General features: G+C 30.9%; 4 protein-coding genes across 6 annotated transcripts in view; 2 read left to right on the top strand and 2 right to left on the bottom strand.

Annotated features, from left to right (window-relative positions):
- The window catches only part of LOC111040613 (ski oncogene), a 48,245-nt gene extending 43,663 nt beyond the window's left edge, over positions 1-4,582 (top strand). The window contains exons 2-6 of the mRNA XM_022324559.1: positions 3,044-3,297; positions 3,395-3,653; positions 3,790-3,877; positions 3,987-4,165; positions 4,305-4,582. Coding sequence (XP_022180251.1) covers positions 3,044-3,297; positions 3,395-3,653; positions 3,790-3,877; positions 3,987-4,165; positions 4,305-4,571 — 1,047 coding nt within the window. The 3' untranslated portion in view covers positions 4,572-4,582. The remainder of the gene's footprint in view (positions 1-3,043; positions 3,298-3,394; positions 3,654-3,789; positions 3,878-3,986; positions 4,166-4,304) is intronic.
- A 17,471-nt stretch (positions 4,583-22,053) lies between these two features.
- Positions 22,054-30,620, bottom strand: LOC111040657. The gene is made up of 3 exons (XM_022324643.1): positions 30,181-30,620; positions 30,042-30,123; positions 22,054-23,335 (listed from the first exon to the last, which is right to left on the bottom strand). Exons 2-3 carry the CDS (start codon positions 30,105-30,107, stop codon positions 22,712-22,714), a joined length of 690 nt encoding a protein of 229 aa, XP_022180335.1. The 5' UTR covers positions 30,108-30,123; positions 30,181-30,620; the 3' UTR covers positions 22,054-22,711.
- Positions 30,621-32,209: 1,589 nt separating this feature from the next.
- Positions 32,210-42,973, bottom strand: LOC111040658. Of its 2 annotated transcripts, none has more exons than XM_022324644.1 (2): positions 42,647-42,868; positions 32,210-33,099 (listed from the first exon to the last, which is right to left on the bottom strand). In XM_022324644.1, exons 1-2 carry the CDS (start codon positions 42,704-42,706, stop codon positions 32,713-32,715), a joined length of 447 nt encoding a protein of 148 aa, XP_022180336.1. In that variant the 5' UTR covers positions 42,707-42,868; the 3' UTR covers positions 32,210-32,712. The 2 variants fall into 2 exon arrangements, with proteins under 2 accessions (XP_022180336.1, XP_022180337.1); XM_022324645.1 differs by lacking the exon at positions 32,210-33,099 and adding an exon at positions 36,210-36,784 and having other exon boundaries at positions 42,647-42,973.
- Positions 42,974-50,690: 7,717 nt separating this feature from the next.
- LOC111040674 (growth/differentiation factor 8-like) lies at positions 50,691-59,938 on the top strand. Of its 2 annotated transcripts, none has more exons than XM_022324666.1 (5): positions 50,691-50,823; positions 54,689-55,236; positions 57,131-57,333; positions 57,882-58,076; positions 59,517-59,938. In XM_022324666.1, exons 2-5 carry the CDS (start codon positions 54,768-54,770, stop codon positions 59,925-59,927), a joined length of 1,278 nt encoding a protein of 425 aa, XP_022180358.1. In that variant the 5' UTR covers positions 50,691-50,823; positions 54,689-54,767; the 3' UTR covers positions 59,928-59,938. The 2 variants fall into 2 exon arrangements, with proteins under 2 accessions (XP_022180358.1, XP_022180359.1); XM_022324667.1 differs by lacking the exon at positions 50,691-50,823 and adding an exon at positions 53,550-53,572.
- Positions 59,939-62,349: the final 2,411 nt, after the last annotated feature.

Below are 62,349 nucleotides of genomic sequence, written 5' to 3'. Positions count from 1 at the left end.
CACACACACACACACACACACACACACACACACACACACACACACACACACACACACACACACACACACCCGTCGACCGTTGCAACCGCGCACCCTCGCCCAGCGCGCGGCAGCTTCACGTTGCTGCCGCCGCCGCCGCCTGCAAGGGACGTCTGGACGTGACGTCACCGCCAGACGGGGATCAATACGCTACCCCGGGGTTCGATTTCGATCATCATTATCATATTATTTGATTCTATTTCTCCAGCGTATTTAGGTAAACGCGTATAATTATTGGTAATATATTATACAGGGCGCTCTCAGATTTTTTTACGCTAGTTATCGCACTTGAACATGTGACGTGTACAGTGTACGCGATTACGTGTCGTAGTTTTCAATCAAAGTGGTTTTCATCCAACTCAGGAGTTGTGCTCGTGATTATCCCGGAGCCGCTTGTTTACGAAAATAGTTACCCCACGGCCCCCACATCGCCCACCACGTCAACCGATGCATAATGTAGGTTTGCACCCGCGGAGATGGGGTAGCCCGGGCGACGCCGGTATCGGGCATTTGAAGCCTATCGAACGCCACCGCTGCCGTTTCCGTTTACGTTGTCGGTCTTCCCGGTTGACTTTTCGTCCCGCATAAACTAAACCGTCTACTCCGGCATGATAAATTAATGTTATGTAATTTTTTATTTTGCATTTCGCACAAATGTACGCGGTTGTGTCATGAACCGTGTGCTGCAGTGTACTTGTATATGTTTTATTAATATGCGACATGTACTGTTATGCGTGTCGCCCTCCAAACCACGCCCCTTATCGATTATATTCCTCAACGCGCCGCCAAGCCAATTTTTCTCTCTTTAGTCTTTAGTCGGGTTTGTGGTGATGCCGCCGCCGCAACCACGCTATATGCGACGACGGTGTATTTCACCGAAATCGATTTTCTCGCTCAGACCGCCGCCGCCGCAGTGTTTGACCTGTTTTCGATGAGATGTTGATGATACGTATAAACACGTATATTATGCTCTAGTCTATAACCTACCTATGATAATATCAGATTGTAAAACAAACGGAATTCACGACAATATCATCGTTTATTATCCTTTACATCAATTCGGTGCCTACACATTATAATATTATATAGAGGCTTATGCCACTTTTGTTATTCTTTTAGTCCGTAGTGCTAAGCACGTTGTAGCATTTACGAAATCTACAAATTATTGTAAAAAAGGACAAGTTTCTCGGCTACTCTATTACAAATAGGTACTAATTTTGTTAATGTGTTATAGCCTTATAGGTACAGTTAATAACTTTGAATTACTTACATAATAATGAATACCTAACGACAGTTAAAAAACAAAACTATTAAATCCAATATTTAAAATGCACCTATAGGTTTGCCTATTCAATTTAGTATATTATATACTATATTTACAGAATTTCACATTTTTTCTCGAATGATTTTAATAACCGTGATGTATCCAATTCACACATATATGGGTATAAATCCAGTTCCGTACCTTATTCGTAAACCATTACATTTTATTTGATATCCGTTCTTTGTGTATAAACTTGCTCGTACATTTCTTTTTCCAACATTATTATTATATTCTGCGTCGTATATACTTTATGAAAGGAGAAGGGTGCTTTGTGCTTACAACAATCGATTTAAACGTTCGCGTAGAAATAAATAATATACATACCTCAGTCCCGGGTAATACGTGCGTTTATATATTATATTTATGTATAATAAACTACAAAATGTTTTTCATATTTTTGAACTTTCACCTGAAAAATGTTTAGGAATAAAAAAAATTATATATACATAATATGTATAAATATGCTTTTTTAATGATGATTTCAATATTATTAATTATAAATTAAAATATTATGTATAAATGTATAATTCCAACGACCCTGTAATTTGTTTTTCGTTGCCGCAACTGTGAATAGGTATACATTTTACGGTTTTGAAAACGTTGCGATCAGTACGTTCGAAAAACCTGCCACCATCTTCGGTTTCACTATATTATGATAGTACTATTAAAATGATGGGCCATTATCACAATTCGATTCCGGTCCGACTAATTGCGCACGCGACGACTTGTTTCGTGGTCACAGTCACACGGCAGATGAAATATTACGACGAGCATTGAACGCGTATTTTGCTTCGAAAAAAAAATACATGTATATAATAAAATAATTGATCATAAAAAATAGGCATCGTGTCTAATTAACCATTACCGTCGCCCCCATCTCCTCATCTCACGATCACGGTGTCTAGGCAAGGCAACAACAACGAGTTTTGCGGGTATCAAGTTTCCACGTCTCACCCGGGAGAAATCTGCCAAACTCGTATTATTATGTTATTATTATCACTGAAGCCTACGCGTAGGCCGTGGTCTGCGGTCGTCAAAAGTTAAATTGTTTAATATATAGGTGTTCTCTCGCAACCGCGACTTTTGCAGCTCGTGCGTTGCTCCGCGCACGTACTTGTCGAATCGATATAATCCGAAATTGTGGTTCATCTGCCTGTGTGCGCGTGACAAATTGCTCAGCTACGGTAAAAACCATAGTCCCGAGTAGAAACAAAAAATATAATTTAATATACGGTTCAGAGAAATATTGAAAAAATATATTTCTCAGCATTTAAATAAACGTAGCAGATTTCTCGTAAAAATACCTTTCAGTTTGAATTTGAAAATCGTCGTATAATAAATCGAGTCATTGAGATGTCAGCTGACAGAGAGACATTTCGTAACGACGTTACTAAAGTAAGGCCAAAGGCATCCATATGATATCCTCCAGCAGTGTTAGTTATAGCCCATATTTATACATTACAATATAGACAGTATTAGACGCGATAAGGTAGATAAGTAGAATGACTAGTGAAAACCACTGAAGCGATAACCGCCGAAAAGCCGTTTTTACAAGGGAATTATGCATTATAACCCATCATATGAGTATTTTTTAATTGGACTACCCTTGTAAATACGAAAAATCACCAATGAACAACATCTGCGTTTGATGACTAATCGTTTTATTTGTTTCTCTTTCAGTTGATGGAATTGGTGCCCGTCTCGTGTACGGTCCGCCCGTCCCGGGCAGAAACGCCGCCGCCGTCGCTGAAGAGGACCAAACTCGAGGACGCACCGCCAGCGGTGCCCACGGCGGCCTACTACTCGGCGCTGGGCATGGCACCCACGCTACCAAACTACATGGTGGACCCATTCCACTATTTTTACGGTGCATGGGTGCCGCCACCCGCGGCCATGTACATGAATAATTCGCATCACATGTACAGGAACGAGAGGTTAGACACATCGCCGCATTTTTGCTCGTTGTTTCCAGACTTGCATTTTATTCAACGTTTCACTAATTTCAAATGGTTTTTATGTGTCGTACCGTAGTCTGGTGAAGAGAGAGAGACCGCCGAGGCTAGTGGACCCGCAAAAAGTCATATCACACACGCAGTCCGAACAGTTCAGCAGGAGTTTTCAACCGAACGTCGCTCTGGCGCCACCCACCAAACACAACGGCAACGCCAACTCCACCAATCTCTTGGGCCATCACCACAATCATCACCACCAAAACACCAACAGTGTCAACATCAACAACAACAACAATAACACCAGCAGCAATAACAACAACAGCGCTGCCAAACCGACGGTTAGTAAATGTCGTCATGCCCCTCGCGTACGCAGCACATTGTACACGCGTGTCCTCTTAGAGTGTTTTTGATTCTTTTGCCATCACAATTTTACTTATAAATAAAATATTATAATATTCGGATGATCTATTTCAGGTGAAATTCAAGTACAAAGACGACGGTGAACAGGAAAACAAAGAGATCGTCCCAACTCAAGAGTCCGAGAGGAGATATAACAGTGTCGGTGAGTGAACCTATCAAGTACATTTGTTGTTTGTATAGTCTGTTCAGATTTTCATGTATTTAGAATTGTATTATTAGTTTATTATAATCGTTAATCGTAATTTTCACAGCCGCCAGTGTCATGGAGCAAGTGGCCGCTGTCTTAGACGCCTTGAGTGATGCCAAGGAGACGACGCGTCAGCAAGTGATTGGATTGGTTGAGCGGATCGCCCTGCGCCTTGAAAAAGTTGAATCAAAAAATCAACAACTCGTCCGGGAGAACGAAATACTTAAAAACCAATTGAACATGGTACGTGCATACTATAACTCAGAACTTATAAACATTAATTGGTCAACTTAAACATGTTATGCTATTACATTATAGTGCCTATATGGTGAATACGTTTGAAAAATTGTTTATGAATGATTATTTTTTTGTTTCCTTATAGAAGAGGCATACGAACAAAGAAGATTCGTTAGTAGACGACTGTATGATGATCAAATGGGAAGAAGGAGGTGGTATTGACCAAGAACATAGCAAAGCCAACAGTTTGCCATTGATGAACAAGAGGTGTAGTCCTGTGTCCGTGATAACCTCACCACCATGTCAGCCCAAAACACCTCCACCTCATAATTTACAGTCCACTAACATGGCCGCCACCACTGCTACCATCACAGCCACCTCAGTGTTGATCAAATCGGAATCCATCGACTGATTATTATAATTGCAGCCGGCTGTTTACTTATTATTAATTATTATTATTTAATTTAATATTGCTACCACCGACAATTGATCTCTCCTTTAAAAAAAATAAAAATAAAATAATAATATGTATAAATTATACAAGCTTTTTATAATATTTATTCAGTACTCTACAAGTATAATATATGTGTATAAATATAAAATATACATAAAGTAATAATGATAATTATTTTTATTGTTATTATTTTATGTCTAACAATATTATGTTGTTGATTTCTCTTGTCTTGTGTAAATAATCTAATTTAAAATATTGTTAATTTGATTTTCTTAATTTTCTGACAATTTCTTTATAATATGTATTATATATATATTTCTTTTTCTTTTTTGTTATGAATTTTTAGTTTAGGATTATTTTTATTTATTTATTTGAATTTTTTTGTTATTCGTTTTAAATTATTTATGTTAAAAGTTGCTGTGCCAATTTTTTGTTTGTTTTTTTTTCTATAATTATTAGAGGAGAAAATAGGAATGCGTACTTTAAAAAAAAAAAATAGAGCATGGTTATAAAGGAGCTCAATTTAAATTCTTGATTTTCCAATATTTGTAGGGTGTTATTAGTTAACCTGTGAAATTTTTAAACTTATTCTCTGTTGAATATGAATAGGAACTTTGGCAACCAGATAACACGGTATTCTGTCTCAATAACCGTTTGGGACCTTTCTTGATAAATTCTGAGGTTTTTTTTCATTCTAAACAAAGTATAGTTAATGGAATATTTTGACAATGTGTGCTTTTTCAATACATTTAACTAAATACTCAATGGACAAAATTGTGTTTAAAATATTTACACCATTTCAATGTTGACACATGTGAAAGTAAACATTATTAATTTGGGAAAAATCAATATTCCTTATTTTTTAAACAGTGTCTAATTATTATTTATTTGCATACATATTACATATAATATTGCACCAAATATTAAAAATAATAATGAAAAAAAAAGCAATCACGTATAAGATAATATTTATACATTTCCTAGTACTTTAATATACACAAAAAAACTTTACATAAACCTTAATGATTATAAGATGACAATGTAGAATAAGTATTATGTTTTCAAATATATTATAAATTAAAAAAAAAAAAAAAAATATATAATTATGAATATAGTTTTTGCGAACAATATATCCTTATTCCCTCGGGCTAGAAAATAATTCAGTACAAATTAGTAAGTGCCTTAATTCTGCAATACTATACACTAACCTTACTTAAAAAAAAAATTATAATGTTAAACATACATAGTATTATATAGTATATGTATGTTTGCATGCACTATAATAATTATATGGTTTTAATATGCTTATAAAAAAAAGAGAAAAAGAATGTTATTTTAGAAATCATGGTAGATTGATTTATATTAAGTGAATTTTTGTTGTTAATGTTGGTGTGCATTGTTGTGTCATCTGACAAATTTTTTTCATTACGTCTAATGTATTTCAAGTATGCAAATTAATAATAAGAATATTAGTAATAGCAATTTGTATCAAATATAACATACAGGTTAAAAAATTTGTAAAACTTTTAAATTTAACTATACCTATTATTGTTTAGTTAAAAATAATATAGTTTGTTACCACACAGTTTTAATATGTACCTGATGTGAAAGCCAGTAGGTAATTTATACATAAAGTATATACTATTATAATATATATTATATAAATATACTTAAAGATGTTTCATACCATTTTGGAAACAATGGAATAATAATAAGCTCCCTATTTATTTTTATTTATTTAAGTAAACATTGAGTCTTCCTTAAAAAAAGAAAAGATAAAAAAATAAGCAAATAACTCGAATTCTGTAATTAATTTTAAACATTTTCATGCTGTATTAGTTTGTTTCTTTCTATCTCGTGCAATTTAATTAAATATAAATGTTGAAACACAATGTTAATAATATATAATATATACATATATATATATATTTATTAGTTGTAATAATTTGATGAACATATAAATTTAATATCTATTGAAGGAGTAAAATAATATAATATTATATTATAATAGTATAACAAATTTTTATTCAACTTGACTGGAAATCAAAAACAACCATTGTGTTCACATACATTTTTCTCATTATTATTTAATGTTAATTGACAAAACTGTGTAATAATATTGATTTTTCAATTTTAATGTTCTTATGTATATTTTGTTGTTGATGTACAGATATTTTTTTTTGTAATTTTTAGAGTTTTTTCAAACTCTGATATGGAATGAAATATTTAGATATTTAGATATTTCATTTTACTATCATAATTATTATTATTATTATTATTATTATTATGATTATTATTATTTTTTGTAATGATGTTAAGTTTTTTTAAGTAACTTATATTAGGTAGTTTTTTAACTGTGCCAAGCTTTGTAGCACTTTTTAAGCAAAACCGAGTCATTATGTTTTTTTTTTTGTATATATTATACTGCCTGTACCAAATACATTGTATCATAATATACATGATTATATGGTGTATTGAAACGGGTTTTCTTTACATGTATTTTTTTGTGTAATGTTATGAATTTAAAACAAAAAACAACCATTTTGTTTATGTACATTTTTTTGGAAAAAAAAGAAACCAGAAAAAAAAGAATCAAAATAAAAGAATATACTATATTAATAAATAAAAATTAGGATTGTGTTTTGTTTTTGTATGAGAATTTTTTTTATTACATACTATGCAATTTATATGTTACTATGCATAATGTGCATTTGTCTAATCTCAAGAGTAGGTAGGTATATAATAAAGGTATTGTCAATAATTTTTATGACTCGAAAATTATCATATGGTGGTACACGTATTCATTATAAATAATAATCATTATATTATGATTATAGTGAATTATAATGACTCATAATTTGATGAACATGGTGTACCTTACACTTCGAGCAATAGAAAAAGAATCAGTGACCTATTAAAAAATAAAATTACAGTGAACTGAATTATTGATACAGTATGGTGTATGGACACTTAATATTTTTAAACTCTGTTCTGACACTCCAAATAAAAAAAAATGTTTGATATTCTTGTTAAATAGCAAAAAAAGTATCTTTTTTATTGTTGCAAAACACAGTAGAAACCATTAATAATATCCTTAAAGTGACTTAAATATATAGGATTTAACAATTGATTTACCAATTGATTTCTAAGTATTAGATAGGTATATAAAACTAAGGAAAAATGCAATATGTTACATGTCCTAGGACCTAGAGAGTAAAGCAGTACCTATATGCTGAATGACTTGTAGTATATACATTAAAATGTTTTTAACCTCTTCGTGACTATTACAATTTATTTTACATTAAAATAACTGTAGGTAGGTATATAAATTAATTACCTATGTGATTTGTGTTGTTAAATAATATCTTTGACAATATTTAAACAAAATTAGATACAATGGAGGTACTGCAATGTTGTAAAATTTACCTATTTACTATTTAATCATATAATGTACCTACCTGTTTAGTATATTGTCATATTAAAGTAAAATCTACAGAAAGCAATTAATTGGTAAAAATTATGTTTGAAAAGACAAATGATAATGCATTAGGTATATGCCGATTTCCCATTGAAAATGAAAAAATTATGAAATTGATAGTTTTAAGGGGAAAAATAAATAAAACTCATTTTCCAATATTTTCAGTTTTGGATCTACTTACTCTTTCTTTTGGAGGCCAGTGTTGGCCTCTTTTGCAGGATATTACTGGTATCTGTACGTTTTTAAAACAATAAATCATTTAATTTGAAAAATAGTTTTGTGATCAATTATATTCGAGTTTATATATTGATGTAAATTGATTTATTGATTTTACTGAATATTAATTTCAATTAGGTGTCATTCTATCAAATTAAAGCTTCATATTTGAGATCGACAACATATTTTGTAAAGCGTAAACGCTAATCAGACACTAGACAGACATAATATAAAAAACTATAAGCAATTAATTACCAATAAAGATAGTCTTCTACTTGATTTGGGTGAACACTAATACACATTTTTAAACGGAAAACCGTGACAACAAAGTAAAGTACCTATGATGTATATACCTTACAGAAAAGGCGTCAACTTACATATTTCTAATACCTAGGCGGTGCTCCAGAAGGGGCCTAGGGATCGTATGGTTTAAAAACTTATTATAGGTACTAGGTATTAGGTAGTATAATAATATAATTTATTATAATGTCGGAAGTTTGCTGAAAATTATGACTTATCCCCCCCAACCATGTCTTCTGGAGCCGTAACTGCCAATACCTACATTTGAGTGGGTGATCTAGAGGGTGAAGTGTTAGTTAATAATATAATATGCGAGAGGTCAAAGAAAAACGATTTTCCTAAAAGAAAAGAAGTATCGATGTCGATGAGACATAATATATACCCGTGGGAGAGTGAGGGTGTTTGTATTTATGCGCGTATATATTGCAAACAAATATAATATAAATATAAATTATGGTAAATTCTCGATGATGTTTTGTTGTGGGTGAGAAGGGAGGTGGTGGGTGGACCGCGGTAGTGTGTGTGTGTGTTTATCTTGTCGATCGGTCGCGGCGCTGGTCAAGGTGACCTTGCATCAATGTCATCTTTTGGCTCTAAGTGCTCGTTCACACACACACACGCAAATCCACAAACACGAGCACTATACGACTGGTCGTTGTATGGTGTGTGTGTGTCTGCAAGCTTGTCACGATATTATTATAATATAATATAATCATGAGACTGATGGACGGACGCTAACTATGGGGGGGGGGGGGGTCCCGCCGGCCGCTTAACGTCACCCAGTTCCGTGCGAGCTGAGCGCCGATCACCAGAGTTTGGCGGCGGAAACGTCGTCGTTCACGCGCCGCGTTGTATTCAAATGGGGTGGCATAACATTTAAATAATAATCAATAATCATAATAATAATGATAATACCTATTACAATAACGTAATACCTACCGTGATGTTGTATTACACATATATAATACATAATATAGCTATCATATAATATATATAGGTACCTGTTATTCATATGTATATATAAGTGTAGGCGTGTAGCGCTGATGTCGACGAGTGAGTGTTATACCTAATGCTTCTCGTATATCGACGTTTTTACGATGACCTAACGTTGCCTATTGTCTCGCACTGTAATTATCTACCTAATAATAATAATATTAATTTTCGAACCGAACCGAATTTACCGCTGTAGTTTATTCATATAATAATATTTAATTTTATTGTAATAAATTGGGATGTATACAAAAATATATCTTATGAAAAAGAAATAAAAACAATAAAATAAATGACAAATATTAACAGCGTTTGATTTTTTAAAGTTTGTCCTGATTAGGTATGGCTCCTGTTGCAGCCCTCTCCGAAGCCACTGGCGGTTGTTGATATCGAGGGGGCCCCAGTTGTTAAACCTTACGTTGATCTCTCCTTGGCCCACGTACTACAGAAGTTCGAGGTGTTACTCGAATGGGGGGCGGGGATGGAAGTCTAAAACTAAAATCGACCCGCTTCTGGGAGGGGAATGTCCTTAATGCTTCCCTACTAGTCACCCATCATGGGCTGCAGCCGACCGGTTGCGTGGTGGTAAGAAATGACGAGCCACGGGGTTCGGCCCCCTTTCGAGTGTCCTTGCTGAGTTTGTCGTTGTTTACCATGTGTCTCCGGGATCTAGTGGTAAGCGGTAACAACCATGTATCTGGGTGACTCGTCGTCAGTGTTTCCCTTGCTAAGTCATTAGTGGATACAGCACCATGCATAATGTCCTATCAATGACGAATTCTAATTTAAAGGTCAGGGAAGAAACACAAGCACACTCTCGAATACAAGTCAAGTATTCATGGGGCTTTTTCATGTAAATTTGGAGGGGTCATGATAGGATCATCGACCGGGTATGTGGGTTCACTTGAGGTATAGGAAGCTAGCACTATTAGAAGCCAGCACAAGTGGCACCAGTCGCCTCAAGGTGTACCAGTGAATCTAGGAAAAAAAAGTCTACTCGAAAAAATCCCCAAAATTTGCTTTGTTGAGTTTGCAAAGTATATTTATTTATATTTGTACATCTTAAACGGATACATCATATGTCGGTGTAAGGTGGAATAGTTGACGTACTTGCATTTCTTCCTTTGCACCTTGCAGAAGGAGAAATGACATATTTAAAAAACAATTTACCCGATCGGCGAAAATATCACGGATCTATTAGATTATTTTGATGCGTACTACGTAAATGGAGAATAACGAAGAATTGGAAATGATAAAAATAATATTAGATTTCGAAAACTACCACCATTATACCCTGCACCAGCTATACTACAGCATTGAGGACATTTTTTTCAGGGATTTTTTTTCCGATTACAGTATCAGTACCTATATACATTATACACATTAGGGCCCGGGGTGCTACATCATTTAAAAGGCAAATAACAAAAATGTTTGGAGGAAATTTAAAATATGTAGATTATTTATAAAATATTAAAATATTTTATTTTGTTTTAATAAAATTTTGAAAGTACATACAAATCATAAATAAGTACAAAGTTACAACAAACATTCAAATAAAGTTTTACAATATTAGATTACTTAAAGTTCTACAGTTGTATGGTAAAAATTATATTATATAACTAAAATATATTTTAGGTCAAGGGATGTTATAGCATCCCAGCCAGTCCACGCCTGCGGTATACACTGGATACAACCACTGTGGGGCTAGTGAATCACTAGTCATCCACGTCGCTGGTCAAATAAAATCACCTGTGGGTTAATAGAGATGGCAGTGGTCATAAACGTTGATGGTTCTTAACTAGCATAATATTATAGTGGACCTAATAATAGTATGAGGTTTATGCGGTTGTTAGCTGGAAGTCATAAAATCCGGAAGATCTCCACATCTCGTGTAGCCTTTATACAGCAAATGCCTCGCAGTGTTTGTTAACGCCAATAATAACTTTTTCTGATTAGTCATTAATTAATATATTTCCATACCTATTTAAAATATGATTTTTTAATATTCTCGTGTTAAATGTTATAAAAACGTTTCATGAATTCCAATAATAATATATTATAGTGTTTTCTGCTCAATTGCATCGTTAGATTTATCAAAAATTGTAAATTAAAAAAATGTGTTTGATATTTAATAAATATTCCAATATCACAAATTGTGCTCATTGTACTGTTTTCTTATCATATTTATAGATTTTTATATAAATATTCAATTTCATTTGATAAAATCATAAAATTGAATGTTTTAAAGTTGTAATTATTGACCAAGCTATTGTAAATAGTTAAGCGACTTAGTTTAAAGATGCGTGCATTTTGCTGTTCTACATGCATTCTTTGTTATTCTGTCACTTGTTTGTTATAACTTATGAATAATCTATTTTTTTTTTATTCATTTGTATTTTTGAGCTCATAATATTTCACATTGTCAAATTATTTATCGAGACTTAATGTACCTACCTATTTTGGTTAAAAAAGGCGATCGCTGCCTAGCTACCTTGATCAGGCTGACACTGATGTTGATTTGTCAGCGAACTGATGATAGGTACTCTAAAACTGAAATATACGATATACCAATAAAACGTAATATTTATATTTGTTAATTTTTTCCAAGGCGATGTCGGCATACATAGATAAAGCTAGCAATATTTAAAGTTAGAATACATTTATTATATTACATATAATTATTAAAATCACTTAAATAGTTAACATTTGCATAAACATACAATAGATCTAACTATATAAAAAACGTAGGAAAGATGGGTTCTCATTAGTATTGTTCACATGATTCTAACAATAGAGCGATCGAAAAAATAATAATTGTTAATAGGAGAAGTTTTTTGAAACAGAAAGCTGGGACCCTAGTCTTATCTTTAGACAATAGAACAGGGGCATTAACTTCACCGTTATTTTTTTATTTGTATTTTTATTGATCTTAAACATCGGCAACTGTAGTCATTAGCATTTTGTGAGGAGTTACTTTTGGTTGAGGACACGCGTATGTGGAGCGAGGATTTGTTACTAAAAACCAGGGTGGTTACCCATCCGTGAACTAGCTACGCCAGCCGATGCTCAACCCCAGAACACGTTAATGACTAAAATCAACCACATAGCCTCACCAGGCCCCTCACTGTTAATTATTATAATCATTGTATCATATATACAGCTCAAATACAACTATATTATAATACTGTATAAATGTATAGTACTGAAATGAACTATTAAGTATAAATCACGGAAACTACGTTGACTTTGTTGGAGAAAAATCGAGAAGACAGTAATCCTTCGAGTCGTTTGTATCAGAATTTATTAGCTGAAAGTTAAAGACGTGCGTGTAGACCATAATGGACATAGGTATAGTAGAAGGCGTAAAAAAGTAGTATGTACGTACAACGATTTACCAAACGTTATAATGTGTAGGAGAGGATAAAGTCAGAGGCCATCTAGGATGTGCGCGTATTGATACACATGAAATATGTAAAACAAACGCGAGTTATTGAAAACGTAACCTATATTATTTAGATTATACGGTTGTGCATAACGTTTACTTTTTACGTGCATATAATATATAATATATATGTTTCATGCCTGTATAATGTATATAATATAGCGGTGGAGGCATATTTTAAGTGTGTTACGATCGAATATTTTATAACATAGTGGCCTATTATATACGTGCGAGAGCCGGTTCTATCCGTTAAAATAGGATAGAAGACAGATAAGAAATAGGAAAATCGTTTGGATCAAAAATAACCGTGTAGTCGCTCGCAGGAAAAGAATATGATTCGTATTTACGCAGTACCTTAGTATGCGTAGATCGACGAACGAATAAAATATTGATGATCCACCTTGCGGTAGTTTCTAATCAATATTTCGTTTGGCTGGAATTAGGTGCGGTCGCGAGGATTACATATTATTACATAATATAATTTATATGAATATGATAAACACATTAAACTATCGTTGCCGGGTGTAATGAACTATCTATCACTACTAAATGTCGAGACCGGTATTCGTTGTAGTACGCAAATCCGTTGCCAATGCAGATCCGATCTGTGAAGATAATATTCGATTTGGACTTAGATGGGTAGGTACCTAGGTACCCGTAAATGTGAAGTGTCATCGACGTCCATCCAGCTATCTTGCGAGGGCCACAGACGAAGATTTTCGAAAAGACTTGACATTTTAACAAAATATATTCAAATACAAGCGAGAGAGTTCAAACGTTAACACAACTCTTTAAAATGACGAACATTTTCAAATTATTTTGTAGTTAAAAATGTATAACATTTTTGTATTTAAGGCTTAAAAATGTAATGAGTACAAAGTTTCTCACAATTCGTCGAGGTTCTTACAAATTCTTAAAGTCTCTAAATACAAATGTTGAACTTTTTTTAGACATTTTAAGTTCAAATCGACAAAATATTCAAATTTTATTTCACTGCAATTCCAACTACATTATTTGTAGAGACTTAAACTTTTCACAATGGAATTTTCAAAATATTTAGGTATCTTTAAAGCTATTTAAGTTATTTTGTTTATCCCATTGATGAACTTTTACACCTATTACAATTGTTAATTTACTATGACATCGCTCAACGGTACGTCACTGTTGACTTATACGTTACAGCTTTATCTAGATATATTTAATTGAAAAATAATATTCTAATAATTTATACCTACTATATTTTAATAGAAAAATTAGTATAGTATATAAATTATACTACTAGCTATACAAATACTTATCTATACCATAAAACATCTTTAGAATTTTATTATAGACGGTTTCCGATCGATCTATTAGGTACTCATATTCGGTATTTCAGAAGAGAAGGTATTATATTTTATTTGTCGCCGTGCATAAAATGACTGCAGAGGACCAGCGAGAACGTATTCATATAAATATCAAGTTTCACATTTCTATTACTATGGTTTGTCTTCATAATAAACTAAATTGTCATTTAAGGTACACGTGGTATTTTTTGACGAGAATATTATTGTTAGCGGCGTATAAATGTAGGTGGTTATTACTATCATATTAGCTAATAGTAAAACAAAAGCTTTGAGGATGTATCATACTACACACAAACTGATAAGTGATAACCATTAAACTGTTAATTGGCATTTGAATTATGAAATCGTATGCTCAAGTACCATGTTGATATGCAAAAATGCAATCCAGTGTTTTAATTGGGAAAAATTATGAAGAGGTGCTGAATCTATAAACATGTATAAACTGCGTTTCAAGTACAAAATGTGTGCAAATTTAACACATATTAGTGGGGGAAGATGGTAAACACCCAGTGAGTTTTTTCTATGAGGCAAGCTTTTATACTAAAACAGTAACACATGTCAGCCCCGATACGTAATTAAATTTTAAAATGTTATTCGAAATTACAGGATCCATAAAACTAAGTTTATAGGTCTATGAGTTTACGTCATTAACCCGTTTGACCCACGATAAAAAATATTAAATTAAACAATACGATATAATTGTAATATGAAACGCGTATAAGTACGATTTATACTTTAATTATTTTTAAAATGGTAGAAGCCCGATATACTATAATATACGTCATTATGCCATATATAACGTTTTAGTTTTTTTTTTTTGTCAAAAACGGATTACGAAAATATTCCTTGTAACAGTGAACTAAAATAAACAGCACTGGAATTTGAATTACTTTCAATATAGTAATAATAGATTGTAAATAATAAAACAAAAATAACATACATTTGAAGGTAATCGGCACAATTTCAAGTAGGTACCTACTTAACTAATATTTTTTCTTAGATAGAAATGGTAACATGGCAATAGTTATGAGATTTTTTGGACAATTTATTTTCTTCTGTCAATCGTCGTATTATTTTTTGTTCATAGATCTTTTGGTTAGTATGGTTAGTTAAGTATTTAATGAGCTGCACATGCAGCTAAAAAAAATTAACTGTCCACCCATATAATGTTCAAATAAATCTGTAACTCACTTATCAATCAATGTAGCTCATGAAAATTAGCTATTATAGGCTATGTTCAAATTGTTAATTTATAAGCTCCACCAGTAATTTACACCCACCCACCCTAGAGAGCAAATGCAGTTGCAGTACTTGTTGACCTGTCTGAGTGGCACTGATCCAACCCCTCACTCATTTGTTACGGACATCGAGATCGGTCTCGTAGTCCATATGGGCAGTAATTGAGTGCCTATAAGTGTTGTGTTCCTTTATATTATATATGTTACGGACAAAGTGGGGTAGTCGGGCATTGTGCAACAATAGCCGGGCATTGTGCACGGGCGTATATCGATTCCGCCGATTTTATATCAATTCCGCCGGCTATTAATTCCGCCGGCTACTGTTTAAAATATCTACATATCGATTCCGCCGGCTATTAATTCCGCCGGCTACTGTTTAAAATATCTACACATCGATTCCGCCGGCTATTAATTCCGCCGGATAATAATTGTATAAAATGATAATAATTGCATAATTCAAAACTAAAATGTATATATTTTGATTAAAATGTGTATGTGAATATATTATAAAATATTAAAATGATAATAATTGTATAAAATGATAATAACTGTATAAAATGACAATAATTGTATAAAATGATAATAATTGCATAATTCAAAACTAAAATGTATATATTTTGATTACAATGTGTGTGTACCTATGTGAATTTATTATAAAATATTAAAATGTATAGTCTAAATTGTATAAAATGATAATAATTGTATAAAATGATAATAACTGTATAAAATGACAATAATTGTATAAAATGNGGTTGGTTGATAATATTCAGTGATAACGTGACACGATGTCACGGTGTCACGATGTTAATATCAAACATTTTTGATATGCGGCACTAGTGCCGCGATGTCGTGGCAGCGAGGCACTACATTGTTCACACGGTGACACTGACGCCACACTTAATGTCGGGACACTAAATGTCACGCTGTAGTGTCACCGTGTGAACGAGGCTTTATTGTCGCTACTCGCATATTTAGCTGCAATGTACCAACACTATAAACTGTCAAACTAAAAGAGTGCAAGACCTAACCAAATTAACTGTCCATCGTCCAGATCGCATTGTTTACGAGTCTCCGAGTCGGTGCGCTGTGCGTAAACAGTCGGTCTGGTCGTCTATCTGGCAAGCCAATAAGCCAACGATTATAAATATTGTTATTCAAGAAGAAGGTACCCACTGCTATCCGGGTAATAATATTATTATTTAGTATTTACGTACGTGATTCAAGTGTGGTTGTGTGAAATAGTCCAATGTCATTCAAACTCGCCCTATATATTGGCTGATTACCCTTTTTTTAAAAAATAACATGTATGTTTTCTCTTTGGTAAGCTTGCCACTCGTACAGGAGACGCATCTATTCATCTGCACGAAGATGACGTCTTCACGTGGTCTTAATACCACCGGTACGTCGAACTTTACTGCACATGCTGCGGCACTTTTAAGAGGTCACTACCGTAATATGCCGTACCGCCACTATGACGACGCCGACAGTCCACTTTTAGACGGCGTGAACCAAAAAGGGTCGAGCGACTCAAAGGCGTAATTCAAAAGACATATCCAAGTGTGAGTATCACTACATGTATACTAATATGAAATTATTAACAATTAATACTAATTTTGCTGTACGTTAAATATTAATCTATTTTTTCAAATTTATTTTTAACAACAATACGTTTTCAAAATTACAGTCACTAATTTTAGATCGCTTTTTAGTGTATATGTTACGGACAAAGTGGGGTAGTCGGGCATTGTGCAACAATAGCCGGGCATTGTGCACAGTGCCCATCAGTTTCGGGTAAAGTATTCAGTTAGTAATAATTGTTTACTATGACCGGTCATTCTATAACAATGTCTGGGCAATTTGGATTGCCCGACATACTTTTGGTCAATGTAAAAATTTACTGTATAATATATGTCGGTGCCGCGGAGACGACCTAAGGACGATACCGCGTCGTCTCGTAATTAAGATATTATATACCTAACTCACAATGACAAAATATAACGATTATTAACAATACAAAGATAAAATATAAATATGATAGAAAAATAACAGACGACGCGTATGAGTGTATGTGTGTGTGTGTATGTGTGGCAGGTGTGTGATAGGTGCACGTCTCATATCACTGATGATCGATCAGACTCTGGGTGCAAACACTCCTTTAGTTATCTTATCGACCACCTATCTTTATTATTACTCTAGCTGTTATAATTTGGAAAGTTCGACACAATTCCAACTTGGGCGGTCAAGGATATAATAGATGTGGTTGTACGCAGAAGTGTAAAACAAAAAAATGCAAATGTAAAGCAGCAGGTAAACTATGTAATTCTAAGTGCCACAGTAGCAATCCGTGCTCAAATAAATAAATATGTATACTAATATTCATCTAATAAATAATAAATAAATAAATAAATTTAATATTTATTATTATATTGTATTAAATTTATTTAATTGTATTGTTTTGAACATGGTAGCATACATTGCCCTTCAAGGATTCGGTCATTGTACACAATGTCCGAGCAATGTGTTTTATTTTCACTTTAACCACTAAAATTGGGCATTGTACACAATGTCTGGGCACTGTGCACAATGCCCAACTACCTCACCTTGTCCGTAACATATACACTACGGTAAATAAGGCTATAGACAATAATCAAAAAGCCAATATTTTTTACCCACATCGGGGTTATACAGGGATCATTTTATATTATATTATTGCTGTATACACCACACCAGAAATCCACATTCTTATCGATGTCAGTCTTGTTGTGCCATTAGTCATTGCATTAATCTCTTCTTTCGTCTTAGCGGTACCCACTTGTTGCTATTTCGCCGTATGTTCTTGCGCAGGTGCATATACGCCTTGTGTGGTGTACCCTACTTGAAAATCTTTTATTAGTGTATTGTAAGGAATTCGATGCCGTCGGTCTATCAGAAACTGCACAAATCTGAGATATAATAATAATTATTATTAATTATTTAATTGTAATAATTTATCATCTTCATCGTCACAGACGGCTCATATTCGTTTATCGCGGCTAGTACAGACATGTCATTATAACGAATATGATGTGTAAAGTAAATTAAGTTAATTAGATTTCACCCCGATTAGCAATTTTAAGAAAAACAACCATAATATTATAACATTGCCGTTTGCTGCAAAATCATACATTTTCAAGAAGACACTTCATACCCACTTTTAAGGGGTTTATATAGGCAATTAAATTTTACCTAATATCGGATATTCTGAAATTGTTTTATTCAATTACCACTTAAATTCATTTTAGAAATAATTAAGCAAACAGAAACTATTTTACAAAACCTGTGCATACATAGTATCTGCAATCATTAATATATGTAATTTTTAAACTAGTTAAAAGTTAATTTAAAGTATTTTCTGGTGAATATTATACTTAATTTAAATGAATAGAAGTATGGCTTACACAATTGGGAAATGGTGTGAACTAAAATAAAAATAAATGTACTAAAAAATCCCATATCAATGAAGAAGTCACTTATATTATATTGTATTATTAGCTGAAAGTTGTTTATTTTATAACTATAAACGATTTGACTTTATCTATTAAAATATAAGTATTAATTGCAAAAAATGTAACACTATATATAAATTATGTTATTAACTAAGAATTTATTCAATAATGCTTAATAGTTCATAATAATGATAACAGATAATTATCATAGATAATAGTAATAACTAATGGCCTATTAGCTGATGTTCCTAGGATGAATAGTAAAAACAAAGTAGGTCCATTGGTGTATATTTCTCTTGTATTATATTTGTTCAACGAACTAATATTAAAGATACTGCCGCCTGTTTTGTGTTGACTTATTGTATTATTAATTATTATTTTTATAGTTGTGTTATTTTTGTATAAATGGATTATATATTTATATGTATATCTAAAACTGATGTATTTTTTCTGTAGGTTCTATATTATATCATTAATTTCTTAACGACCCAATATAAAACTGAAATGTATAATTATAAATTATAAACTTATAACACAATATTTTATGTATACATGTGTTCATTTTTATATTTAATTTTTTTCTGGGCTTTTTTTTGCGGTTCACAAATTATAATAATGGTATCCTCCAAAAAAAATTGCAAAAAAAAAACAGCCAGCTGAAAAAAACAATAAAGCTATAGGTTTTATACTTTATATAAAGTGTAGTGAAAGTATATAAACGTCTAAAATTCGGATACCTATAAATATATACACATCATATATTATTCACATTAAGATTAATAGAATAATATTTCAAATACCTACACATATACATATCACACTATCGCTTTTTTGGGGTATAATCCATTATAATATACATTTATCGATATTTCAATATTGTATAAGTTGCGTGTAGTTGTGATGTCCGATTGCATATCAATATTTTCTTCTGTAAGTTAATATATTTTCCATATTATATGAAAGGAATGTAGAAGTGTTGAAGGTAAAAAGTTTGGTTAAATAATGTTTAGTTCTAGCCGTTTAACACTACCTATATGTTATGATAGCGAATTCAACTTGATGTACATTTAAGTAATAAAGCTATTGTAGTTGCAATCGCTATTATTTAATTAACACAATTTTAAAAAAGTTGACTGAATAATAACACATAAAATATATATATACCTTTTGGCTATTATTACCTATATATTTTTCATAACCCGGAACATAATTTAATATACAACCTTGATATAACCCTATCAAGGGTGGATCCGGGGGGGGGGAAAGTGTCTTTCTTGTTCACAAAAAAAATAAATATATTTTATGTATACTTTAATCATATAATTCATAATAAATTGGATAAGTTATCGATGCGTCCTACATTCAACATCGGTAGTTCATAATATATTTTACCTCATTTCATTGTTTGAAAAAATAGAATGGTTCAATTTTGATGATTTCATTAATAAATTCATAGATAGCGCTATGTATTCTTTATTGTAAAATATACATTAATATGTTATGAATTTATGATAATATTTTATACCTACAATATGTTGTAATATTGAAATTGTAACAGTGTATAACAACTATAACTAATTATTTATTATTATTATTATTATTAATTAAATAATGTTCGATACTTGGACAGATACCAGAAAGTGTTCACAAAGGGTACTTTTAAATGAAATATGTTGCAAACCTAATAAATATAAATGCTGGTATTTATTCTAAATATGACTCAAAATAATTTTATTTTTTCATACAATATTTTTCCTATTTACTATAACTTTTTCAAAATAATAATAATTTCATTTGTTTAATGCAATAGTCTAACCATTCAGGTTGCTTTTTTTGGTTTTCTTGTCATCTTCGATGTCAGATTTAACACTAGCAGTGGACTTTTGGATAGCTTCATCGGTCAACCGAAATGAGTCCATTAATAAATTAGTACCATGTTCGATAGCCTCAGTGGCTTCCTTGTTCCATTCAACGATCGGGTTTTGGATCATGGTCTTAAAATTTGAATGATCGTCAAGCATGACTTGTGTTCTCCCAGCCATTAGATCCTCCAAATGATGTTTCATAACTCGAAATGTTTCCAGTTTTTGGCAAACAGCAGACTAAAATATAAACGATAAATGTTTGATTTAATGCTTACGCGTTAGAAGCAACAACCTATATAATACATACCTACCTAGTCAAATATTTTATCTTACAAATGTATTACGATCCGTTTATCGTAGAGACCTGATTATAAGTTATTACTATCTGCAGATGGTCTTATAACATACATGTAAGACACTACTAATTAAATACTAAACCACATAATTATTTGATTATTTAAACATTTTATTTTTATTACTGTTTGGCGATTCCCTCCCCCCTCCTCACTGCGTGAAAGTAATAATTATTGAAGTTATAATGATATACTTATAGTGAAGGGAATGTAATGCTCCATGGGAATAAGGATAAATGTTCAAGGCTCTTGTCCCAGTTTTATTTTGATCGTCAAAAAAAATGTAAGTATTTGAATCTTTTTAAATTAGTATCATACACTATAGATATCGGACATTATACAAATCTGTAAAGACCCGTTACTTTCATTAATAAGTGATACAATTAATAATGTTATTAATGGAATTACTCTAATCGATATTCACACAAAACAGTTACAAAATTCCTTTACCTTTCCAATGACCAAATTGAAAAAAAAAACAGTAAACAAGTTATAAAATGTTTACCGTTATTAATGTAGTCTGATAATAGTCAAAAATGCATATCCCCCTCGACCCTTTTATTAAAGCTGATCACACCACTGCTATCCTGCAATACGTATGGATAACATCCATGCATACGTGTAACAAACATTCGTCCGCAATTTGTAATTTTGTGGTTGAACAATATTAATCATCATGTTCCCTTAATAGTTGATATTTTGGTGTAATTAAAGAGCATAAGACAAATAAGATCATATATTATTGTACTATATTATCATGTATAATTAAAGCTAATGTATAAAATGGGCATTTGATCAAAATAGTTGTACAATTCACTTAAGGTAAATAATTTGTTAATTGTGGTAGATAAACCGGTACGTTATTTTAAATTGAACTGCATACTATAATGTATACTTAAAGGTAATATTATGTAATATTGATATGCATCTGCGATTGGTGCATCATTGGTATGGGATTGGTTGCGATTGGAAAATTCATTTCCATTCGTATAAACATTATGAGGCGATGTCTAAACAGTAATTAATAATTTGTACCACCATATTATTATCGTTAGGTATAAGCCGTGTCTAAATAATAATATACAACCAAAGTATAATACGAGTGGAATATTACATTCACCGTGGGTATGCTATAGGAATTTAAAGCTAAGTCACAGATATTCACAAAAATAATATGGTATTTTACAAAAATATTGTAAAACAGTATATTATTAATAATTATTAATTAAAAATCACAATGTACATTTAGTTCAATTATTAGTCGACGGACAATGTCTTGGTATAAAATGATATTATAATAGTACCAATATAAAATATGATGACGTATAATCTCGATCAATGTTATGTAACGTGAAATAATTAATATTATAATGTTATTATGATTATCATTGTTGGTTCGGCCGTCGCTGCGGCTTTTGTTGTTGCTGGGCCTTGTCGACAGCCGCCTTGGCCCGGTCGGCCGTCTCGTTGATGACGTCGGACGCGTACTCGAACACCGCCTTGCCCTCCGAGCCGACGGCCCGGAGCAGGCTGTCTAGTGCGTTGCTGATCCTCCGGTCGCCGCCGACGTCGTCCCGGTCGTCGCCGCTGACCGTGCGCCGTATGTCGCTCACGGTCGACTGCAGTTTGTGTATGGTCTCGTCCATCACCTTCTTGGCCGCGGCCACGGTGCGTCCTTTGGTCTCCTGCAGGCGCCCCAGCGCGTGGTCACCCGACGGCAGTTTCTTCTCCGTCACGTGCAACCCGCCAGCGGCGCCGCCGACTTCCGACACGGGCTTGGTGACGCTCGGCTGGAGGCGGCTCAGCACGGACACAGTTTTCCCCGCCGCGGCCCCCGCCCCGTCGAGCGTCTCGGACGCCTGCATTTTGACGCTGTCCATTACGCCCGACACTCGGTCCATCAACGACGGTGCCAACGTAACGGCCTCACCAACGTCCACGACACTGCCTCCAACACCGCCGTCGACGCCTTCGTCATCGTTCCCGCTGGCGGACGCGGCCGTCGCATTCTAAGGAAAAAACCATAACAGTAGTGCCACAACTACGTTTTGTGGGCCTCGGTGCGAAAAATCATTGGGAGGCCCCATTGTCATTATATACATTACAAAATCTTATTTTTATCAGATCAAAAATATTTTACGATGTTAATGGCACATTCAATAATCTTAAATCAAAATTTATGTTTGATATCTGATCTGAGCGATGAATCTATTGGGGTTTCAATGTGTGTGTGAGGGTGGATTTTTTGTGTCTGTCTTCACCTCTTTGAGTTGTATAACAATGTTTCAATATTCAACTCTGAGGGTAGTTTCTGGAAGTAAATCAGACCTAGTCGTTACTTTTGGGTGCTGTGCCATAATAAAATGCTAAGCCGTGCACCAAAGCCCACCAATTTTTGGTCGGCTTACATCTTTTTTCGTGCAAGCGATAAATCACAATTTTAGGTCTCTACTGGGATAGATTATTGTCTTTAAAGTTACTTTAAAGATGCGTCGTTTTTGGACATATTATTAAAAATTTGATCAGATCCATAGTGTTCAACACGAAACAATTGATATGAGCTCATTAAAGCTCTCGTGCAAAATTGCTTAACAAAAAAATTGTCAACGTTTTTAGATTATGAGAGAAATGATGAACTTATAGATTTCACAATAATTTGTATTTTTTTCCGTCCATCATCGCCATTTATGACATTTAAATTTGAAGTAAACTTAAGATATAGTTTTTGGTAGAAAACTGGATCTAATTTAATCTTAGGGGAACAAAATTTAAAAGTAATGAACCTACTTGAGGTACTTGACCTACTTTTGAAAACAACAGAGAAAATAAAATTTAGAAAAAACAGACATTTATACGCAAACTAAAAAGTATTCAACAAAATTGATTTTGTGTTTTTGGTGTAACTCAAAAGCAATTGACCCTAAATATTTGAACTTTTTGTCAAATGTTTATAAAGTGGAACCTCGATAAATCGAAATTCAACGGAAATGCAATTTTTTCTACTTACCGAGGTTTTAGACTTACCAAGGTTTTAGAAAAAATTCAACTTAAAGAGTTTTGAAAATGTATGTAGGTAGGTATTAAAGTTTTTAATTATTATACACATACAGTATAAAAAAATGTAATTATATAAGTTACTTAAATAACAAAAAGTATTACAAAAAAAAATACATTAAAGGATTTATTTTATCATTGTATTCAAATTTGACACATACATTTACAGTGACTTACTCAATGACGAGGTACAAACTCGAGTATTCTTAGTGTACAGCAGAGAGGTTACCTATAGCTACTGTTTCTATTTTTAAAATCAAATTTATAATATAATCATTTACAAACGAGGTTACTTACGACGAGGCGTATCTGCCTATTATATACCTATATATTCCAGATGATATAAATATGACAAATTACTAATTTTGATTACAAATGTTCATACACTTCTCAAGACGATTTAAATGTCTAAAAAATAATGTATTTGCAAATCAACTCTATCGGTAATTGATATTGTTTAGATACTGTTTTCAGGTACTTTTAACATATTATTTACAGCCTTGATAGAAATTAATAGTCAATAAATGGTGGTAAACGTTAGTGGTGTTTTTTACTGTTATTGTATTTCAATGCGTAACTTATCGTTGCTTGTACATATAATATATACCTGTGAAAAAAGCCTTGACCAACTAGTATTATTTGTGGTTAAAAATATTTTCATAAATTCATCAGAAATATTAAAATGCCTATTAATAGTAATTCGTATAGCATAGACTCCAATATTAAAAATTTTTATAAATCCATTAATAAAAAATCTTAACATGTAGGTATAGGTATTGCATAATATATTTACTAGCACTAAACCGTATCAAATAACTTATACATAAATATTCAATATTGATAATTTTGTTTAATATTAATTAATTTCATCATATAATAAACATAAAAATAATTCATAAGTCAATATGATTGAAATGTGGCTAAAAGTATTCATATTTTTTAGTCAATTATATTTTCAAACATCACTCTCAATATATGCATAACAACGTTTTTGACTTTTGTTATTTAATTTCAACAATGTATTGTATTTGATCACACGGCTCAATAAAAAATGATAACCAACAACTATTGTTAAGTTGTATTGTCGAACTGAGAACATTTTAGTGACCGTATAAGGGACAATAATTCTATACTCAATTGATTTGTTTGTCATCGGTTTGTCGAACATGATTGTCCTTAATTGAATATAAACGTGCTACAGACGCAACTACGGAAGCCCCCTTTATTCAGTTGTTGCGTTTGTATGTATTGTATACTCTCAAAATATGATAAGTGATAACCTTCTTGCCATACACGATGTTTTAACTTTGCGATTTTGAATCAGAAATCGTTTCACGGTTGTATAGTCGTACTCTATCATCGTTGACAATATTCCAAAAACGCGAACCTGACAATAAATACCTAAACAAACATTTTAATCAACCCCGCTGCTACCTGGTAACACGCGCGGTTAGAACCAACCGTTAAATATCAAATATATCATGGTAGTACTATTTACTATTATTCTACCCAACCCACGTTATCTATGTATAAACCAGAAGTATTTAAAAAGTGTCTGTATACATTGTATTGTAATTGTTGATAAGTATAACGCTCAATAAGAATAGAATGAAAAACATATACATAAAAAAAAAAATATAGTAAAATATTTTTTCATCAGGATTATTATATGCGATTGCATACTTGGCACAAACTATAGCTATATTATGCACGGTAATTTTACTTGTATAAATAAGGTATATAATATGAATAATAAAGTAATTTGAAGTTATGATATTATTATTTTTCTTCTTGAATGCTCTAGCTTAACAATACGTCAGTACAATTTCGTGATAATTTAACATTTTGGTTTCAAACAATCGTATATTAAATCGACAATAATATACCTAGTCCTTTGCATGTTTGTGTTTGACGAAAAAATATTGTTGACGTGAAACATAAGTTTCAATAATAATATAATCGTCGAGTGTTAGAGGTGCAGGTTATTTTTTATTGAACATTAATTGCAGTTAACTCAAAATCGAAGGTATACACTTTTTTTGAAATAAAATCTAACCATCGTCGTTGAATCCTTAACAGATAATAATAGTTATAATAATAATAAATAACAACTTAAAAAATAGTATTTAGATATTTCACGTTTTCGTCAAATGGTATTGACTATTTTTACAACAGACAATAATTTAAATACATGTAGCTAATACAAACATAAACATTTGTGCGTAATACAATATATTATTATGATTCACACTATATAATATTGATTATTAGATCATGGTCAACGTCCATCATAATATACAAATGGACATTGCAAACATTTCAACCCGAACAAATGGTTTCATTTCTACATCTAGAGCAACATGTGAGTCATTAGTCATGACATATTATATAATACTATATCGATAATACTGTCGATGAATGATTTGAGTAATCCGTCAGTGCAGTGTGAAGAAGGGCCTTCTTCCCTGCAGGATGTTCAATCGTTTCCTCATCGAACGCATTCTAGCCAGGTTTCTTCTCCTGTAGCCGTTCAGCACAGGGTTGAATCTTATCCTTCTCGCGCTTGCCAAAAAGGGTTTCGTTGTAATCAGCCTCGGTTTGAAAAGCAAATCCATCGTATGTTTTCCGATGGCCAATGCTTGCTGCAATACATTCTGTACCAGTGAAGATAGTTGCTGAACCGCCGAACTTTCTACTTGCTGCGAACAATATAATATAACGTCGTCATAACACAATAACGCCATGTGAATCGCACGTCACATCAACTTCTCGGAGCGGCGGCTCCATTTAAAACCTCCTTCGTCGACTAGACTAGACCTTGGAGTGTGCGTGCCTACCACTGAACTACCGCTGTACAACCGCATCCCTGTTATAATATAATGTGTTGGATATGAATACTGCAACACAGATGTACATCGACTAGTGCCACCAGCCTAACCTAACTCTACGATCAGATGGAAGAAAGTTTGAAAATCACAATTCTAGAAACACAACGTGTACAAAAGATCCAAATGCCGAATGTTATTCAATGGTGTGGTATCAAATGTATAGATTAAAACGGTTTCGCTAGATTATTACCGCAATGTGTAGTTCAACTATAATAATAAAGTGGCTCACACGGTGTAGTTAACGACGAAATCGAGTTTTGAGAACACACGACCCAGTTGTTCGTAGTTGGTACTCGGTTGCAGTTACGTAATATGATTAGTTTATTAAGAATGATTATCGTTATTCGTTTCATTGTGAAGTTATCACTACTGACCTACTAATTTGTGTTAAAGGCTAAAATTATAGATACTGGTGTAGATAAGTAAAAATAGCATCGACTAAAAAGTAATTTTCGAAGAAAATTCAGAATTTTCCAGAATCATAAAAACTTCTATCTAAGAAATAATTTATTTTTCGAAGATCGATTATTGGATGTAAGCACGAGCATTATACACAATTTATTAAATGAGATTAATCCTAAAACGAATTTTAATTAAATCTTGAGGAAATAGCTAACGTTCTAAAGTTTAAAATGCCTGGAATATTGTTATTTTAAGTAGGCATAAAAATTTATAGCTAATATTTTCGGAAATTTATTCAAATAAATAATTGAATTAAAAAAATTGACAATATCGCGTTATACACCTATGCAATTTGTTTAAAGTAAGAAATAATAATAACGTAGTAGGTATAGTAAATGTATATATTTGAAGTTTATAGCTTTGGGATTTTTCTGAATTTTAAAATAAAAAACTGAAATTAAATAGATATGGACTTATTAGTTTGTTTACTTTTGTAACCATATTGTAAGGTCTGGGTCTCCACCAGTCTCGATACACGAATATAAATATTAGCAGGTTAAGTGTATATTTAGTTAAAAGTTGTTAAATATAGACAGAACTCGTACCTTATCAAAGGCGTAGTTCATTACGATTAACTCAAGGCGCACTAGGAATTTTGTTTTTGTTTAAATTGCTCTACAAATTTCTGCGTTATCTCACGATATAATGTTACAATTACATAATACTATAAAGAAAATTGTAAAACTGTACTACGATAACAACGCATATTATTATAGATACATTTTATTTTCACGCACATAGACTATAGGTAATGAGTATGTGATACAAGTGTCCAATTATTATTAAATAAATTATGAAATATTATAGATACTGCAGTTTACAAAAAGCGAATACGTTAGTTGAATATGTACCTATATTATGTCTCTACGTTTCACTGTTTACCATACGACGACGGTCATATTTCGTACGCATGACTATTCTTCAGTGTGTTGTCTATAGATGACAAAAAGTGAAAAAAAGTGAAAAAGTGAAAAAAGTGAATTCATGATATATAATCTACGTAATATAATATTCACAGCATAGTGAATTGCTAAATTTTTTTATCTTGAACACTTTTCTTATTAGGCGTAATAAGAATATTTGCATTACAATTATAAACATAATATGAATGAACAACTAATATGTTATGCGATACAAGTTTCGGTACCTATCTACACAAACTCGGATTGATATTAACTCAGAAGCAACAAGTATGTTTAGGTCCTATCATTAAACGATACACTTTTCTAATCACAAGAAACTTAATGAATAATTCGATACTGCCGAACAAGAGATAGTCCAGGAATGTTACTAAAAGCTGACTTCAAATTTGAAAGTTTAAACTAAACAATTGTACAGAACTAATGGCCTATGCAGCCAGAGTTAATTTTGGATCAATACAAATTAAATAAAATTAAATAATTGAAAGCATTTGAATATCGTTTTTCGACACCGGGCTTTTTTAAATATGTTCTGTAGATGTTTATTTTAATAGTTCAAGATTTGTTTTTGTTATTTTGATTTTTACGAATAGGTACCTACTACAACTTAAGTATGAAAAAATGTATATTCTAATACTTTTTGCCGTTTTCCAAGGTTTAACATTAGTGTTTAATGATGCATTGATACTTTTCGAGATTTTTTTTAATACGTTATTGCTTTGTTATAATTATTATATTCAATTGTCCTTCAATATCTAAAAAAAAATATTTCATATGGGTACGTTATCGTTTATAATAATAATCCATGGTAAACGAAAATTCTATTAGTGGGCTCTTGAACTTTGAGGTAGATTTACTTTATCTTTTCTTATATGACAGGTTCAAAACCGTTAAAAATGAATGAAGTGTATAAATGTATAATAATTATTCATTTGGTTATTTTTGTGATACACCGCCAAAATATAATGGGATCGATATTAAAACGTTGTACAGTCTCGTTCAATTGGCATATGATATAGTTAAGACGAAACTCACAAACGTGAAATTTCGTATACAGCATAAATTGACGGTCATCAACTCATAAAACATTGTTGTAAATGAACACAAATATAATGCCATGAATTATGCAAAATTGTTATTCGTATTAGAATTCTGAGAAATAAATTTAATGGTTGTATTATGTAGAATTTCGCGTAGGTACCTACCTATACATGTAATTTTAATTCGTTTGCATCTTTTCACCATAAAATATTTAATGAGTTCGTAATAAATAATAATATTCCATCGTAGATAAAGACCGTCGAAAGAGAAAATTCAGAAAAATAATGTATATAAATAGTGAGTATAACACAATAGGTGTTATTTTTATTGTAATTTTTAGTTGCGCTTACGTGTAGGACGGACATGGTTAAGGCGATCACCAGGAAACCACTCAGCAAACGACGGGAAGCGATCATAGTTTTTTTTCTTCTCCTGAGGACGGGTGTAAAAACAATAAAACCAAATATATTATTAATTCATTTACGTTACCTATCAACCGTGCGTGTCGACTGAAGACTAAACAGATCGTTTTCTGACCGTGTACGGTATTTGATGGATTTCGTTATAATATTATAATATTATATAGATTAGGTACTTTACGCGTCCATCGTCATTCGACTATCTGACGGGATAAGATAAAACAAACAAAAAAAAAACAACAAACGATTTATCACTATATAATAGTATGTATATCATACCGATATAACATGTTGTTTGTTAAACAATGTCCAATTGTTATGTTGTTTGTACGGCGATTTCAACAGTGTCTGGTACCATATTGATTGTGTGAACTATATGACCAATGCTGGTGTGATAATATATGTACGTATTGTGATTTGTGGAGAAATGTGTAGAAATAACTATGATTATTGCACTCTGATCAAACATTTTTTTTTTCATACAATGTGCAACAATATAATTGAAAGTGTACGCGAAAAACAACATTATAACATAATTTTATCAAGGATTTAAGTATAACTACACACCAATACCCGATGTTTATAATTTATGCTTACAATATAATATAATGTACCAACCGCGAGTGCACTAATTGGCAATACCTAATTGCATTGTTGTTTTATGCACTTATGTATTATGTTTTTTAAACAATTATTATTGTGCAGTTCAAACTTTAAAAATTGAAATAATTATTAACTCGCCAAGTGACGAGTTCTTCTAGCAGTTCTAGGTACTGATAACCTAGTGCACATTTAAGTTTTTTTTGAATTGTTAAAGAAAATTCATATTTAATTGAAATAACAGTTTTAAAAAATTCTATTGTTTTATTTTATTATATTGTAAGAACACACTGTACACGTTGTGTTCTTGGAATTTGTTCATCGACCTCATTCGTAAATATTGTATTATGTATACAGCAATTATTCTCTGTAGTGAAATGTGAAATGTTTATTGTGTCTTGACAGTTGTTTAGCTTGACACAGGACATACAAACCATAATTAATGATGATTTTTATGAAATTCTTAATATTTTTGACAAATATAATGTATGTTTATACATTTTTTAATCCAGTTTATTCAATATACATTCATAAGAAATAGAGAGTTTATTCAGTTCATTTAAAAATTATTTAAAAATTAATATCCTAGTGATTATTTTATTTATACATCCTCGATAATGCTAAACATTATAGTATGGGATCGCACTACCGGACGAAATAATTAAAATAATATTTATGAGTGATGCATAGGTATTGTTTTCAATTGCATAATATTACATAGTGACAGCAATTTTTTTTTAAGAAAAAGATTGTTAACTGATTTATAACATTTGTTTCTACCAATTTAATGTACTCGGTACATCAGTGGCACTGAATTCTTAGGTGTTAAAAGTGGGGTGAAAACCAAATTACTCAGAAGTTTTTTTTTTATTGAGTGGGTAGGTCGCCGAGTGGTTATAAGTGATTTATGGTATTTTAACATGATTAGATGACACTTAAGAATAATGCCATAAGTATATAGTATAATAATAGTATGGCAGGCTACAAAAATTATTTTTAAATTGTTGAGGGTTATCTAGCATTTTTTTTAGAGCATGAAATGTGGATATGGATCGGCGCCACTGGATGTAAATTTTAATGTACCTTAAAGTCCTTTTATAGAAACAGCATAATTCAAATAAATAAATTTGGCTTTTAAATTGAGTGAACAAAAGCGAAGTATAATGATTGCACAATAATAAATAAACTAAATTATTGAAATAATACGTACGGATATAAACAAAATACACTTCAAATTTGTAGATATCGAAATTCTAATTAGTCTGTAGACTATCTTACAGGACTTTAGACTTTCTTGTTTCTTGTATGGCTATTAATATTATGACGTAATACGAAATGAGTCATACATTAACTTTTAGTTGTTTGTGCAGATTTGTAGGACACAATATCCATTTTGTACATATTTTGCATGTATTATTATGGAACGTTTTCGTCCATGTTAACGGTTCGTTCAAAAACAAAAGGTCTATGCTGAAATACAAAAACTACTTTTGAATTTTAAATAGAAATAAATACGTAAATATATTTTGTTGAAAAAAATCTTGCAATATTATATCAAATTTAAAGAATACGCATATTATAGTAATAGTATAAAACTAAATAGAGAGTAATATTAATATTAATAATATTGACAATATTAATAGTATTAACATTGTCTGTTTATGCTTATCGTGCTAACAGATAATACGTTTAAATAATACGTTTAAATTTACTGGAGATGTATTATATATAAGACTTAAAAATGGAAAACGGACCACCGCAGAACGCGTGTTGCACGTTTACAAGACGATCACTTAATATGTATAAACACATCTGTCTAAATGTCTTAATTGGTTACAAATGTCTAATTATATTGTAACACGCGTTCATGGCGGCGTCGACGGATGCTTGAGGAAGCTCACTGTTTAATACATGAAAAATGTCATATGATTATTGTACGATATAATAAATAATTATAATGTATGAAGTGTGATCGGGGAGATGTCGCATATATGACGGATCATCAATTGAGCTTTTCGGATTTCATGAAGTTCTGGGTCTTGTCCACGACAGCGTCCTTGGCCTTGTTGCCTGCGTCCTTGACGTGCTCCTCCGACGATGACTCCGGATGTCTGGGCTCGTCCTCCTCAGAGCTGGCTTTGTTGAATGTGGTCTTGACCTTGTCGATGACGCCGTTCACCAGCTTCTTGGTGCCGGCATACGCCTCCTTGCGTTTCTCGTTCAGGTTGTCCAGCGTGTCCGACGCTCCCTCCTTGACGCTGGTCACGAAACCCTTAAACTTGTCCTTGAACGAGCTGGGCGATGTAGTCTCCGGCGCGTCGGCGGGTCCGACCGAATGCTGGTGCACGTCCTCTCCTTGTTGTTGTTGACTCACATCGGCCGCGGCCAACTACACAAAACAACAAATCAACCTCATAGATACACTGGTCATATATAGATAACACTCATGTGACGGACGTGGTGCTCGTCGTACACATTAATCATTATTGTTATTGTTATTTATAAATGGGTACAACATCACGCATACGGCCCATATACCTGCAGTAATAATACACAGGGTCACGTGCTTATTTATACTGTCATCTACGTACGTTTCACCGGATTTATTTTCGCGAGGAGTAAGCGTGATTCTCACCCGGAGGTGGCAAAATATTTTTAAAATATTTTAGTTTGAGAAAACGATATATACTATATATGTATTAATTTTTTTGAAGACGATTCTTTATGATTGTAAAATGGTTTTGTAATCAATTTATTTATTGTTAGAATAACATATCATTACAAGTTGGACAAAAAAAATCAATTACATTTTAGAAGGAAAACGTGAAAATTCTGAGTACAGTCCAGTGTGTAACCTACACGTATTAATATATTTATTATAATTTATAACTCACATACATATAATATAGACACCTGCAATTGTAGTAACCAGTATTATTAGGTGATTATCATAGGCACCTACGTAGAGAAAATAAACTAAATTATAGCATATAATATTACTGGATATAGTGTTAATCAATGTGGTTACTGTAAGAAGTAAGTGCATGATATTAGATGCGTATAAGACGTGCGATAGTTACATTGAAGGTTTTCTAGTATCATTACAATATTTTATTAGTGAGTTCCACATAATATACGTGTTGAATCTCAACGGCTATAAGAGCGTCGCTGTTCGACGCGTGTGAAAACTGAAAATCGTCAATGTTTTGCCCATTTGCAGTTATGGTATTGGCATTCACGGCTTGTATTCAGTAAACATACTATAAACTGTTCTAATATACTTTTTCTCCGGTTGCATCTTTTATAGTACTGTGATAAGAACTATTAGAACACCACGACGTCTTGAATTGAAAACGCATAAACCTAACTTACCTATAACTTCATTTTGACTTTTGTATAATATATGCAGCAATGTTGTTTACTCACATTGTTATTACATAGAATCTATGTATATTATTATAGATCATTAATAGTATTATGTGTAATTCACTTAATATGTTTTATATGATAAACATTTGATATAAATTATTATAATTTTATTTAAGTATTAATTATATTCAGACAGAGAAAATACAAATTAATCTACGTTTTACTCATGATTTAAGTACCTACTGAATGGCTCATTTTATAGTGTTAGTGGATGGTTAAAAGTGATTATTATTATTTAGTATCTACATAAAATTATCGTTGATACATCAAGCTGCATTATGGAACAGTGTAAATATTTTTATACAGTATCACTTTTTTTTTCATTAGCATCAAAGCAGTCAAGTAGTATCCCGGTATTCGTTTTAAATATTATGATGTACGCATGAGTTGAGTTAGGGAACGGTGTGGTTCACTAATACACTATTATACAGTATCATAGAAGTTAGTGAGTTAGTGAGTCGTATTTCTTTGTTATACAATTATTGATTAAAAGAAATAAATTAGCATAATCTATTACAATATAAAATATTAAAATGCACTAAATTATTCACCAAAATTCTAAAACTAACTATATATTCAACGTGCAACGCTTTTATTTTACTGTAGATGTATTGACTCTTATGAAATGGTTTTTTTTTTGTATAATATTTATAAGCATAAATTAGACTATCTGAAGATAAAGATTTTATATTGTTCTCCGTGAGACTTTTATTTAGTTACATATTTGAATCATAGTTTAGATTAAAGCTACAAGGAATGTATATTGTTTTTTTATGATTGTGTAGATACACTTTTTTTACATGACTAGTGCACCAATCTTTGGATTGGAGTGTTATTTTATCATAAACAATTAATATTAAAATAATGCGAATACAAATTTGTATAATTGGTATAGGATTATACTTAAATTCATTTTATTGATAGTTATTTAATAATTACTATTAATTTATTGGGTCTACTATGTATATTATAAATATAAATTTATTGTAGTATATAATAGAAGGCCATTTAAGAGCTTCGTAGCCGACGCATTTTTAGTACAAAGTCCTTATGGTCAACAGAAAAGCTCTCATGTCTCAAGGAAATGTGTAATAGCCAGATTTCGATAATATTTTTTTTTTATCTGACAGAAAAAGTTATTAAGTTTTCAGAAGTTAGAATAAATAAATAATCACAATAACTGTTGATAATTTTGAAATGTATTTTAAAATGTGCAGACGTTATATTGTAAAGTTAATACAAAACAGTTTAAAAATAGATAGGTACTACTGTACTAGCTGAATACAAATTTCGTTTCAAATATATAAAAATATTATCTTAATCGGACTATTCTATGAAATACGAGGCATGATCGCTTTTCTAGTTAAGTCTTTATTAAACGTTGAATGAGTTCAATTATATTTTTTTCTGTGCGGCCTGTGGTATGACCATTGGTCGGTTAACAGTGTAACTAGAAATTGCTTGCTGTTTTACCCCTTAATAAATGGTTGACATCCTTAATATTATTGAAGCTGTATTTTTTATTTTTAAGCCTTTTCTTATCAGGTTAAAAATTGATTAAGTTAAATCATATTAAATGTAATAATAATATTTCCTCTCATAAGATATAAAAAAACAAAAAAACCAATTATTAATTATTCGCAAATGATAACATTTTGAAATCTTTGTCAGTACGATTTTACCATCACATTAATACATTATACGTAATATACCCATCTATCATAATTATGCTGTATTGCACTTGATTATTAGTGGATTTGATCTATTTTACTAAAAATGTTGTAAAAAATATATTATTATTATTAAACACATTATATGCGTAAAAAACTGTCTGAGCATCTGAGTTGTAACCGTTCCCGTTGTAGGTACCTATAGGTACCTGATACACTAAATACTTTTGAAGATATTTGAATTCTAAAAATATGACATTGAGTTAATCAATATACATCAATGTATGAATGCACTCAATCGTGATTCATCAGTGAATATCAGCAAGAACAAGAACAAAAACAAGAACAAGAACAACAGCAACAACAACAACCAAGCGACAACGATAAAAACAACGATAAAATTAGACTGGATACCGATTTTATTGACAATATTTTCGATTTACAGCGAAATATACTTATATATAGCGATCATCGTATACAACCGTGTACCGTAAATTGGTGGTCACGGGAAATTGAAAAATATAAAATCTCTAAGCTAAATCGCAGATATATAATATTGTATATTATACGATATATATTAAAAGCAGTTTTAATGAAAATCGGTCGTATTATATATTGTATATTATATTGCAGTCGTCAACACATCGTTTGGCCGCCGTCCGGTCGGGCTCATTTCGGATGTTTCACCGCGTAATCGTCGAACGCTTTGACAGCTTCCTGTTTGGTCAGATCGTCCGGGTTGGTCTTGGTCGAGCTGAACGAGTTCTTCAGTTTGGTGAAAGCGCCGCTGAAGAAGCTGCTCAGCTGCGACTCGACCTTTTTGGTGTTATCCGACTCTTTGACCGCTTCCTGCACTTTGTTGTAAGTGTCCGACGCGGTTTGCTTGAACGAATTCATGAACTCGGTCACCTTGCCCTTAGCCGCCTCCTGCAGACTATCCAGCCCCTGTTGTTGCGTTTCCGCCGCGCGGCTACACTAAATAATCAAAACAAACCACACGGCTTTTTTTTTGATTTTTGCTTTGTTTTTTTTTTTTTTTTTTTAATTCAAATTTCGGGTAAAAAAACCCCAACCCTCGTTTAAATTCCATACGCACGTATGATATTTTGGCTGTACAGATTTTGGCTCGTCGTAAATAAGTCACACAATGTGTATAGTTATGTACGCGAGTTCGATCGCAGGCACTCGCATGATATAATAATCGTCAAAGTTTAATGCACAAAACAGTAATATTATAGTAGCATTTATCTCTACACAACTATATGAATATTACAATATGTCAAATGATTACGCGACGCAGGACGAGATTGTTGGTTTGGCCAATATCGCTCGCCGCCGTGCGTGGGATTTCGGTCGTCGCGATTTTTTGCCGTATACATATCGCCGTGTCTCGAATTTGTCGTTTGACATGAACGCATTTTAATAATCCTACCGGAGTTTATATTCATATTGAATTATATTATTTAAATGTACGTATAAAATATTATATTGAATTGTAATATCATGGTGAATATGTTAAACAATAACGCTCTCCTCGCCATGTACACCTATATATACTATATTACATTTCGACACGTCTTATTAAATTCGAGTGTGCCGAATAATCGAAAAAAAGGAACCAATACCGAAGAAACATTTTTTTGTTTTTTTTTTTTTTTTTTTAATAGTGTTATACAACGCGTTAGCATCCATTGTTTTTTATGGTACTGTACGAAAGTCACACAAACTCAGAGCCACATTTTATACTAAAATATTATTATTTTATTATTTGGTCGCACCATATTATTAATATTGTGATTTTTTTAGTACCTTGGTATCTATAGTATTAGTGTTGTTATTGATTATTATTTTACTTGGATACCTACATAGATATACAATTATAGCTGTTATTATAATAGGTATGTTTTACTAACATTACACGGTACATACAATACGTGCATTACATAATCGTTGGGCTCTTGCCTCTTGAACAGTTTAATTTGCATTTGATTTACGGAATGTGATTATGATAATAATGTCTTGTTTTATACCGATACCTAATTGTGATTGAAAGGTTTGAGTAAATGTTTGGCTTTTGCACCAAACAATGTCTCAGTATTAACTATAGGTGCCCATCATAGGTACTCTTAGTATCTCTTATCGTTCCTAAATGTATCTTAAAATATTTTTTTTTTGCTTAACCCCTAGACTGATGTAGGACGATATCAGATAATAATTGAATTTAAAAACGACACATATACTTAGTTTTGCCTGGGTGGGAGTGATCGGAGCTCCAAAAAAATTGTCTCTTCCCCACATTGTTAACACCGTTCGGCAGTCCATACTTGTTTCGTTATAATATGGTTATAAGTGTAGGTATTTAATTTTACTTCTAGCTGCTAGGTTCTACTTCTAATCACCGACTACTAATTATATTTACGAAAAATAAATATATAACTCGAGAAATGAGAATGGTATGAATGAGTGCGAATTAAAATCACGAAATGTATTCACTTATATTGTTTTCGCTGTTAAATCATTTCACTATTTTAACTTTCACGAATCTATCATAGATTTTATATTAATTATTCATATAAAGTATTGTTATATTACGAATGAATTATCAGTATACATATTGGTTTAGGCGGTACACTGAATGGCAAATTTTATGTGCATATTGTGTTCCACTGTTCCTATTATATCTGCAATCTGTTATTTTGCACTGTGAAACTGACCAATCAAAAAATTAACTGAATAAATTACATATTTGAATTTTAACTTATATCGGAAATTAATGATTCAGCTATGAAGGCACCTGACAACATAATATTACCTAGCAGTTATTAACATTATGTCTTTACATATTTTATGTACAGAGTATTAATATTACATATTATTTATTTTTGTAACGATAAGCCATAATCATCTTAACAATTTTTATTGTGACATTTATAGTAGCTTAATTTTGAGATTAAGTTATCAAATTTTGTATTTCATTAGTTTTATTTTGTCAGTGAACTTAGAAATGAACTTTTCTATACTAAATACATTTTACATGAACTTTAATATTTTACACGTAACATGTGCGTTTAACTATTTCGTATACAATCATATTAATTGATTTATGACTATTATAAATCAAGAAATAAAAAAAAAAAATTCAGATTAGTTGGGCTGCGAAGTTTGTTCCATCTGTCTTTCACACTTGCATCATAGTATTAACCTTTACGTCCCGTCAATACGAACAATGTAATAAAGAGATAAATATTTTTAAGAATAAAATAGATTATAATTTACCATGTTATGTATAGGTACATGAGGAAGATCAAGTCACTATTTGGAATTTCACTATCTAATTTCAAAAATTGTATTAAATTGAAAAAGTAACTCGATAAAATGCACACTTGCACTACCTACTTAATACTGAATATTTAATTGCTCATTTTACTGTATCCGATTCCCTTAAGATTACACATCTGATTATAAATCTGCAATTATTTTGGGTAAAATTAATTTAAATGCGTACGAGATAGAACAATATTTATAAAATCAATTGGAATCAGAAGTTCCCTATATACATATATATATATGCTTAAAGCTGGTACGTTGTTTTTATATGATCGTGATTGTAGCAATTTCGATTTGAAGATTTAAAATTGCATACATTTTTTTTACAATATACTTATATTTATACGAAAAAAAAACATCCCGACAATTTCAGAGATTACGTGTGGTCGATTTTTCAGTTTGTTTTATATGCAGCAAATGAATTAATTCCAACCGATTTACAATGCGCCGTTCCGTTCAGCCACGCATTATTATAATACCGGCTCATCGAAATATTTTGCAAATCTCGCCTCATCTGTACATCGTTTATCTCAATGTATAATTCATGAATGACAAAATTTGACTTTTTTTCGCAGATGATAAAATTATGAATAGAGATAAATCGCAGCCACCGTCGCTCGTCGTCGACTGACATAATATTTAACGTTTTGCTCCGTTGTTGAAATCGTTGGACATTGTTGCTGTTCGAAACACTGTACGTATCGAATACAAATTATGTGGAGATGTATTATTATTTTCGTTTTACTTGGTTATTTTTATACATTTCACTGATTTGGGAAGTACCTATACGTCGAATTAACATTATTCTTATATGGATGGTCAATCTTCCACTCACTCTCGACTCTCGAGTCATGCATATAATATTAGGGTATACATAATAACAATCATGATTATAGATGTATAGAATTTTTTTTTATTATTCGTTATCTTTGTTAGTTTTTCCGTAACCGTTAACCAATAACCGCCCAAACCGATTTATACAATATATTACACGGATATTATCTATTTATTTGATTTATGAGCATGATTGAGATTGTAAAATTAAACGCACAAGGTGTATTGTAGGTAGTATGAACATGCAAATTATGGAAGAATTATTTGGGTTGAAAAATCACGATTTGCTTACAATTTTTCAAATCATGTAATAGTTAATAACTATTTAATTTATTAAGGAATGCAGTGATTGAATATGTTAGATGGATACACAATTAATATACACTTTTATACCTACCTATAATATGTGTTATATTTGTATATTTCAGTGTACAGAAATACTGAGAAACACAGATATACACACACTTAATTTAATAATAATAAATTATTGGTGTGTAATGTATGTTTGCATACCTATATAATATATATATGTACAAATCATATTATAAGTGACGGCTATTATTTAGGCACTATTAAATATTTAGATGTGTCATAATATTATAATTTCTTATGGACGATGATAAGATTACTTTTGATATACCATCACATAAATAATCTTAATAGAATAGTCCATTCTGATTGCATGCAAATGTTTTTTAAATTAAATGATATGTATAATACATGCATTGTACATTTGTACATATTTTATACGATGGCCAGATTATTGTTATAAATTGACCACTTTAATAGGTGGAGACGTAGTGCGTGCTACATAATATTAAGATCTTTAATTTATGGACATTATAACAGTTAATAAACATTATGCGATTATAATTAAATTATAAAAACATCTACCACGGAACGGTTTTTTTTTGCAAATGTTTCTTATGATTTCATGATAGTTCAAAGTTCTAACCACAATGTTAATTTCCAATCGGCTAGGTAATTTTATAGTATATAATGTATTCAAGTATGGTGAATGTGGCTATGAAATGCTATTATACTCGCTATTATATAACTCTGAAAATTAATTTTTGTGGGAAAATATTACAACTATAATAGCTTTTTTTTGTTACATCTGCAGTAAAAATATTAAAATATCCCATATTTATTTAAAAGTCAACAAAAATGTACGTGAAATTTGATTACTTTCCATAAACGGTTGTGTTTGAAGTAGATATTTCTACTCCTGTTTTGTATAATTTTTGAATAATAGGAAAAGTAAAATTAGCCGTCATAAATATTTATTATAAAATCATCTCGTTGAAACATTGTTCTATTGTGAAAAATCGAATGGCAAGGTCGAACAATTTAAATACGTTATTGTTGGATATATTATAAATTATTTTATGATTGGTTAAAACTTTAAAAGTAATGATTTATTTAATGGATGTATACTGTAAACTGTTGATAAAAACCGTACCATAATATTATAATATACATTTTAGTAATGAAATATTAAAATGTAAACCATAAATTAATATATTTTGGATCAATGCTGTTCTAATTATTGCTCATAAATTCATTTAACGAATGAAAATAATAATTGGTTGATAACGATTGTTAATTTTTTTTTCTTAAGCCCGTACGATAATTCTAATAAAAAAAGAACGTGTGATAAAAGTCATATTTAAAATAATGATAATTATCATGGTCGTGCCAATCTAACAGATACGATAAAGTTTATTTGGTCAAACTCGTAGTATAATATAAAGCAGCATATTATAATTTATCGCGAGCTGAATACACTTATGTGCATGTAACATATTTATATATTTATAATAATAATTTAATAAAACTAAAAATGGTATTTATATAAACATATATTGCGTTTATTTTTTAAATTAATTAATATTTTGGCGAGTACCTATAATGTGAGTTGATAGATTTTATAATTTTTTCATACTTATTTTAAAGTAGTGCACACCTTTTTTTATATTATTAACACATGCGAGTATAGAAATCGAAGGATGGGCTTTTTGTAAGGTTTGAAGTCGAAACATATACATGTGCAATAGAGCCAACCGATAAAAAGAAAACTTCAAATTAAATCAGTCCAATCGATAAGAAAACAACAATAATAATAAAGAGATCATCTTCGTGCAAATAATGTTTGCACATAAACAGGCGCGGTTGTATGTCCACGTGACGATGGTAGCTGGACGTTCGTCTAACATTGTTTCATGTATATGTTAAACGAACACAAATATAATGCCATAAATTGTAGAATATTATTATTCAATGAAATTCGAAAAAAAATTGAATATTATGGTCATATTATGTAGAATTTAATATTATTGTATACAGAATTTTAAGTTTATTCGCGTATTTGCACAACGCACCTATCTATATAATATATTTCTGATATATTATGTAGTGCATAGCAATAGAGATCGTCTTCAACCGTACAAAAAGACCATTGGAAAAATAGCAAACGGACATAATATTGAATATTATGTACGTTTGTGGAACTGTTACAAGACATTATTATTATGGGCACATTAGCTTCGATTACCTAACCGAAACATCATTATTATCGTGCACTGCAATAATAACGATAATAATTATGGAGCTAAAATAGTATAATATGTTGTACCTATGGGATGCGTAATATACATTTTCGTTTTCAATACTCACGTCAAAAACGAGGCACACTAGTGCCGTGACGACGAGGGCTTTGATCGCGAACCTTGCCATTATTTCGATTGTTGAAAATGAAAGACGAAAAATTAAAAATCAAAACTGTCGTTGTGCAGTCGAATGTTAATAACACACACACGTATGTTCGTCTCGGAAGCAGCAGAATACACTACTACGATTAATTGCGAGCCGAGGACGGATATTATGTGGGTTAGCGAGAGAGCGTGTGCGCGTGCTTGGTGCGTGCGTGTGTTAGAGTTGAGCGTGTGTATTCGTTATGGAGTTGGGATGTGTGTGTGTGTGTGTGTGTGTGTTCGTTATAGTGTTGCTATATATATGTGTGTGTGTGATTTAAAGTTAGTGTAAGCGTATTAGAGATAGTGTAGGTGTGTGTGTGTGTGTGTGTGTGTGTGTGTGTGTGTGTGTGTGTGTGTGTGTGTGTTTTTCTGAACCCTAACACCAGGATCACGGCGGTCATGCGATTAGATATCGACGCTGAAGACCATAATATTTAATTAACGCGTAAATCGTCCGCTAGTGAGTTCGGTTAAGTATCGCTCATTATAGACCGTTGGTATCAAAAATAAAAATGAAAAATCACAGCAATACAATAAAAAATTAATAACAACAACGATGATAATGTCGACCCTATTGTATGCGCGCGGCGGAAGAGAATGTGTTTTTTTACAATTTTCGTTTGTATAATAATAACAAAATAATCACCACTACTCTACCTATATATTGTATATTATTATATTTATATTATAATATATGTTCCGTGTGTTTTTTTCATTTGATTTGATTGGTTAAACCTTGAACAGCGGCGGCTGGTATAAGAATAATATTTGTGTGTAAAAAATGGTCTCTGAGCTGATATTATCTATATACGTATATACACCATACACGTCCGTTGGTTATTCGTAGGTACCTATATTATTCAAATATAATATTATTTATGACTCATCGTGTAGTTTATTAATTTGACTCTATACCATCGGGGAAGGTCTCTCGTCGTTAGTGCAACACGCGGCTGTATGGGTAGTACAAATAGTACAATTAATACACCGCTATTCCAGTTGCCATTATTCTCTCACCTTTTGTGTTCGTCTTCGTCGTAGACATTCCGATCCGTAAGACAATGATCGTTTATCATAATATGAAAACAGGCCAACGCATGCACGTAGTTTATAGGAACCTATGTTTGCATACAACGTGTATAGACGATGAGAAGAATCGAAGGTCTCCGTTGGAATCTCGATATAATACGAGTTTTATAATCGCAGATACATGTCCAGCACGTATACATTATATGACTATGATTTATATATTATGCACCATAAAATAGTAAAATGTGCATTTTCTTTTGTTGAAACATGCTAAAATATGCAATAAGATAATAAGAATATATTAAAATAATCAATGAAATTACCAATCATATTCAAACTGTCATCATTTAATTTTAATATGTAGATATAGATTGGGAAAATCAAAGTTACTTGTTATGTAAGCTCATATCATTTTCGATTTTTTACTTTATCCTTATTAATTTTAATAGATTTTTAATTGTTTTCGTTTAAATATAAAATCACTGATTTTATGGAATTTAATATTAAGTTAATAAACGCACTATGACGCAGCAGTGCAGCATATTAAGTGCACGCGACACTTAAACTGACTAATATTTTGAGCTATTTATTGCCTCATCAGTATTTAAATATTTAAATATTTTTTTGTTTTTTTTTTTAAATATTGATAAAATTTTATCATCAATCAAAAAACATGAAAATGTTATGAGTACATGATTCCCTATTATAAATTGTAGATATATATAAACGTTGTAACATCATAGGCAAATTATTGTGAACTCACATATTCAAAATGTTTGTTATTTTCTTTTTAACTACTTATTTGATAAAATTGAATATTTAAACGAAGAATAACGACTTGTTTTCTAACAGTTTTAGTTAATATATATTGTAATTCAAAAAATATTAATCTCAATTACTTGAAACTTTTAGATTGTCCTAGGCATATTAATGATTAATAGTAATGATTCCATGGATTAAAGCATTTTGGTGTGAATAGTGTATGATTCAGTTAAAAATGTCTTATGCCTATGCAATCTCAATATAAACATTTAACAAGTAAGTACTTAGAAAATAACCGATTTATAGGTAACTATTGAGAGTTATTAATCACACTAAATGTACCTTTTATACAAATACCAATATACATTTATTGCAATATTGTTATGTTAACGATTTACAATCCATTTTTTTCAATTGGAAACCATGTATTTTGGTACTTAAGTACTAAACAATATGAATTTGAGCAATTCAAAATTGGATAATTTAAAATTCAACAAAATGTTTTATCACTTGGTACTTTGTTTTCTTAGAAGTTTTGTACGTTTAATATTTGTAATAACTTTATAAATTACACTTATACTAAATAATATCGTGATATATTTCGTAAATATATTACGTATATACTTTTAACTAGATAATGGAATTGAAAGAAAAAATTTGAATGTATAAATTAATTCCAATATTACTCAAAATTATAAATTTTTAAAATATACTTTTACAATCAATGGTACGGTATCTGGCTAATGATGATTGCACTGCAATCTGCAGTTATTATATATTTATACCCACCCATAAATAAGTATAACTGTACATCGTACTTATGTACATTTCTGTATGTTACAATTGCGTAAGCTGAAGTATATTAAAGTTCATTTCATACTACCTACAGGGCTATGACTACAGGAATATGACTATAACGGCTTATCGGTTAATATAAGACTTGAAAGATCAATAGATAATGAATTGGAAAAATTAAAAATGAAGAGAATGCCGCACCCGAATTACTCGTTAACAGTGATATTATTTATTAAATTATTATCTGTTTGATAAAACAATATTGTATTGACTTTACGAGTCATTCTAACGATTTTAAGTATTTTGTTACCAAGAAATTATTTATTATGGACTGTGGAGTTTGACATAGTTTTCAATTTATCAATCGATTTTCCTTGGTATGCGATGTTGTGAGTAAGCATAGTATTCTAATTTATTCATGGCTTCGTGCGTTAATGTCTCTCGATAACATTATAATAGTATACTATTATAGTAATATGCACCACTCATAGACACACATAATTATTACTATTATAAGTGTATTATGTCTTTATAATGTCATTTAATAATCTATACAATTATGTTTTATGGGTTTTCATATTATCATTTTTTTGTGTTTGAACTGTTTGTCGATAGTTTGTTGGTTCAGTGTTAATACCTTTCCGTGGCTAAACATTAATATGATTTACGGAAATGTGACAAAACATTTTTTTTTGTATAGACAATGGAAAGTGACGTTTCAATCGTATTATGATAACAAGACTGCATTATTGGCTTAAGTCAAACAATATTTTTTTTGTTTTTAATTTTATGTCCGTCATTATTAATGCGGATGTTTCACAGTTTCCAAATAACCGTTTTGTACATACCATTGTGGAGCATATCAATTTTAATAATCTAGGTAGTAACATTTTAAGATTTTCAATGACTATATATTTCTTGTGTTTTTCAGATTAAAAATTTGGTTTTTTGTAATAGTTGTATTTGTATTTATTGAAGTTAACTAACTTGTAATAAATCGACCTTTTGTATTATACGCGTGATGATACACGTGTTTATTTCAGACTTAAAATTAAATCGCTTTTCATATTTTACTTATAATTTTCAATTTTGTCTCTAGTATCATATATAATACTCGAAATTGTTCGATATTATCTATTTATTGAGATATAAGGAAATTCCCTTCGAGAATCTCTATTACAAATTTGAGCATCATATTATATTCTGATACATTGATCGTATACCGGGTTCATAAAACTATTCATTGGATATTATATACTTAATACTCAACTACTCAAAGAGTTCGTATCAAGATGATTGAATTTAGTAGGGCTTATCGTCTTGTTTATATTACTATACTATTAAATACATATTATTTGTTATGAGCTGTGGCACACTGTCATTAATATCAAAGTGGTGCAAAATGTTGGGGATTTGTGTGGCATTGGGGCTAAAAACTCAGAAATCTAGAATTCTAGACTATTGATTTTTTAAATAAAAAGTAATACATTTGAAACCAAATTCTAACCTATACGTGGGCTTTTTATAATGGAAACAAATATATATATGTCAACCCCCCCCCAAAGTTGAGCACGTTTTTGAACACCATATAGTTTATATATATAAATACGCGTGTGTTATTTACTAATAAACGTAATATTAGATTTTCCATTTGAAATTTGCCCTAGACTTCAAGGATCTTGCATGATTCATTTTTTTGGTCATTCGTTCAACATCTCACAATCATTTATTAATGCCAACATGCACTAAAACATCATAATTAACTATCTTGCTAAGCAACGTTCAACTCGCCTTCTATAATGGCTCTAAAATTGTAAATTGTAGACGAAATAGGATTTATAGAACTCATAACTCGTTTGAGTATTAAATATGACTATAAATGAAATGTTATTAATGCATAATTGTTCTTACACGGTCATTGTAAAAGAAACAAGTCAGTTAATGATTAGGATAATGAATTATAATTAGATATTTGGTAATTAGTTGTCGTCATCAAACTAATTATTAGTTACTTATATTAGTATAGTGATTTATTTTTGTATATGTTACAAAACCTAAACATAAGTAAAATAATCATCAAAAGAAAAGTTTAAAATTTTGAGTCATAGTAACCTATATACATTGTAAACAGCATCTTAACTGTAAGTTTCATTATCTGATTAATATTTATAATGGTTGCTATATATATATTAGGTAAACACATATGTGAAAGCTGTACGGTAGCCTGCTTTATAGTGTATAGGTAAATATGAATGATTTTCAATGAGAAATAATTTTTCGTCAGACGAACTGTATATTAGATAAAATTATATATTCACGTGAAAAGTTTACTTGATAACTCGTTTAATTTTACTGGGCTTGCAAAATAATGACTTTTATTTCTGAGTTGAGATAACTAAATTATAGTTACTACAATAATTGGCTATAAAAATGGTCTGAAGACGTTTGTGGTTTCACCTTTAGTTTAGGTTAACGATTCAAGACTCCAATTAAAATGAGACTACAGATTGATCGATAATTAATATTATTGAAAAAATATTGTGGAAAAATTGGATAATGATTTAGATTTACTAAGTATAAAATGTTCATAATTCAATGACACAAGTTGTATCATAATCAAACAAAAATAATACAATATAATAGGTTCCATTCGTCCATTCTCGGCTATGGAGTGTTCACTGATCCGATGATAATTTACAAAATACAATGTGATGAAACACGGTCGTTTATGAATAATTGAGGTTACAATTATTAATGTTAGACTTTTTAATTACTGTAGTTGTGTGGTGTTGGATGGCGTTTTGTGTGACCTTTTTGAGTGCTGCAATTATATTATATGTGAAAAAACATTTAAACAAAAGAAATTAGTTTTCCTGTGAATAGGACTGCCCAAGGTCATTAAGACATATTCGAATTGTTACTATTTATGTTCTAGATAGAAACTAAAAACTTAGAATAGACATAATGTTTTGATTTCCACACATCTGTAGTGATGATTGATGTACATAATATTTCAAATGCTTTATTTTGGAAATATATCAATGTATCATTCAAGTACCCATATAATTCAATATTGCAGTTTCTCAATACTTATTATTGTTGTATAAAATTTCAATAAAATATGACATTATTGTGGTTTTAACTTAGCCTTACATAAATCAAATGTAACAATAGATATTAGATACATATAGATCATATTATATATTCTGTAGGTAAGATGTTCTCAAGAGAAGACGAATATATTATGAAAATACGAAACATATTATAGGTGCATTAATGAGAATTGTACAACAAAACGCAATATATTATTACCTACTTAGTAGGTATATTGTATATGTATACTGTGCGGGTATTTAGGCAATTAGTGATAGACTTGTAAGATGGATCATACTAAACGCATCATATTTTTAGTACCAAAAATGTATACGAGGTTAATTGTTATAAATAATGTTATATTTTAAACTACGTATAAAATTCAAAAATTCAAAAAGTTATTTATTTTCTATAGACAAAACTTAAAAATTAAATACCATGTATACCATATTATGCGGAACCCGATTATGGTCTGTGCCAATTTTTAAGAGGAATTCCGTACATTTTCAATCGGATAAGATTGTAAGAATTGTAAAGTTTCTATTGCTGAACGTTTGCACGTAATAAACTATTTAATATTAGTCAACTTTATTAAAATTCTTAAGGTATTCAAATGTGGTCGCCCGCACACAATCCTATTACTTGTTTAATTATTGTATACCCATGTATAAAATAAATACATTCATAATATCAATTAATGTATTATTATTAGTTATATTTATGGAATTCATTATTCAGTATTATCAGTTTCAATATCACAAACAACTTTAAAGTTCTAATATTATTATTATTATTATTATTATTATGCTATGATAAATTTGTTATATTATAGTAAATAACTTTCAACCATTGTTAGATACAACGTTATTACTAAGTACTTATATCATATTATTTAAAAAAAAAACAAAAACACTTTAAATCTACACAGTGCACATAATGGTTGTATTAAGATAAATTTTTTTTTTCAAAAAAAAAAAAAAAACGAAAAACTTATTTTAATATATTTTAAGCCAAGAGTTCATAAATTAAATGTTTCGTTTTAGCATTGATTATTATTACTATGCATAATCAACGTAATTATTATTTTATTTAGTATATACATCTTACATATTTCGATGAAATCGTTTAATTATTAATTATCGCTATTTCAGTAACCATTATCTCTTGGTCTAGTTGGGCCAATGTGATATTTCAATAGGTCACGCTATCATATGTCACCACTCACCATGTATGCATCAATCCAATATGTATATCTAATTTAACATTTTAATAATTACTACTATTTGAACTAGTTACCTATTTAAAAATACGAAATAGTTTCAATTCCTATTTAATATTTTATTATCTACATTTATTCCAAATTTTTAAAAAGAATGTAGTTGTGGAATTGTTAAGTTAGAAATCATGATGTACATTATATCAATTATTTTTAGATTTTGATAATTGTATAGTTACTTTCGGTTTTCGTCGAGTAAAAGTCACGTACGTATTTGACCGACTCTAACGCTGATTAGACAAATAATAAAAGTAAAACTAATAATTATTAGATATTTTTTTGTGGTTTTTACGTTGGGTACTAAATTACTCATAGATAATTTATATAAACACTGATTTTAAATTATTAATCAAGTTATTTATTGCAAAAATAGTCTTGAATTATTTATTTAAAATATGAAACTAAGCTTTATCCATAATTTGTATTTGACTATATAATAGTCAAATAAAAAAATATAAACATTAAACTCTTATAGGCAGTAAGATAAAAACATGTTACATTATATCCGGTGGGTTATGAAAATTAAAGTTTGCTGGATTTTTTGATTCATATACCTATCGTTGTAATTAATTAAAATATGATTTTAAATGTTCATATTTTCTATGAAATGATTTCCATCGCTTTTTATTCCGGTTTGTAAAAACATTATAAGACTCTTACAACTCTTACTTAAACTTAGAACCTAGTTACAACATATCTGGAGTTTATACTGATACTATTTACGTTTTAAAAACATTATTTTTAATATCCTAAAATATATGATAAATGCACATTTAAAATGAAAACTGAAATATTTTAACTTTCAGTGTATTTAAACTATTTGTCTTATATTAAAGTGATGGTCGTTAATGCTTATCAATATAGCAATTATAGTTATGTTCTTTTTTAATTATCTCATATATTAATGATTAACGAACAGTTTTAATTAATAGACAAAAGTTAGAAAAAAAAAGATTTTATGCAAATCAATACAAAATGCAAATCTATTGTTGTAATGCCAAACAAAATAAGATAATTACTTTTAGTTTACATGTTTAGCCTATCTGTAACGGTTGTGCAAATTTAAAGATCATCACTCACTATAACCGGTTCATTCAGCTTCATTCAACAACTAAACAAAACAAAACATTTAAGGTGTTAAGGTACGTTACGTAGGTCTAAATTTATACAGATTTATTAATGCGGGCCCAGAATCATGATTGTCAGTATTGACTACCTAAGTATCGAGGAAAGTCGCTTTGGTGTATAATAAAGGTTTAGAGTGTACCTCATCGTCATTTAGTAGGCAAATCATACATTGTAAATTATATGTTAATATATTTAGATCTCATTATGATATATTTTATATATCATTTTATTATTTTATACTTTGATTTAATCACATTTTTTTTTTAGAAATATAGTAGGTTGAATTCATTTTTGACATAGAAATTGAATATATAATATAATAAATTAATAATAGTTATTACTTATTAAAATATTGTATCGTGTATTATTAATTTATAATTCAATACGTACCTACTGTTGAACGGTGTGAATAGGTTCATATTATAAATAAGTACTAACATTAAATTAGTCTAAATATGGAGAAAATCGCATAATTTACAGAAAAAATAAACTAACGTAATAGTGGATAGTCAAGAGTTTCCGATTATTTGTATCACAACAAAATAACAACAATCGTTTCTATAATTCTGTGTACAAAAATATATTAAAAAAATAAAAACTACAATCGTTGGATTAAAAATTGTTGATTTCTTGAAGTTAAATATCAAATTTAAACTAATAAAAAAAAATGTGCTTATATCTTTTTCCAATTTTTAAATTTCTGCGAAAATCAAAAGCAAAGAACCATTAACATTCAATTAGCTAGGTACATTTGAAAGTTTTATGACAAAGATAATTTTTTAAAAAATATTTATAGTATAGACTATAGAGCTTAAAATTAGTCTAAATATTTTTATTGTATACAGAAAATTATAATCCAAATTAAAAGAAAATATTTTAAATTTCTACAGTCAATATTTTTTGAAAAAAAAAACATTTCATACATTTGAACATTGCCTGTTCAAACTTCAAATAGTCATACAAAATTAATGTGGCTACACTCCATAAACATTCTTCTAAATATTTTAGTAAGTACCTACTGAGAATTTTCAATTTGAACTTAAAAAGTACCTATTCTAGATTCAACCGTCTACAAGAAACTTCCATCGAAATTGACGATCGGGGTATTTTCTCTAACTGTAGAAGGGTCTAAAGACATAAAAACATACATCATTTTAAAATTAATACATTTTTCGCTACGCTTAGAATCCAAAATAAGAGATTTTTATAGTAAGACAATATTATTATAAACTAGAATATAATAGGAACATCGTATTTAAGTTTAATCGAGAGTAACAGCTCAAATCGAACATTGAATTGATAATAATTACTCATATTTTTTATGCGCATTTATTGGTTGGTCTAAAAAATATAAATTCATAACATGGCAATGATATTTTTAATTTTTAATTGCGAACACGTTATATATACGTGCATAACACAATATATCATATCATAACATACAGACCAATACATCGTAAGATAACAGGTAAGTCATAAAAGCATAACTTGCAACTTGTACTGCAAGCACTGCAGCCTGCATATTATTATTTATTGTGTTCGGAGGAGTGCTTAGGAATGTGTATAGCGTGTGGAGGGGGTGGACATGTTTTTTATTGTTCATTTAGGAACCAATATTAAACATGAGAAATCTATTACAAAATATAAATAAATAGACTACAATTTTTGTGATACAAAATATTTGTTAAATTTAGTTTATAAATTAGTTATACTATAGGTACATCAGAAAACAAAATTTATGTAATTTAATATGTTGCTTTGAAAATGACATTTACTTGTATGACCTACCATAAGCTTTTCGCCTATCGACTTTGATGTTTGACGTCAATTACATCGATTAATATAGACTACCTGAATTGGGTACTACTTTTGCACCAGTACGGCAGCACAAACGGTATGATAAACTAAAATCAGGTAGGTACACATCAATAAATTGCGTCATAAAAAAAATGTAGGTAAGTAATATATGATGGATTTTAAATCTAATTTCGTCTAATTTATATTTTATATAAGATAAACATTGATGGACAGTAAAAGCTTAAAATCAAATAATATACATTATACCCTTTATAAAAATACAATAGGTATACGTTAATTAAACATAATAATAAAGAAAGATAAGGTACACTTTTGATAAGACCAAATAAACCCAATTATACATACTTATACTAGTATTCTAAGTCTCACCTATACGTATAAAGTTACGAAATAAAACTATACACCTACTTAAACCTACTTATTTTATTATACTCTGTAAAATATGAAAACGTTATATTAATTTATTTAAGAAGATATGTATTTTGATATTTATTGATGTTCTATTGACTGCTGTTTAATGCATAATCTTATTTACAACTACATCCATTAATGTATATTTTCATTGAATTATTTTCTATAGGAGCTCTTGCTCTGGGGGAGGGGGGGGGGTCTTGACAATAACAACAGCGGATTTCTTATTACTCATATTTTTACTAGGAAGCACAGTATGGGAGTGGGACTTTGAATTATCGGCTTCTATTTAGTAAACTCGCGGATAGTGTGTAGTGGTGGGGGTTGGGAGAGTTAATCAATTTTTTCCCGCAAATAAATAACGACCTAACTATACTGATTATCGGGCACTGTTCCCGGCAGGTACAACTTATATAAAGCAATAATCCCAATATGCTGTCATATACCCACAATATAATATATTTATTATATACTCGTGAGTCGTGAATGATTGATTCTCGGATCTTTTTTTCTGACGTAATAATAGGCATTATGGTAATGTTGACTTTTAATACATAGTTTATATACCAATAGGTACACGTTTTCTACAATAATCGTTGAAATTAAATCACAATAAGTTAAATTATACTCGCGCGTATAGCGTTATAAATGTACAATTTTATCTTAATGATACCAAAACACATCCTCAGGAAAATATATTACTAAATTATACTTTCATTTGGTGTCGTTATGATGGTTCATAAATTATATTCTCACACTCTGCACACTCTAGAAGCATAATAGTATATAATATTACTATTATGAACGTTCGTCCTAAACGAGAATCATCACCATATGAAATAACGAATTCGAATATCATACATCTGCCTCCGAGTTTCACGACTAATGGTATTCAACATTCAGCACACAATGAAAAATCGATATGACGTTTCGACATTCGAAACCATCAATAAAATTTATTTTTTTTATTGAAACGACCTGTAATTGTTTTTATCAAAACCATTTATAGTTTGCTAAAAAAATAATAAATGTGAACATAGATACTCACATGCTACACGCGTGTGGAGTGGACACATTTCTATTGAAAAATTAAAACCCAAACCACATTAGTTTACAAGCGATATGTGAAGTATATTATTTGGAAGAACTGGGAGTGCTAATTTGAAACTTTTAGGTGATAAACACCCCCAAGCACCCCCTCCACTCTATGTGCCCCTATGCTACTGGGGTGAGTTTTTTTTACCGTAACGTACGGTTATTACGAGGAAGCAAATTTAATTGCACTACAAAACAATAAAATGAGCTTAAAAAAAAATACAATTTAACGTACTGATAAAAAAAATTGTGTGATCAAAAATGCTTTGAAAAAACTTTATTTCTCATACAAATATGAATTTTTTTTCTTTTAGGAGGAAATCAAAATAAATGTAATCACGTTTTCTGATAACACTATGAAGTATGCAAAAATAAAATAATAATGCCCTAATAAGTAAAAACAAAAAAAATGCAAAATACAATTCTCAGTTTTTATTTTTTGATAATTTATGTAACGAATTGTGCTTAAAATGCAATATTATAGGACATTCTGAAAAAAATGCAATTTGCATTAAAATCTGCTCCACAGTTATTATACATGTTTTTTTATTGTAGGACGAGCTTCTGATTTTCGGATGAAAATCGTGGATGGAACTATAATCCTAGGACCTTTGAACGATAACCACAACCTTTGATGAGTTGGAAAATGCCGAACGTGATGGTCATCACTGTCACCGCCACCTTGATGTTGCTGGCCACCGTTGAAACGGTGTCTGCGGGGGTCGCAACCATCGATGAACGTCAGCAGGACTTAGACAGCGAGTACGATGGTGGAATAAAATCTCTGAACATGGAGCTGATCAAATCGTCGATACTGGACAAGCTGGGAATGCAGCGGCCACCGGAATTAGGCGATCGGCTGCTGCTGCAAGATCGCTTGGGCAAGTACAACAACGACAGCGGAAGTTACACGGTGGCGCCCTCGCAAATCCGGGTCAAGTCCAACCGCATAGACCCGATCGGGAACGGCGGCACCGACGTGCAGAGCCGTAAAACAGCATCCGAGTCCACAGACAACACTATTAATGGTCGCAACGTCCGAGACGACGACGACGACGATTATCACGTCAAGACGCAAAAGCTCATAGCGTTCGCTCAGCCACGTGAGTACAACCCGCCATTTAAAAGAATTTTTTTTTATTTTGTTTTTCTTGATTTTTAAAGTACCCACTGGAATTTTATTTCTGTCCCTAAAAACCATCAACTAATTTTCTACTGTAAAAAGTGTACGCGCTGTAAAACACATCGGTACCTATTAATAACACCAACACATGTTTTTTTTTAAATCTAAAAGTACGAAAATAGTACACATTATATGTATATATAATATATATAACGATGAATAGTAAGGAAAAAAAACTTTTTGATAAAAAATAGTTTTGTTCCAACTATGGTAATTTTACAGTAGTAGGTTCTATGAATTCCACAGTTAAAATTATTTCTTAATAATCAATATTATTCTGGACGTTCTCCATACAAACATGGCGAGTCAAAGTTTGAATAAATATCAGCACCCCAGTCGTTGCACGTTCAGTGTGCCACCCCTATTTTTCAAACAAATTCAAACTAGACATTATAACATAATGATATGTACAGTGGTTACAGGGTTAACCTTCTCACGCCCCTTTGCACAATTTCCACATCTTTATGCTATAAAAAAAAAATCAAATTACACATTATTGTTTGGTAACTACCAACCAATTTTTATTTTACAAACTTAAGCAAATATATTCATGCAATATAAATCTGAAAGTACAAATGATAACATTAACATTTAACAAATAATTTATTTTACGTATGATATATAATTTACAATGTAATTGACAAAATATTTATTAAGCCCTTAAGCTGTCTTGCTTAGACATTCTTCCTGAAAAAATACTTTCATGCCATTGTTGTTGTAAGGCTATTGGATAAGCTTAATGCCTTTGATTGTCAGAAAGCCATTTTATAACAACTGAATAGAGATAAAGATAGAGATTAAAATTGGAAAGATTACATATTATAATTATTAATTTCATATAAAGTGAATTTTTTAATAGTTTTCTGCGATAACGACAACTTTCTGCTAGTTTAAAAAATATTTTACTATGATATTAATCTCTCGATGAATTCGATTTAGCAGTAAGGATACATGCATATAAATTACACAAAAAAACAAACAATGCCTACACTAAAATAAAGGTCACACATTTTTATAAATTAAAGATACTTAAAATGATATTACAGAAATAATTAAAGGTTTCCAACCCTCATAATACTTCAACAGCGTTTTTGCAACTTATTTTATCATTCAACTGTAGGATACAGCATATTTTTTTGTTTGATGTGTAACGATAAACCTAGTAATTTTATTATTTTTAGTTTTTACTTATTTAATCGTTTAGGTAATCAGTTAATAATATTATACTATAGTGTGTATATGTTATATACCTTGCAGTTAGTGTACATTATATATCGATAACATTTAAAAAAAAAATAGAATTACATCTCCTTCACGACAGTAGGTATCCGGCGTGTTCGCCATTTACAATTCAAAGTAAAGAAATAAAGATTAATTTGATAAAATGTTGTTAAAAACAATTTATTCTTGGCATCATAACAGATTTTCTTTTTTTTAAATTCAAACATATCTGCTTGTTGTTTATAGTGTATGCAGTAAAATTTATACTATCTATATAAAGCCAGTGTCTAGTGCACACTTTTCAAATCTATAGCTCACAATTCCAATTTCGGACTATACACTTTGTGATCACTAAAAAATAGGGGCTGCAGTACACATGTTGGTGACGTGAGTGGAAATTGGGAGCTGGGTCTGGACTTGATGATATTCTTGTTCTTTTAAAGTTTAATGCTGCCGTTGAGTAGTTATAATTATAATAATATTTACAACAACAATAATATACTCTTAATTATGATGGAAAAAACGTAAGATTAATAAATATGATGTACCTAATGCTAAGATGAAAATAATAACGATCATAAATACCGACACAGATCCCACGGTGCAAAATCTACAGGGCCAATATCCACTCTGCTTTACGTTTTCCGAGCAAATTCAACATTATCGAATCACCAAAGTCATTCTGTGGGTGTACAAGATACCGTTGGACGTGATCATCGATAACTCGGTGGTTATCATTGATGTGTACAGAATCAATCCAATCAACTTGCAACAGTCATTAGTTTCCAGCATAAAGGTGAGCCGCCCTGACATGAAAGCTTGACTTCATTGAGTTTAGAGTCGGTGGACATTGTTTCCTGCAGTCAGACTATCGCCACATAATAAAATCGATAAACTTGGTTACACTCGACACAATAGAAGTAGGTAATAAACAAAACTATGTATTGCAGCTTTGCGTAGTAGCTGCGGCTTGCTGGTATAATATAATTATATATCTACTTTAAATGAACGATTTTCGCACATATACCTTAAAACTCCGGAAGTGTTTATATATAGCTTTAATTTGCAACTCAAAAACCTAGGTAGCCATACTACAGGTGGACTGTCCATCTCTGTCGAATTTGTTCCCTAAGTGATTTGACACCATTTTCTCATCATGAACTGAGGCTTTCACTTTAACCGAGATACACCTATACATACTTTAGTGTTTAATATTTGTTAGTTTTATCCGTGGTGAAGCCTGGTTATACAACTATAGTAAATAATAAATTAGTATCTAATATCTTTGTATTTTAATTAATTATTTATAACGATTTGTAAAGTGTACTTTATATATTTTTTTAGCGGGTGTTGAACACTACGGAACCTAGTTGGGTGCCCATTGAGCTACAGAAAAACACGTCTGACTGGTTCAAGACCATTGGCGAGGTCAAAAACTTGACGCTAATGGTACAAGCCTACTACCCTGACAAGAACAACACGCACGACAAGTTGCCGTACATAATTGACTCCAAAAAAAGAGATGATAATATTACCGAGGTACGTTATTATATCATAAGGTAACAGGTAAATTATAAAGTACACATAATATACTTACCCCCATACATTATATTTTTATCGTTGTTATAGAGTATTATTTTATATTCTAAACATATACATATCATATGATTGTAATGTATAATTATTATTGTATAATACACAGGACACATAGTTAGATGCAAAGAATAATAAAACAAATACCCATGTAATTACCAGATATGACGAAGTTGTAACTCCGATACTACATAATATATCAGAACTACGCAGTTCAAACATAGTCCAGGATACGTAAGAGTGATGTTATGATTTATTAGTATAGGTTAGAGAGAGAGGATGTGCCCGTTGAAAGAAAAAAATATTTTTTTTTTGATATTTGAATCATAATACGGTGAACTTGGATGTTATTGTACATCGCCACGCCACTTCTTATTGATTATATAGTGCATTAGAAAACTGTTTACCGAGCATAATTCCATACACTTAACATTCGAATATATAACATAATAATATACTTTAGCTCACTCATATTACCATCGATGGTATAATGCTGATTTTTATATACATACGAAATATACGAATTGCGAAAAAAAATAACGTAATATTACATGCTTTATGTACGCGCCTTAAGGAGTCTGTAAACGACCGCATATATTTTGTATGCATATATATAATTATTTATTATATTACACATTTATTATGCAGAGATAGGAAAATTAATCGATTAGTACTGGTTACAAATTACAAGCTACAAAATGTAATTTTTTAACAACCAATTGTAACTGACATCAAAAACCAAACACTTTCCATGAATTAACGATTTTAATTTTGGGGGCCGACTTAACACCCCCCCCCCCCCCCCCCCAAAAAATGTTTTCCTATCAAACTGTACCTAATCAAACCCTTATGTTACAATTTGTTTTTAGACAATTCATAAATTATATAGCTAAGAGATTGTGTGAGGATACTGCCTGAGTAAAATATTGTTCTGTAGGATAACATCAGAGTAATAGGTTTATTAAGTAGCTAATTAAAGAATTAAAGAAGTTATTAGTATTGATAATACACAGTGTTATGTCATCAACGCCACCTCCCTCTCTACTGTTGATTTCACCTCCCGCATAGACGTAGCATGTTGAATTTATGTGTCTTGTAAATTTATATAGCTTTTTTTACTTGTTTACTTGTGGTACATCGACGACGCTGCCGGAACTTCTTGAGAATTCCGAGAGGACTTGACATAATTCTGGGTGGGCCCTTAGTCTTTCCCCTTCTACGTCTATGTCAACCCTCAAATTTGGGCAGCGACACTTCCTCTGAAACCTTCCTGCAAGCTGCAACACTACACCCCCATCGCCTAGGGCACAGCACCACACTACCATCTCCATATATATTTAATCGTCCAATAACTCTATCGATCTACTGCGGTCACGCGTTGTGCAGATCCCGTACTTGGAGGTGCACACCCACTACGGGCACCGGAACAGGCGGGGTGCGGAGTCCGAGCAGCGGACGTACAACGGTACAACCGCGGCGCACGCGCAGTGCAGCAGGCATTCGGTGACGATCGACTTAAAAGAACTCGGCTGGAAACAGATCGTCTGGCCCGAAAAGTTGAAGTTTTACTACTGCTCGGGCGAGTGCAGTTCAACGACGTCAGTGCTATCCTCTAGCGGGCGAGAAGTGCATCAGTGCTGCGTGCCACGCAAGACGTCCGACCTGTTCGCGTTGTACTTAGACTTCACCGGTCCAAGTCGTATTCGCCACGGAAAAATATCCGACATGATAGTAGACGAATGTGGATGCCAAGACACTGATTCCATTGTGCGTTCACTGCTGAAGCGGCTCGTATAATAAATTGATAAACACGAATGTATAATATTATTATATACGAGTTAGAGTAAAATATAAATATATAATTATTATTATTGAACACGTTTGTTTTGATAAATGCAAGTACATCATCATTGGTTCTACGTATTAATAGCCGTATTTGTACCATAAATACCGTTATCTTGTATACTGCAGGTACAAAAGTTTATAACGTTACATCACTTGTATTTGTTTTAGTATACAAAACAAATGACTATATTATGTGATGTGTGCAGTGTTCCAGTGTGCATGATAAACAAACTGTTTAAATACATTTTTTCAATATTAATATCAAGTATAACTAGTATAAGTATGTACTATACCTAAACAGTATTGTATGGATTTAATGAGAACTATTTACTTATAGGCTATAAACTTATCCTAACCTTGAGATTATCTAAAAATAATAATAATCAAAAACGTATGAAAGGTGATGGTATCTGGCCCAAAACATTATCTTCACTGTCTTTATCATTCATTGTATTTGTACTCTCTTCTTGTGAAGATAATTATTTGGGTGATTAGGCAGCCCAATATTTTGTGTCTTCCCACGTCGTCGACACCCCATTTCGCCGACTATTTTATACATGTTCCCAATTTGCCGAATATAAATATTATATAAAAAATTATATAAATTTATATTATAATAAAAGTCAATATAAATTAAAGTTTTTGTAAATAAAAAAAGTCAATATAAATAAAAATAAAAATTATAAACAAAAATGATTGTATGTACATATAATATTTTATTATATCTATGTAGTCCAATAATGAAATTTCTTTTGATTCTTAGACCCATTGATTTCCGAAAATAGTGCTGCAACACAAATATGCTCAATTGGAATGATTAGCCAATATGGTACATTATTCTAAGTTTATCAGTGTTAGAGCACATTGGACAAATTGAATGCTAAAACCAAATTCCTATAGGCATTGTTTCATCATTATCATTATGCGTCATCGATAATTTAAAAATATTGTTTATTATATTTTTGAAAACAAACAGTGTTTAAATAAAATTGGGATACTATTATATCATTTTCCAATGATGTGGTTTTTTCACAAAATATATCCAATTGAAAATGTACAAACTATGAATGGTTAAAAACATATACAATTTTCAATTTTTACAGCTAAGGATTGAATGTTTAAGATAATAAAGTTCCAAGTAAATAGTTTATTTAGTAATCAAAAAATCTAAAAAATATATAGGTAATCACAATAAATTTGACATACTGTATTACTATATAATTCCGAATGGTAAAATAAATGACTTAAATCACAATCATATCATAAAATATACTGGCTTAGCTTGTATTTGCATTTTGCTTAGAATCATTTTTCGTAAAATTGTTATTTTCCATTCATATATCCTATGTTCTTATAATGTATTACTTTTCTCTCCCCTCCACGAAGTTGAAACTAAATACAACTTTATACCTGAAACCACACACACAGTTTAAAATCAAAGCATTTTAACTGCTTCAAAAAATGATGAGTGATAAGTGATGACTAAACAAAAAGAACTCAATAAATCCATTACTCCACTCAGAATATAAAATGACTAGGTACGAACAAATGTAAATGCTAAGACTGATATGGGATAATCTACTGGTAAAAATCAATTAAATTACTAATACTGTTTAAATATCTATAAATTTCATAATTATAACCATAATAATAACCTATTCTAACATAATAAATAATATGCCATGGCTGTTCATAGTAAACCTAAATAAGTATGCACCTACTTGTATAGGTACCTATTTGACATTTATAAATAGAACGTATTAAATTATTGTAATCTATGTAAATTACAAAAGAACTTGAGATAACGTTTAGGTTATAAATGGTTTTAAAATTATTTTAAATGAAAAATATTAATTTGTAGTTTTTAGGTAGATACTTATTCTGCGTACCTATAGCTAAATGTTTTTTAATTACAAACCAATTTAGTAGTTGTAGGTAGGTATTTGTTATATTTTTACTTGAAAATAGAATGTGTTAACATTCACAATTTCACACACGTTAAACATGAGTTATTATTTTTTTATTTCCAGTACCTATTTGTGTTGTTCCACTGAAAAAGTGTAGAAAGTATTTCGTTATAAATAAATCCATTAAACGAACGATTATGTATACAAATTGCGTAACTTTAAATGACCATTGTATACAAATGCCGTTTGTCGAGATTTTGTAGTTGATATTATAATACTTATAGTAGGATTCGTATACACGTAAGAGTAAATTTGATGATCCACATTATTCAAAAGTGAATTACATTGGTATTTAGATTTCGTTCATGTCTTAGACCTAAGTAAGTCGGCACTAACATTTAATTAATCGAAAAGCACAATTTGGTCCAAATTACCATCTTATGATAAATTTAATTATAATGTATACC

The sequence above is a fragment of the Myzus persicae genome, unplaced genomic scaffold (genome assembly GCF_001856785.1).
Source record: "Myzus persicae strain clone G006 unplaced genomic scaffold, MPER_G0061.0, whole genome shotgun sequence".
In the NCBI taxonomy this organism is placed as follows: Eukaryota; Metazoa; Arthropoda; class Insecta; order Hemiptera; family Aphididae; genus Myzus; species Myzus persicae.
This window is presented reverse-complemented; position numbering and strand designations above follow the sequence as displayed.

Bases quoted from the DNA above. Each gene is read 5' to 3' on its own strand.
- LOC111040658 (XM_022324644.1), bottom strand. From the start codon at position 42,706: ATGGCAAGGTTCGCGATCAAAGCCCTCGTCGTCACGGCACTAGTGTGC. The intron at 33,100-42,646 runs GTGAGTATTGAA...TGTTTTGTGTAG, and splicing joins TAGTGTGCCTCGTTTTTGAC to TTGGCCGCGGCCGATGTGAG.
- LOC111040674 (XM_022324666.1), top strand. From the start codon at position 54,768: ATGAGTTGGAAAATGCCGAACGTGATGGTCATCACTGTCACCGCCACC. The intron at 55,237-57,130 runs GTGAGTACAACC...ATACCGACACAG, and splicing joins CATAGCGTTCGCTCAGCCAC to ATCCCACGGTGCAAAATCTA. The intron at 58,077-59,516 runs GTACGTTATTAT...CGCGTTGTGCAG, and splicing joins GAGATGATAATATTACCGAG to ATCCCGTACTTGGAGGTGCA.
- LOC111040657 (XM_022324643.1), bottom strand. From the start codon at position 30,107: ATGATCGCTTCCCGTCGTTTGCTGAGTGGTTTCCTGGTGATCGCCTTA. The intron at 23,336-30,041 runs GTAAGCGCAACT...TTTTTTCCTTAG, and splicing joins TAACCATGTCCGTCCTACAC to AATGCGACGGCCGCGTCCGC.